Here is a 72089-nt window from a genome sequence, read left to right as displayed (position 1 = left end):
CACACACACCATGGCTGTAAATCCTGTTTTGCATTTTCGTGTGTCTGATAAGTTACCATATCATGTGAGAGACCAAAAGCCATAGTTTCATATATCAAAAGCTAGATTCTAAATCTGCGAAAAGTCAGAAGTGAGACTAAAAAGATCACACCAGGAGCAACATTTTGGGTGTCCTGTTTCCCTTTGCATCTTGTCTTCCTTCCTGGGCCAGTAACCCCCTGGAGCAATCATATTTGTCTGTTGGCTGGTTGACTCAAGTGATGTTTCTTTATATTTGACATCCTTTGGGCAACACGAGGGACAAAGATTCCAGGGCCTGAAGGAGCTTTGCCATGGTTTTTACCAAGAGGCTGTGCTGTTTCCCATAGGAGTGAATTTGGGAATGTGCAGATCTCTGCTTGAATTTTAAACGTGGGGCCAGGGGTGCTGGGGTGGCTCAGTTGGTTAAGCCTCTGCCCTGGGCTCAGGTCATGATCCTAGCAACCTGGACGGAGCCCCACATAGAGCTCCCAGCTCAGCAGGGAGTCTGCTTCTCTCCTTCCCTATGTCCCTCTCCCTGCTTGTGCTTTCTCTCTCTCTCTCTGTCTCAAATAAATGAATAAAAATCTTTAAGAGATAAATTTGGGGGCAAAGCTGTTAATGCTCTTGTCAAAACCAAGAATTGTCTCACTAAAGGCACTAGCAGGGAGAAACACTGAATTCTATTCTATGTTATACAGAAAAAAAAAAAAAGTGGGGGGGAGTCCAGGGATACTATACTAAATGATCCTCATGCTCTCTCAAGTGTATTTCTCTTATAAGTGGAAGTTTGGGCTCTTGTTTTATATTCTGTTATGATTGTCTTGCAGTGGGAATGGGAACATATTTATCTACATTAAAGATGATCTTACTATATGCCATTGATTTTAGTACAACACCAAATGGCTTCTATCCTCGGAACACTAGAAAAAGAGGAAAATCATTTCATTACAAAGTTACCAGAAATAGTCTAAGGTTAAAAGAGAAGTGAAGTCAGAGACAGTGAGAGCCTAGGACTTCTAATTGTTATTTCACTGCTTGTGTTACCGTTGAATTGGGATGTTAGCAATTTCTTAAAAATCACCAAATAAATAATATAAATTAGAAAAGGATACAGGCATATCCTTAAAACCATTGAGAAATGGGGATTTACTTTATATTTTACTCACTTTATTCTATTTTCATTGACAGCTTGGGAATGTGGCCTTGGAGTTTGACCTGCTAGCTCAAATTCCAGTTCTGCCATTTGATGCTGTTTATTCTGACATCCCAGTTTCTTCGTCTGTGTAAAGGGGGGAATTTATGATTGTTTGGAGAATTATATAAATAATTTATGTTAAGTCTCTACCGGTGCCTAGAACAGGGTGAAGCCTCAAAAATTAGTATAATTTTCATTTAATCTCTACACAGGTGCTGAGATTCTAATAAATACTTATATAGCAGAGTTAGAAACCTCAAATCTGCTCTTCTCTAGAATTTTAATACACTCATAATAAGAACCATATAATTTGGAAACTGTTGTATATGTTTATAAGAATCCTACAATTGTGGGGCGTCTGCGTGGGTCAGTCGGTTAGGCGTCTGCCTTTGGCTCATGTCATGATCCCAGGGTCGTGGGATCAAGCTCCATGTCAGGCTCTGCTCAGTGGGGAGCCTGCTTCTCCCTCTCACTTTGCATCTCCCCCTTCTTGTGCTCTCTCCCTCTCTGTGTCAAGTAAATAAATAAGATAAAAAAAAAAAAGAATCCTACAACTACCTTTGAAAATGACATAATTTAAAGGCACAGTCACTTTTTGTCTCCTGACCCCAGAAAATCTTGGCCCATCCACAAGTCTGACAAGGGAAATGATCCTGAGGCTGATGACATGGGCTCCATGGCAATTCGTGTGGGGTTGAGGATTTATGATACAAAGTCACTGTTTCTTTGAATTGTACACATTTTTAATCATCTAGCTAAGTGTTCTCCATACTTGTAAAACTTTGCTTTCTTTCACTACTTTCCATTACTTACATTTATTTTTAAACATGTTATTGGTGACTGTAAACTTCCCCTGTCTCCCTGAAAGTTTGGAAGATTCTTTTCAAGTTTTCCTAGGCTTCAAATGTAAACAAGAATGAATTATTGACATTTCTATTTTGTCTCTCTTTTTATAGATCTATTATGATATTTTACTGTGGAAACCACACGTTAAACTGTAAAAACCAAATCTTGAATTGTCCACTAGGTGGAAGCCTTGTTCTTCAATTAAATATAGATTTTCCTTTTTTTTTTTTAAGTGAAATTTATATTTTTTCCCCCCTTGTAAAAAGTTGAATGCATCAGTCGTGGTCCTAAGACCTCTTCTTAAAAAGTAGTAGTTGTATCTTGGCTCTTTTGAGGTTGACAGCGGAGGATTCACTTAGGTGGATGTGTTGATCTGTTACTCCAGTAACAATCTCACATGGAACATTGTTCTCCACAGACATGTCACACTCTTCTAAGGACTAAATCTGACGACTTCCTTTTGTCTCTTTACATGGCTGATTTACAGAAATCAGCCAAATTATATATGTATATTTTTTTACCAGTCTTCATCATTCCACCATTTTCATGGAACTCTTCACAGCAAATGTAACAGTAATATGTATGTTTCTGACACTATCCAAGCAGATTTATTAAACAAACAAACAAACAAAAAAGGGTAACTTTTAATGGTCTGTTTGTGTTTGAATTTTTTAATAATTCAAAGTAAGCAGGATTTAATTTTATCAAATCGTATCATTTGAGCAATGTATAGGATAGTAGAAAATGTTGGAATGATGAGAATGCATTAACAGGTAATCAAGGCGGCAGAAGTTTAGAATCCATCATGCTGGGACATCTAGGCTTGTTCAAAGCACAGTCGTATTTTTCTGGTGCTTAAGACATTTCGAGTTAGGAAGAAGGATGATGCAGCCACTTTGTAAAATAGTTTGGCAATTTCTTAAAACGTTAAACATAAATATATCACATATCATAAGGCTCAGCAACTTCCCTTCTCATTATGTAGCCAAGAGAAATGAAATTATGTATCTACACAAAGACTTAGACATCAGTGTTCATGAGTAGTGTTATTTATGTCAACCAGAAAAAGGAAAACAATCCAAATGTCCATCAATTAGTGAATAGACAAACAAAAAAATGGTGCATCCATACCGTGGTGTACTACTGAGCGATCAAAAGTCGTAGAGTCATGATGTGGACTCCAGCATGGATGAGCTCCAACAACATGTAAAGGAGAAGAAGCCAGACACAGAAGATGACATATTGTATAATTTTGTTTCAAGGAAAAGTACAGAAAAGGTAAATTTATGATGACGGAAGGTAAATTAGTGGTCACCTGGGAGTTGGAGTGGGAATAAGGAGTACCTTCAAACAGACTTGAAGTTTCCTTTTGTGGTGATGGAAATGTTTTACAATTGGGTGGTGGTGATGGGGGCACAACTCTGTACATTTTTTCAAAGTTATTGAAATTGTACCCTTAAGTTTTATTGTGGGTTTGTATCTGTTAAAAAGTGGTATAATAAATTGGAAAGTGAGAGGTTCTTATAAAATCCAGAGAGAGAAACTTGTTAGGTAGTCCAGCTTCCAGGTCATCCCAGCTTCTTGTCTTAAAGTTTCAGAAAAGAGTAAGAATACATGACTTTCATTTCTTGTACGCTGAAAAAAATAGCCAACTGCTCCTGAATCAAAACATCAGAATTCAAGCTGTGGGGCTTGTGTTTGCCAGCGACCTATGAGACTTTCCTGTAGCTCACACAACCCACCACTCACTGAATGCAACCAGACTCTATTAGGTCTGGTCCTTTTCTCTCAAGGAAGCTAGACACTATGTTGTTTCTGTATCTTGTGCAATTTAATGTTATTATTGGGAAGTGAGGTGATCCAAAGAAAATATATTTTTCCTGGGTAACTTTTGACAGACTGCAAACTTTGTCCACCTTCTCAACATACCTTTGAGATCTTCCTTTGCCATTGTCTGGCCAGAACATAGGGTTGTTTTCTCTGACATCAGTAATGGTGAATTTATGGCATGACATGGGTCTAAAAACTCCCTCACTTAAGACCTAAATCTGAAGAAAATGGATGAATATTCACAAATATATTGATAAATCTCACTTATAGAAATGAATTTTTTCTTACCTCCCCTCCAAATCCTACTGATAATTGTTATAATTTTGAGTCATTGAAAATGCTTAGAATTTGTTTTACAAAACCCATCCCAAACCTGCTCAGATATAAAAGGAAATGGTTATATGTTTGCCTTCATAATGCATCTGCATTTTCCATTTTGGAGGGCAAATACCGCTTCCTTTGTGCCTTTGGGGAATTTTCCTTGTTACCTTGTGAGTGTTCTTGGACTCACTTCTTTCCTTTCCTTCCCTGGGCCAGGCTTTCAGTGGTTTCAGGGTCTTCCTGAACCTCCTTGAAGAAAAAGTCAATGCTGTCAGTGATGGCCAGCAGATGAACTCTGCTTTTGTCTCTCATCAATTTCTCAAGATGTGAGGGTGATCAACGGCTAACTCTTCTGGTATCAAGCTTGGTTCTTCCCTCCACTGTGCAGGAAGGACCAAAGTTAGCCTTTCAATCAATTTAGACCAGAGAAGTTCTCTTTCCTTTCATGAACATACACCAACTTCAGTTGGAAGAAACTTTTCATTTGTTCCATTATAAGAAGCCTCTGGATGAGGATTATGGGTGAGTTTCAAGAAAACTATTATTTTCTAGGTTCTGCAAATTATTTTCATGGTTGGTTTGAGCATTTCAACTTTTTGTCAGTGAGCTCCTAACAGTCATATTTTTTTAAGCTGGCATAGCTGTGGACGTTCTCTTCCATGGCGAAGTTGTTACTATGGTGATTGTGACTAACTGTAGAGGCTAAATACCTTTTGTTTGTCTATTCTCTCTGCCTTCATTGCAGTTCTCAGTGTTGCTTGATGAAAAAATCCTTTCCACTTTTTTTTTTTTTTTTTTGGCTGGATACTTTCTTCACAAACTTGGTAAATGACTCCCTCTCTTCTCCAGACCCCTCCAGCATTTTATTACTCTCCAATAGATACAATCTTTAAATCTTTTTTCTAAACAACCAAAATTGGATAACATGGTTATATAAAGGAACAACTTTTTTCCTGAATTATTACTTTGAGAAGAAAATTTTTACAAAGATTTTTAATTTTTAAAGATCAAGTATATTTCTTTTTTTTTTTTTTTTTAAAGATTTACATATTTATTTGAGAGAGAGAAAGAGAGAGTGAAAGGGGAGGGAGAGCGGTAGAGGGAGGGATTCCTGAAGCACACTCTCAGCTGAATGTGGAGCCAGACATGAAGCTTGATCCCAGGACCCTGAGATCATTACCTGAGCCCAACAAAGATCCAGCTGTTTTATCTGACTGAACCACCCAGGTGTCCCTCAGGAAGATTTTTAAATGAAGTAGCTTTTAGATGTATGTTATGTCCATTGTCATTGAAAATAATAAAATCACATAACATCTGAACTATTGTGAAAAATCCAAAATTTATATGTATAATAATTTATATGTATAATAATAGAAGATATTTCATTCTATTTGGCTTCTGTTGATTTGCAGACTTACCTTACTGTCTCTCTGGAGCTGGGCAGTGTAGTCCCTGACAGAAGAAAGCCATGCTCCCCCAAATCTGTAACTTCCACAGTGTTTTGCACATTAGAAGTCTTCAGTGATACAAAGCCCATGAAACTCCCCAGAAGAGTGACTGACACAGAGTGAGAGGTCCCAAAAGATGTGTCCTTCCTCCTTCTGTTTTCTCAACTTAATGGGGCGGGATTTAGTTTTAACCAGAGACACAGTGATGGTGAATGCCACGTAGTCACTAGGGATTCTACCCTTTTTCTTGTTTGTTTTTGCATGCCAGTTTTACAATGCTTTTGGTTTCAAATGGAATAATAGTATATTACTTTTGTTGGTATAATTGGTAATTATATATTATATGGAGCCAAGAAGCAGATTATTTTTCTCTTCAAGACTTTTCACTTCCCCATTTGGTTATTTTCTTCCTAACATTTTCCCAATTAAACATTCCTTCTTCTCACCATAGCACCCAATTGGCGATTAGACCTCACCTGGTAAATTCCACTCCCTAGTCCAAACTGTCTATCTTTCTTTTACTCAATAACTGAGTGCTTACGGGGTGCCAGGCTCTGTACTAGGCCTGGCTCTGGTATTAAAACAGCCAACTCATTACCGTTTCTGTCTTTCAAAACCATTTTTAAAAGTGATCTTCAAAATGGAATCAACAGATAATGATCAACTGAGGTAAGGAAATATTTAGAACGTCTATTTACCTTTCCAAAAAAAAAAAAAATCTTTATTTCTATTTCTTAGAAGGTACATTATACATTAGCATAATAGAACATGTGTATTGTTTATAAAGTGTAAAATCCATAAATACTAGAAGTGCATACTCGTACTAGTTGCTGATAGAGGTTTCAAGCAAAAATGTTTTCAGGCCACTGGTTTAGCACATTAGTGGTATTAACCTGTGGCTTATGAGAAGTCTTAGACCCTTTACCTATCCAGAGTATTTATGAAACCTCTCACATCAGTAAACAGTAAATGTAAATGTAGGTAAATATAGTGTACTTACTGTTTAAATTCAGTATCAAGAGAAGTCCCCTAACACCTTATCCCCCAATCTGTTTTCTGTTCTTAAGTGCCTTATATAGAGGAAACTTATGGCACTAGCATGACCTCGTGTCAGTAAAATAAGAAAATAAACAATCAGAGCACCCCATGGTTAGGGAGAAGTATTAGGTATGTTGGCAACACTCTGAGGGGCAGCCTGGCCGGTTCTTAGGGTTAAGAGGAACTTTTCTCAGTAGCATCTAATCTGAAACTTAAAGTTTACATAGAAATGTGTTAGCAAAGAAGTAGGAAAAGCCTCTGCAAAGACTTAAGAACATGCAAGCATTCCAGCATTGAGAGAGTATGTGAATTAAACCCATGGTGGAAGTTTGGTGTGTAAAAGTAAGGAGGTGAGAGATGAAGAATGAGAGCCAAGCAGGACCAGACCACGGAGAACCTTGTTAAGAAGTTCAGCTTACTTCCCGAAGTCAATGGGGAGCCATGGATACCTTTTAAGCAGAGACATGACATGGTGAGATATGTGTTTTAATTAATTAATTAATTTATTTATTTTTTAAGATTGTATTTATTTGTCAGAGAGAGAGCTCTCGAGCAGGGGGAGCAGCAGGAAGAGGGAGAAGCAGGCTCTGAGCTGAAGACAGATGCTTAACTGACCGAGTCACCAAGACATCACAGTTTGATTTGATTTGATTTACTTTAAAATGAGAGAGAGTGAGAGCAGGGAGAAGGGTCAGAGAGAAGGACAGAGAGAATCTCAAGCAAACTCCCTGCTGAGAGCAAAACCCTGTGTGGGGCTCGATCCCAGCACCCTGAGATCATGGCTTGAGCCTATATCAAGAGTCAGACACTTCACTGACTGAGCCACCCAGGAGCCCCAGGATGTATTTTAGAAAGACATTTTCCTAACTGCAGTCTGATTGTATGACCATAGTTGCTAGTTTTCCAGGATAGGTCCGATTTCTTTTTATGGTCCTGCTATAAATGTCAAGACTGCCCGCTTTCAATAATAAACTTTCATTTTGATGATATATAGTTTTCCAGAGTAGACTGAAGGAAACAAAGTAGCATGAGGATCTTGGTTGCACTTCGTTGCAGTCTTCTGGAGGAAAGATGACATCTTGCATTAAGTTAGTGATAGTAAGGGTGGACAGAGTAGAGGGTAGGTATTGGTAGTAGTGATATGTAACAGGTATATATGGAACAGGGCATGGTTGATTTGATATGAAGAATGAGAGAGAACAACAAAGACTAGGATACGCAGGTTTCTTCTCTGGCAGCTGGGTAGGTAGAAGACTGCTTACCGAGATATGGAATACCAGAGGATGGATAGTTTGGGGGATGGAGAATAATAGCTGAATTTTGGGAACCGTGGAACAAGATGTCTGATGATGATGTCTGAGAGATCTGGTAGACATTTTACTATACCGATCTGAACTTCTGAATAGAATTCTGAACTTCAACTAGAGATTTCAGGGTTGTCTATATATATGGCAACTGAAACAACTTGAGTGGACGAGATGGTCCAGATTGAAGATACAGGGAAGAGGAGAGACCTGGGGCAGAGTCCTGGGGAACTCCGGCACCTGATGTGACTGTGAAAGAGGAGTAGCTTATGGGAGAAATGGTGCAAACAGGGCTGAGAAATAGGAAACAAGGAGATGTGATGTCTTGGTACCAAAGAAAGGGGATATTTCAAATGAAGGAAGATGTCAACAACTTTGAAGGCTTTACAGAATGAGAACTGAAAATAACCGGTGGGTCTGTTGATAAGATGACCTTGCAAGGGAGGTTTAGCGAAACGGCTATGTAGCACTTGCCAAAGTCAAGTGGGAAAATACCTCTTTTCAGAAATCTTAATACTTCAATGTGTGTCTCTGTTAATTGAAAAGAGATAGTAGTGCACGAATTAAATCCTTTATTTTATGAACTAATGTTTTCAATTTCCAGGAAAACAGAACAATTGACCTGGGTAAGATACTTGTGTCCTTTTAAAAAAAAAGCCCACAGGGAGGTTAAGAGTAAGAATGTCTCGCTCTAAAGAAGACCGGTGAGAAAGATCTTTACTACCTGTGTGAGGGAAGTTTTAAGGTCTCCTTAAATGTCATTACATAGTCAATGGCCTGCTTTTCCTATAGAGAAGGCAAGAACCTGCTGTAATTTTCCCTTTCCTTGGTTCTTATAGCCTAAATGCAATCAATTACCTGCTGTCATTCGCCGTGCACTATTTTTAGTACCTGCTTTTTATAATTATCAGTACGTGTCAAATGCTCTGACCATTAACTGGTGGGAAGCCAGATGGAAGAAACACAAACTGTGTGGGGTGTGGCTTCAGACAGTCATAAGAGTTCAGGCCCTGATATCAGACAGACCTGATTCTGCACCAAACCTCAGTTTCCCCATCTGTAAAATGTGGATGTTAATAGTTGTCCTCATCAAGTTGTTCTAAGGCTTATGTGACATAAGATGTAGATAAAGCATTTAGTTTCCTGGTCCATAGTAAACCCCCATATAAAAGTTCATCACCGGATAGATAAATTATTGTTTCTTTTTTTCTTTCTTTTTTTTTTTTTTTTTTTTTTTGTAAAATGTCATTTGAAAAAGGCTTTGTGTATGAGGAGAAGCCATTTCAAGGTCAGGATTAAAGTCACTATCAGAGCTGTAAGAATAGAGTTGATAGTGCGTTTATCAGCAATATTCATTTGCCTGCTGTATTGGATAATCTTCTTAGTGTCAGTCAACCCTCTTCTGCTTCTGCCTTGCATTAGCAAAAACTCAACTGTCCTTTCCTGCTTTATGCTGCTAATTGATGATTGTTGGCATCCCCATTTCCTGCAGAAGAATTTTGGTTCTTTGGGGTATCATTTAAATGTTACAGGGTTTAGCTGAATCTGCAAATAAATAAATAAATAAACCCAAGTCACTGGGCACAGGGGTTCTTAATTGTGTGATGATGTTTGTAGCATATTTAGCCAAAGCTGTTGGAGGCTGGGGGTATATCTACCATACTTAACAATGTTGGAAGGTCAGCTCACAGTGTTTTGAGGAGTCTTAGATGTATTTGTTTTAAGATTATTAGCATTATGAATTTATTAACTACCAATATCAAATGAACAAGGTCATCAGGGCTCAAAAAGAGAAGGAAATATACTTTTCTGAGCAGTCAAACAAAGATGGCAGTGATAAAGGGTAAAAATGCATATAGTATACTTTCAGTGTCCAGAAAAATTACAAATTACTGGTTTGGCCAAAATGTACTCTACATAGGAACTGCGGAAGGTTTGACAAAAATGAAATTTTTTGTGTTAAGCAGCTACTAGCCTGAATTTATTTTTAAAAGTTATTAGTTTTAAAGATGTTATTTAGGGGCTCCTGGGTGGCTCAGCGGGATAAAGCCTCTGCCTTCAGGTCAGGTCATGATCTCAGGGTCCTGGGATAGAGCCCCACATCAGGCTCTCTGCTCAGCGTGGAGCCTGCTTCCTTCTCTCTCTCTCTGCCTGCTTCTCTGCCTACTTGTGATCTCTGTCTGTCAAATAAATAAATAAATAAATAACATCTTTAAAGATCTTTAAACATCTTTAAAGATGTTATTTATTTATTGAGAGAGACAGTGTGTGAGCAAGAGGTAGGGAAAGAAGGAGACAGAGAGAGAGAGAATCTAACGCAGATGCCCCACTGAGCGTGGAGCCCGATCCGGCCTCACTCTCATCACCCTGAGATCATGACCTGAGCCAAAATCAAGATTTGGACTCTTAACCGACTGAGCCACCCAGGCATCCCTACTAGCTTGATTTTTAAATTTTTTTTTAAAGATTTTATTTATTTATTTGACAGAGATCACAAGTAGGCAGAGAGGCAGGCAGAGAGGGAGGAGGAAGCAGTCTCCCTGCGAAGCATAGAGCCCGATGCGGGGCTCGATCCCAGGACCCCGGGACCACAACCTGAGCCAAAGGCAGAGGCTTTAACCCACTGAGCCACCTAGGTGCCCCCTCACTAGCTTGATTTTAACATCTCATTAATTTATTAATGACTACAGCTTAGGTAAGGAAGAACAATGAATGACACAAGGGATTTAGGGCTATTGGTAAAAGTTTGGACAAAGTGACAGATGACAGAATCTAGATAATCAGTACAGAAAAGGAAGGCAGGCTGGGTTTGAAAGTTTCCAAGAAAGGACAGGGAACAGTGGACCTCAGAAGTAAAAAATGTGGTAGAGTGGGAATTTAATGCATCGAAGTCAGACCAGTTCTAGCTAATACCTGACAAGATATGAGCCCCTCGTCTTGTCCAACTAGTCCGTTCTTGATCATCTGCAGTATTGCTACCATAACTATAGCTTTTGGAGACACTTGGGACTGGCAGTAAGTTAACTTTATAGTATTTGAAAAATGTAGCGGGATGCTAGCTTACCCTTGGGGGAATGAGTCATTTTCCCTTTTATAGTGAGGAGATACCAATCTGTCTTCCAACATAAATTTTCACACTCATTTAACTGTTTTATGATGTGCTTTGGGATCATTTGGATTCAGAGGATACTGTACAGGAGTCAGTATTTTGTGATAGTATTTCCTCGCTTAGGTTTTTTTTACCTTTTTAAAAATGTGGCTTCCAGAATTACCTTAAGAAAAGTGGCTCAGGACCATGTTCTACAAAACCATGTGTTAAAGAAATTCATTGCAACACTCAATTGCATAGTAATTCTTAGAATTTTTAATGGTGGGAATTTGTGAGCTGCAGACCGAAAATGATCAAAGGGCTATTAGAGCTGAGGTTACTTCTGTTAACAGTCATCGTAATGGCCCCCAGCCCCAACAGCTTCTCGTGTTCACCTCAGCTTCCGTCACCCCAAACCCATCACCGAGTTTTCAAGGGATTGGCTTATTCTCTTCCTTAAAGTTTCACTGATGAATGTTTTTCCCTCTTTGGTACCTGCCTTTGGAAAGATAGCTGCAAGCAAAAAACACTCATTAACTCAGTTATCTTGGTGGTGGGGGGTGAGGGCTGAAGAAACGCAAACTTTTCTTACTGTTGTAAAGTTATTTTTGGAACTATTAAACCTCTAGAGGAGAAAATGATGTTTCAGTGCATAGTCCACGCCTTGTGGAGTCTGCCACAGACACAGCAGCTGACTTAAAGATACTATTTAAAAAAAACACAGCTGGTAGGCATAATATTTAAATATTTCCAACAAGATGCCCGACAGCTGTTGATGAGGAGAATGCCAAGCACATAATAGTCAAGGCGAGAGCAGTCTCAGGGGAGGCTTTCAGAGAGCGTGAACTGAAGCTGGTTCCTCTTCTTTCTCTCCCTGAAGTAAGGCAGGAGGGAGAGGGCAGGACCTGAGAGACAGGAGAAGGTGGCTTCTTCTGTGCAGGTGAGTGGGTGAGATAATGAAGTTAAGTTAATTTGGACTCCACTGACTTCTCTCTCTGTTCCTGGCACTTATGTCTGTACAAACGCGGGAAGCCGCTTCCTTCCTGAGGTTTGTAATGAAACAATTTACTTGAAATTACAAAAAAAAAAAAAAAAACAAAACAACAACAACAAAAAAACCTTCAAATGCGATTCGCATTTAAATGAGAGTCCTTCCTCTGCAGCAGTTTGGGTCTCTGTCATTGACTGGTAACAATGGGATGAAAATACCCCGTCTCTGGGAAAGCTGCATTAATTCACTTTCGGTCCACCAAGTGATTTGGATTGTTTTACTCCACTTCATATGTGATCAGGACAGGCTTTGAGGAGGTTGTTATATGTATTGTACTTACAAAAGAGAAAAGCAATTTAAAAAACAAAAATACTATTACTTATAAAACTGTGACCAGTGTTCTCCCCAAAGTTTAAGGTCCTAACTTTATTGATTGATTGATTTTTTTGGTTTCAAGTTTTATTTAAATTCTAGTGAGCTAGCATAGCATATAGGATAGTACTAGTTTCAGGAGTAGAATTTGGTATTTCATCACATAAACACCCAGTGCTCATCACAGGTGCCCTCCTGCCCTCCTTAATCCCCATCACCCATCTAGCCCATCCCCCACCCACCTCCCTCCAGCAACCCTCAGTCTGTTCTCTACAGTTAAGAGTCTCTTATGGTTTGCCTTTTTTTTTTTTAAATGCTTCTCTTCTTTTTTTATCCCCCTTCCTCAATTCCAACTTTAAAAGTGATTAATAACTCAAACTTCAAAATGGATGTAGATCAAGATTTTGAAATATTTGGACTATACTATTCTGTACTGAACGTGGATCCAGAAAGGGCAAGCACTTTATTTTAGGAAGGTTTGCCCAGTGTCAGGTGTTCTGTGAGTACACAGTGTTAATTGGTGGTGGTGACTCCAGAGGGACTCAGGCATGATTGTATTTTTGAACACTGAGTTTGCTTTAAAAACCATTTTGGATCGAAGCAGACATCTTTTTGTGTTTAAACCTCCAGAAGGATTTTCACTTTACCACCCTCCGAAAATCCCCGGTGCTACTATTAGATTTAAGTATGATTAGAGAATCATAGAACTCTGTGAGAGGTTATTTCTTTGTGTCCAGGTTGCCCTAAGAGAGCTCACTTCAACATTTAAACACCTAAATTCCTGTGGCTGCAACATTGCCATTTTCCTTCAGACCGTATTCCAATGTCAAATAACTTTTACAGTGGAGAACTTTTTTCTGCCCAAACTAAATTCCTCCCCTTAAATTTTAAGCCTATATATCAGAAGCCTGAATCAGGCTCTGTCTACCTACCCTGTACAAAGCTATCATTCTCTTTTTCTCCTGGAATGGTGGGATTAAAGAAAAAGCTGTTAGATTTTGTGTAAGGTGCCAATTTTTCACCTTGACAAACTCAGAAGATTACTGTATTTACTGACATCGTTCCATGACCAATCTTTGACTCATCTGTTGGAGATTTTACCACTTTTGACTGCAAGGGGAAGAGAAAGTTATGTGGATCTGTTGCTCCAAGAGCATTGAGTACTTGGAGAATAAAAACTGTGGGATAATAATTTCACCCAGCAGGCTCTAGGGTACTAGCAGCTGATTTCTAGGGGATTAAAATTTCAAAGAACACAGATGGCCATTTAAGTGTAGTGGGATTGAAGAGGAAAGTGCTCAGGCTATTTGGTTATTTCCTTAGGATCTAGCCTAGACTTGTTATAGCTAATGTCCAAAAATGGGACAATGTCCATTATTAGTCTAAAGCTTTTTCTCAATTTCCATTTTCAGTGAAAATCTAATTATCATGTACATGAACATATTAAACTATTGAGGATGAATAGAACAAACAGGATGGTGTAATTGTAGCCTATTAACCCTTGCTTTCATTTATATAGTCAGTGCCCTGTTGGAGATAAAAAGATATGTAATATAGTGTTCTTGCTCTTAAAGAACAAACGCTCTAGAAGGGCTAAGTCTGTACAAAAGCATGTTTTTCATAATGTGAGAAGAAAAGAAACATAGAGATGAAAGAAAATTAGTAATTGTTGGGGGAAGACTAGTAAATCCAATCATGAGTATTGGTCACAGTGCTGAGTCACTGGGATGGAGAAGGAGCATATGGAATTAAAGAAGGAAAGATATTATCTGTATTTGATTGAGATATAACCATTTCAAAAAGCAGCAGGAACTGCACATATAACTCAAAGTGACATGAATGTGAAGACATAGTCAGATTTTTATAAAAAATATTCCAAATCTTTCCTTGAATTTATAATGACTATTTAATTGCTTCAAGATTTAGGACTACTGCCATATTGAAAAAAAAAATTAGAACAAAAACTTTTCAGTATTTCCAGAAAATTGCCTGGAAGGAGAAAAAGAAGCTATAAGTGATGATGGCAAAAAATGAGTCAAACTGATAATAGGATTTTCCCATTATTTTAAAGCTAAAGTTGGTTTTAACATCTTTTGTATTTGCCTGGTTGTCTTTTTTAAGATTTTATTTATTTATTTGACAGGCAGAGATCACAAGTAGGCTGAGAGGCAGGCAGAGAGGGTGGGGGGGTTGGGAAGCAGGTTCCCTGCTGGGCAGAGAGCCTGATGTGGGGCTGGATCCCAGGACCCTGGGATCATGACCTGAGCTGAAGGCAGAGGCTTTAACCCATTGAGCCACCCGGGGCCCCTGCCTGATTGTCTTAAGAACAGATTTAATTTACCTCTCAACTATAGAAGAGATGATTAAAGAACTATGTATTTTCATGGTATGCTTCTTAAAATTTTTATGTAAATTTTCATATCCTCAGGGAGACGAAATGACTAAAGCATGGCATAGGAGGGAAGACCATTCCTTCTAGTTGGGGGACATGTTTGAAGTCCTGTCTCATTACCACTCTGAGCTTCAGTGTCGCATCCTTCGCATTTCAAACTATTAGAGAAAGAGCTGGCTGAAGCTATCCAAATCATGGTTCTCTTTCTTGGATTCTACCATCATCTTGGTAGGTCACATAAGGGCTTCTCCCCTCCTCATGAAGAGTTGATTCACCTTACAAGGGAAGAAAGAGAAGGAAGGCAAGCACCACACATACAGCACATACAAACTAAAACAGATAAGGACCGCACTACCCAAGTAATGTATGCTAAAGAGAGAATAATTGAAAAAACATAAGGCAGGCAGTCATTTCGGGTAGATAGTTGACTGGTTGCTTCATTTATTCATCCCAGTCTTATAAAGTACCTACCATGGATCAGACACTTCTTTAGGGACTAAGACAGACAAGGACTCTTCATTCATGGAGCCTACATTTTAGAGGGGTGAGAGAAACAATAAACCAGTAAATGCAGAGCTGAATAATCTAATTTCTTATTATGCTAAGAATGAGGAAGGAACTGAAATATGGCATTGTGATAGTAAAGGGAGAGGGTAATTTAAGTCAGCCTGCATCTTTAGGGAAAGCTTCACCATTCAATGAATATTGATTTGGTATCTATGAGGTACTGGCATCAGCACCCAATGACCATTGTGTCTTTTACCGAAAGCTCTTTACCTGGTTTCCCTGCCAATTTCCACTTGTATGACATCACCTGAGGTGCTGTCCTTTATTAGGCTAAAGCATGTGACTGGGATCTAATCCTCAAGACAGCAGAGTCTGGTGAGATCACATGAGATCATATACAGGAAATGGTTTTATGAACTCTATTCAGTAATATTTATTATATACTTTTTATTTCAGCCATGCATCAGTGAATAACACACACACACACACCCCTCTTAGGGAATTTACATTCTCTTCAAAGATATATTAGATTCTTTTTCTTTTTTTAACAAAAAGCCAAACTTTCTTTAATGAAACCATTTTTTTTGGTGTTCTATCAATTTGAGATTTCAAAAATTTGCAAAGCAAATTGTTTTTGTTCAAGAGGCATTTCTCCCAACATTGTGATGTCTTTCATATTGGCTTTACTTTTATTTTTAAAGGTTTTTTAGTGTTTATTTGAGAGGGAGTATTTATTTGAGAGAGAGAGAGAGCATGAGAGGAGAGAGGTCTGCAGGAGAAGCAGACTCCCTGCCGAACAGGGAGCCCAGTCTGGGAATCCATTCTAGGACTCCAGGATCATGACCTGAGATGAAGGCAGTCTCTTAACCAACTGAGCCACCCAGTCACCCTCATATTTGCTTTACTCCTAATCAGGTTTGGTCACTAAGGGAAGTGAGGTGTCTCTATTTCAACGTGATCAGTTAGTGTTTTATATTCCTTGTCTTCTGGCTTATTTCAAGATTTTATTTACCAAGAATCTATTTTTGAAGTTATTTATTAGACTAGAAGCGAGCATGAAGCTATCTCTTCCACATGCCTTATAGTTCAATCCACTACCTCAAAACAGCTAGGTGGGTCTATTTATCTTTCCTACTTTTTAATGCATTTCAGCAGACTAAGGAATATTGGTTGAAGATGCAGAAACATACATCTTATGAGAAAATGGGTCGGCTTAACATCTTCCACTTTGAGATGGGCATTCTGCCCAAAACATTCACAGCAATAAAATTATTCCTTAGCTTACAATGTTGAATGAGAAAAAAGTACCTCTTTACCTCAGCTAAATTCAACAGATGACAGAGCAAATAGGAGAGAAGAAATAAAAGTTGTTCATGTTTTTTTTTCATTATTCAATCGAGGTTAGAATAACCAGAAACTGATGGGTCATAGAATTCCCTCTTTCCAGTAGGTGAAAGAACTTCATGTTACTACTGACTTAAACTGCTCACAGGCAAATGAACAGCTCTCAAGTTTTCCTAGGTAAATGATGTTCAGGGAGGATGTGGAATCCATTTTTTGAAAACACTAACCCGACGATCTGGGCTCATGATTGTCTGCAGTGGAAATGACTTAAGGGATATAAAATTAACAGTGCACTTTGAGGATTCCCTCAAAAAGTGTTTTGGTCACGTAGTCATAAGAGAACACAGAGTTTCAAATTAGAAAAGAGAAGCAGATAAGAACTACAAAATGTCAGGTACAGTAGTCAAACACATTTTTTTATTGAGAAGACAATAAGTTTATCTTGCATTGCTTCAAATCCTCTATATTTTTTCCCAATTAGAATGAAGTAAGCTATGAAATACAGTGAAATTCACTCTGACTCGTACATTTTATGAATGGACAATACATTCGTGGTAATTTATAATGTAAAGGAGGTCCCTTTTGGAGATTACAGTGGACCGGGCACTTTCAGATTCTGGTTGTGAGGCGGCACAGCCTCTAGGGAGGGACAGCTAGGTGCCTGACAGAAAGCATCAGGGGTCAGGACTGGGATGGTAGTGACACAGGGAAGGGATGAAATGAAGAAAAGAATTCAGACCAGAATCTTTTATTTCAGACAATGGAGCCATTTTTGTAGTGTATTTTTTTTTCCTTCAAAATGTCACTTTCTAATTTTATGTGGCAAACTAGGCTGCTCTGTGTTTTCTGTTTCCTGAGCTTATCGAGAGCAATCAGAGAGGTGCACACAAGAATTTTTTTCCCTTTTTTTGCCCTTCTTCTTCTTTTTTTTTAAACAGTAGATGTTTAAGTGAAAATACAGAAAAAACTCTCAAGAATGAAAGGGGTCCCAACAGGGTTGCTTCCCGCCCTCCCCGCCCCCCGACCAGTCAAATCTGTTTTCTACCCAAAGATTTTTTGACTAGACAATGAACCTGTGATAAGGAGATGCATGATGGCAAAACATTATGTTGTAAATATCATTACATTGGTTTCGTTGGTATTTCTACTGCTGTGATAACCACTGTATTGAAAGGATCCAGATTATGCCCAAGGACAGAGTTGTTGCTGAATGGGTTAGAAATTAATCGATCTGAGGTTCTGCAAAAGTTACTTCAGAAACTGCTAGCTAGAAGTTAGAATTTTGATTTTTTTTTTCCCCTTTCAGGGACCTTTGAGCAAATTTTTCATACTCAAGAACGATAATTAGCCCTTGCCTGTCAGAGACAGAAAATTCTGCTACGTTTAGTGGGCCGAAGAGAAGAGGCTCTCTGAACTTACTTCAGCATCCAGCTGGAGGAAGTCAAGATTTGGTAGAGAACATCTGGTCTGCTAAGGGATTGGAGAACACTTGGGGGGTTTCCTCCTAAGGACTAAAATACTGCTTGCTATAAAGATTTCTATGATACCGGAGTCAGAAGGAAAGCAAAATAAGGGTAAGTAATCAATTCTGTGCAGCCAGAATCTTATTTCTCCTGCTGACAAATGCGGTGCTTGGGAATTACTGTTGAGCATGGCTTGCTAAATGTTTTCTCCACTTCCCCTCATTATAATTAAAAATGAAAGAAGGAGTTGCATATTTGCTCAAGGATATCCGGTTCCAGATTAAGATGCTCCTAATACCTGACAATTCAGAAGATGCTCCTGGGCCAAAATAATTTCTAAGAGAATGTAGTAACAGGTTAAAGCAAAGGGCAATTTCCAATTTTTTCTCTTCCCTTCATTTTCTGGTGTGCCAGCGTAATGAGGCTAGTGTCTCTCAGTCACTGCTATCCAATAGCACTTTCAGCGGTAACGGAAATATTCTGTATCAGCACTGTGCACAATGGTAGCCACTAACTGTATGTGCCCATTAAGCCCTGGAAATGTGGCTAATGTGACTGGGAAATAAATTTTACATTTTATTTAATTTAGCTAATTTAAGTTTAAATAGCTACCTGTTATGAGTGGCTACCACATTGACAGGGAAATCTGAGAGATGGAATAAAGCCAGAGTTGTTGTATTTATCTTCATTGACCAGAGTTCTCAAATGCTAGCATTAGAATTACAATGTCACATGGTGTTGTTACTCCACAAAAATGAATTTACTTTGCCTTTCACTTTTTTTAGAAGATTTTATTCATTTTTGAGAGAGAGGGAGAGAGAAAGAGAAAGCACACAAGCTGGGGGAGAGGCAGAGGGAGAGGGAGAAGGAGACTCCCTGCTGAGCTGAGGGCCTGACATGGGGCTCCATCCCAGGACCCTGGGATCATGACCCAAGCTAAACGCAGACGTTTAATCGATTGAGCCGCCTAGGCACCCCTGTATTTTAGTTTTTAAACCAAGGGAGGACTGTACATTTTCAGGCAGGGTAAGCAATTCAGTGAATATGCCTTTGCAACTACTTTAGCTTCTCCTATACTGTGTTGTCTGTCGATCTCTGAATCATGTGAAGGAAGGTATCTGCTCTTGCAGAAGACATATCATGACATTCAATAGTAATTGAACATGAATTGTCTGAAAGTTGCAATATCTCAGCTTTGTTCAGGATCCAACTTGCATTCTTCAACAGGCCAGGAGAACTGTCAAGGTGTTAGGTGAGAAGTATTAGGCGAAGTTTTCTGGTGTGGTCAGTTTTTTTTGCATGACAGTTATATTTGTAATCAAGCATCAAATAACAGCCCTTTAATGTTTTTTCCCTGATTATTTATTATTCCTGATTATTATATATTCCAGGATCCTGCTGCATGACTTTTTGAGTTCATGTTTTAACTATATCATGGCAAACCAAAATGTCGCTTCAGACCAAGATCCAGAAATATCACTCAGGATGAAAGGGAGAACAAAGCCTCTCTTAATCTCATAAAGATACCAACATCTTTTCATAGTAGATCATTTATACTATGGTGAGGAAAAATGCAAAAACAGGCAAATATAAATATAAGCTATTGAAATGAGCTTCTATGCCTAGGAACATTTTTAGTTACATACTTTTGTAGTTATTCACAGCATTCTGGCATTATCCAGTGGCTGAAGCATGCTTTCCTAAGACCTAAATGTGGCTTTTATGTAAGAATTCTGGCAATTTAGAATAGCAAGCTTCATGGTAGCTAACGACTTGGCCATCCTTGTCTTGTCATCCTCATTCTCCCTGTTGCCATGTTGAGAAGATCCTGTTGAAGGTACGTTTGAATGCTGGCAGTAGTTAAACAGAGTTGATCTGGCATCATTTCCCAGCTCTGTGTTTGGTGCCGTAATGTTGGGAGCTTGAAATTGGCCACATCGGGGGTATTTATACCAAATGATTGTCAGGCCTTACAAATCAAGGTTGTTTTATTTTGAGAGAGCTGGTTGTTAAACCTTTAGCAGTATACGACTAGACATAGAGGTGACCAGCTTGCTGCTAAGTATAATGGTGGGAAGAGAAGTAGTGGGGACAGGAGATCAGGGGAATCTGTCTCCTCTCTAATCCTGTCTCCTCATTTCCACTCACAATTTTCTATATGCCATTGAGGGGGAGATAATGTGTAAGTCTAAATGTGCCACACTCTATAGTCGAAATGGCAAGGATTGGATAATTATTCAAGAGGCTCTTCTAGAAGTTGAGCCCCCAGTGTGAAGCGTTGAAAGAAATTCATAACCAAAATGAAAGCATTACAAAGCTGCAGATAAGCTTTGTTACTGACCCATCTCATTTGGGATCCTCCAGTAAATACACCAGATGCCAGTCCTACCACATTCACGAAGAACATTGAAAGAACTTAAATTTGGCTTTGTACTAGAGCCATCCAAATTAAGCCCTTTAGGCATTTACAATGGAGTTCAACAACACCTAAGAGCAAATATGCCCCCTTTCCAATAATAAAGTTAGGTGAAATTCATTGTATCCTATGCAGGGCTTGGTGTTCTTTCTTGAAGTGTAGGTATGGCTGACGATTGCCTATAATTTTAGTCTCAGATCCAGTTGCATGTTCTTCTACAGGTTGTACCCTGCCCCATTTATACCAATCTCCTCTTGACTCAGGAAATAATGAGAAGATGAAACCGGGATAGATTCCTAGGTAACAAATATTAAGTGTTCACACCCTCTGGTTACCTTCCTTCCACAAATGTTTTACCAAGGTAGAAAGGCCAGTCAGTTTAGATACGCAAAATATGTAAAATATTGTGAGCCTTAAAAAATGCCCTCTGGGGGTGCCTGGGTGGCTCAGTGGGTTAAAGCCTCTGCCTTCAGCTCAGGTCGTGATCCCAGTGTCCTGGGATCAAGCCCAGCGCTGGGCTCTCTGCTTGGTGGGGAGCCTGTTTCCTCCTCTCTCCCTTTGCCTGCCTCTCTGCCTACTTGTGATCTCTAGACTGTCAAATAAATAAATAAATAAAAATCTTTAAATTAAAAAAAAAATTGCCCATGATACCATTGATTTCTGGATTGATGGCAGCTACACTTGTGGTGAGCATAGCATATAGAGATATGAAATCACTGTGCCTAAACCTGTAACTAATGTGACATCATGTGTCAATTATATTTCAATAAAAACAACAACCTTATTTTGGAGATGTTTTTATAAAAAGGAGATGAAATTGCACTCAAGATGTCTGAGTGAGTTGTTGCAACATTTTTTACTGGAGAGAATTTGTTCATTTTCCTCCTCTCCTTTCTTCATTTTGAACTTTACATAATTCAGTAAACTCTCCCATTTTGTTGTACCATAGTTCTCTTTTCATTTAAAAAAATCTTAAAACTCACGTTTTCCAGAATATTTGGAGCAAAAGTATCCAGTGAAATTACCTACCTTAACTAAATATATTTTAGAAAAATCTGTCTCCGGTTGCTGCCCATAGAGAATCTCCCTAATGTACTTCAGTACGTGTCTTTACCAACCTCTACAACACAGTGGACAATCCTAGAAGTCAAACGGCTTTTGGGGTGAGGGTGTGTTCTGGAAGGTGCAGTGTCAAATTCTGAAAGCTGGTTGTGTGCATAGACTAGGAGTGCAGACAGCACGGAAATAAATTCTCTTTGGAAGGTTTTTTCTTTGCAACAAAAAGTCTCTTGCAGGTGAAGATCAGCACATGGCAAAATAATAATCCAGTAATTCTGATTCTCTCATGTGGGCAAGGAGGGTTAGAGCTAAACAAGGGTTCCACTTCCCTTTCTTCAGTGGAAGTTTACACGTTTCAGAAAGCAGTCTACTTTTTGGAGAACATGGCAACAAAAACAAACAGTCTTACTTCAAGTAAAATCCAAATGGTAACAAGTTACCCTGTAGTGCTTTGTTTCAGGGCACATTTTAAGAGACTAAAGGAAAAGCAGAAAGAAAGAAAGAAGAAAAAAAAAAACAAAAACCCTCACAAAATCTCCCCCCAACTCTGACAATTTACAAGACTTAAATAAAACAAAACTGGAGCAGCTCCCTATAGCAAATACACAACAGATGCAGCCTTATGCAGTATTTCATAGTGCTCTGTACGATTCTAAACAGGCAGGCTTCGGAACTGTTAAAGTAAATGCTATTATTTTTTTCCCCACAAACCACACATCTTAATGTAACCTGATTGCCTACGCTCTCTAGCTTGGACACTGCTTTAATTCCCTATTGGTCTTCCCTTTTTTTGTGTTGATTTTCTCTATTTCTCATCCTGTCACGCAGAAATCAAAGTGATCGAAAAAACCTAAAAACAACTGGATCAGATTTTATTACCTTCTCACCTAAAATCATTCAACATATTCCTTTTGCTCTTAGAATAAAAACTAAACTCCTTTCCAGGACCAGCAAGGACTTCAGAAATCTGCTTCCTTGTCTGCTTCATCTCCTTTGGAATGTTGCCCTCATTCTCTTCTGCCTGGAATGTTCTTTCCCCCCACCCCAGTTCTGGGTACAGGAGGCTCACTGTCATTCCTTAGGTCCATTTAAATGATCCCTCTACTTATAGGGTTTCCTCACTCCTTCATCTCAATTGTTCCCGCCCTTCCCATGGTAAATCTAATCCCCATGCTTGTTTTCTTTCTCACAGTATAAAGTTATCATTTGCAAATATATTGTTTTCTTGTATTTTTCCCCCATAGGCATGTAAGCTTCGCTGAGGTAAAAAGCCTTTGCTATCTTGCTCACCCATATACAGGGCCAGTAATCAGGTGGAATATGGTGGTCACGCACCATCACGGTTACATTTATTGAGAGCTGTGGAAGGCACCCTGTCAAGTGCTTTACGTGCACTTGGTCTTTGTCTGTGTCTGTGTTCTTTAAATTGAAATATAATGGGTGTACAGTCTCTTATTTTAGGTGCACCTCATAGTCGTTCATATTTGCATACATTATGAAATGATCTGCACAAAGTCTAACTATCTGTCAGCATACGAAGTCATTACATTGTTACTGACCATATTCCCTATGCTGTCCACTACATCCCCATGATTGATTTATTTTATGACTGGAAGTTTATACCTCTTCATTCCCTTCACTGTTTCACCCATCCCCACCAATCCTTTCCCCCCTCTGGTAACCTACAATTTGCTTCCTGTATCTAGGAGTATGTTTCTTTATTGTTTTATATTTTAGATTCCACATATAAGTGAAGCCATACAGCATTTATCTTTCTCTGTCTTATTTCACTTAATGGAACACCCTCTATCCATGTCCTCACAAATGGCAAGATTTTATTTTTTATGACTGAATAATATTCTATAATATGTAGAAGATGTGGGATGTGTGTATGTATACATATAATGTGTATATATAATATATATATAAGATTTCTCTTTCTAACATCTCATTATTAGTATATAGAAATGCCACAGATTACTGTATGTTAATTTTGTATCCTCTAACTTTACTAAGTACATTTATTAGTTCTAATGGTTTTTGGTGGCATCTTTAGTGTTTTCTATGTATAATATCATGCCATCTGCAAATAGCACTAGTCTTACTTCTTCCTTTCCAATCTGTGTGCTTTCATTTTTTTCCCCTTGTCTAATTGCTGTAGCTCAGACTTCCAAAACTATGTTGAATAAAAGTGGTGAGACTGTGCATCCCTTTTTCCTGATCTTAGAAGAAAAGCTCTTAGTTTTTCACCATTGAGTTTGATATTGGCTGTGGATTTGTCATATTAGCAGCCTTTATAACCTTGAGGGATATTCCCTCTATACTGATTTTACTGTATTCTTATCGTAAATGGGTATTAAATTTTGTCAATGCTCTTTCTGCATCTACTGAAATGATATGATTTTTATCCTTCATTTTGTTAGTGTATCACATTGATTAGTGAATATTGAACCATCTTTGCATCCCTGAAATAAATCCCACTTGATGGTTGGCAATCATCATTTCAGTGCATTTTTGGATTTGGTTTGGTAATATTTTATTGAAGATTTTTGCATTTATGTTCATTAGGGATATTGGCCTATAATTTTCTTGTTTTGATAGTATCTTTTGTGGTTTTGGTGTAAGGATAATCCTGGCTTTGTAAAATGAGTTTGGAAACATTTCTTCCTATTTAATTTCTTGAAATAATTTGAGAAAGATACATATGAACTCTTCTTTAAATGTTTTGTAGAATTCATCTATGAAGACATCTTGTCCTGGACTCTGTTTTTTGGGAGTTTTAAAATCATAAATTTAATTTCATCATTTTAATCAGTTTATTCAGATTTTCTATTTTTTTAAATATTTTATTTATTTATTTGACAGACAGAGATCACAAGTAGGCAGAGATGCAGGCAGAGAGAGTGGAGGAAGCAGGCTCCCTGCTTAGCAGAGAGCCTGATGCGATGCGAGGCTGGATCCTAGGACCCTGAGATCATGACCTGAGCCGAAGGCAGAGGCTTTAACCCACTGAGACACCCAGGCACCCCTCAGCCATTATTTCTTTAAATTTGTTTTCTGTCCTTCTCTCTCTTTCTTCTCCTTCTGGGACCCCTATAATGTGAATGTTAGTGCCCTTGATCTCGCAGCGTCCCTTAAACTATCGTCTTTTTAATTTTTATTTTACTATTATTTTTAAATTTTATTTTTCTTAAGTAATCTCTGTTCAACGTGAGGCTCAAACTCATGACCCTAAGATCAGGAGTTGCCTGTTCTACCAATTAAGCTGGGCAGGCACCCCAACTATTCTCATTTTTAAAAATTCATTTTTCTTTTTACTGTTGTGATTGGGTGACTTCCAGTACTCCGTTTTCCAGATTGCTCATCCATTCTTCTGTATCATATAATCTGCTGTTGATTCCCTCTAATGTATTTTTTTCATTTCTATTATTGTGTTATTTAGATAGATCCATTCTTTCTTATATTTTGTAATCCTTTCCTGAAGTTTTCACTGTGTTCTTCCATTCTTCTTCCGAGTTTGGTGCATCTTTAGGACTATTACTTTGAAATCTTTATCAGGTAGATTACTTAGTCCTTGTTTTTTAAATTTTTTTTTCCTGGAGTTTTATCTTGTTCTTTTGTTTATAACATATTCCTGTCTCCTCATTTTGTTTGACATTCTGTGTTTCTTCCTATGAATTAGCTGGAACAGCTTCTTCTGGTGTGGAAAGGCTGGCCTTATACAGAGCATCCCCTGCATAGATTTCATGTACCTGGGAGTTTGGTGGGTTGGGGCAGGGGTCTCAGGGTGTGTCCTAACCAGGGCATTTTGGTTGGATGGCTAGAGCTGGAGGAAGTACGTGTGTGGGATCCTGAGCATATCCACTGTAGCTGCCTTGGTGGGATGGGTAAGACTGGAGCAGATGTGGGCTGGAGCTGTCCTGGGGTGTGCAGTGTGAGAGCTACCCAGGTGGGAAGCTGGAGTAGGCATGGGTGGGGGACAGTCCTAGGATGTGCTGCGCCAAGGCAGCCACAGGGGTGGGACAGCTTCACTGCGTGCAGACAAGTTGGTCTCAGAATGTGCCATGCTGGGGCTGCCTTGGCAGGATGGGTCCAGGTGGGGAGACTTGGGACACCTTGTGGGGATGGCTGGAGTTGTTTTTCGCAGCTCTAGGGTGCACCTGGGCAGCCCTAGCAGACTGGATAAGGCACCTGGACCCTGCTCCCACTTTCCCTATCAAGGTGGATCAAGGTGGAGGGGATGTAAAAAATTGCACTCGCCAGAGCCTTAGATTCTCAAAAGAGTTCCAGCGGTTTTCTCTCAATTTGGCAGGGGCCCTACTTAGTAAATGGATTTACTTAAAAGTCTAGTTTCCCTTTAAACAGCTGTTTTTCTCCTCTGTGCCGTGTGCCCAGTGTGGGTGAGTCTGCCCATGGGCCCCTCCGTGATAGTCCTTCTTACTGCATCCTCCATTGGGGGTGGGGTTGCCATCATTTCTTGTCTCCATCTCTTCCTGTCTGTGTGGTCCCTCTATCATTTGTCATGCAAACCTGCTCCATCAGCCCTAGTTCTTCTTCAGGAGCAATTGCTCTATGTGTAGGTACAGATACAGTGTATCTGTGGGAAGAGAAGTGTTCAGGGTCTTCCTGAACGTTGCCACCTGGGACCTCCCTCTTGCACACACTCTTCTATTTCTTATAATTTGCAAGGTAGCCATTATTTTTTTATTCCATTTTATACATGAGAATTAAAATATTGTGGCCAAGATTACTTAGGTTAAAAGTGGTAGACCTCAGATCACAACCAAGGGAGACTAACTGCAGAATCTAACTATAATCATTTTTCGTTTTCCTGGTTAATATTTGTTGAATGTTTAGCACATAGTATGTGCCTAGAATCTAACAAGTGCTAAAAATAAAGCAGTAATAAATAAAGCAGTAATTAATAGTATAAATAAATAATAGTATAAATAAATACATATATTTAATATTATATAATATATATTTTATATTTAATATTATATAAATAATAGTACAAATAAATAAAGCAGTAATTAATACTGTTATTATTTATATTGAAACAGTTTTATTCTCCTATTAGCCTGCTTCCTCGGTATTGTAGTGGCCAGGGTCTGAGGTACAGCTGACAGAAAAGTTGAATGGGTGGCCAACTAGTCTGTGAAACTTCTCCGGCATTAGCTGTCTGTCTGTAATAATTCTGTGGCAGACATGCCTTGAGTCAAATCAGCTGATTTGGCTTAAGGCTATCTCAAACAGCCTTGTAGAATACGAATCCTCATTTTAAATTTGAGGATCTAATGCTACTCGATGTTTCACAAATCTTACTTACAATCAATGTTACACTTCTGTGGAAGCTATAAAATATATTTCAGTGACTGGAAGCCATTCAAAAGATTATCTAGAGATTTACTACTTTTAAATTGGAAGCAGAATGAGTGCAGTGGCTGAGCAATGGAGGAGAAACTTCAGGGCTGAATCTTCCTCCGATCCTTAACCACCATTTTCTGCGGATCTTTCCTCACTTCAGTCAAATTGGACCTTTCATAAAAGATTTACAGTAACAAAAGGAGGTGGATACTCATTTAAATTTAAAATGGTTGTACTGATTTAGAGTAGTGGTGCGTCCAAAAAGATAACGTGATATCCCGGGAAATACAAAGCATGTTGGGCAGAATTCTGTTCACAGAGAAGTGGGTCCACCACCTTCCCTCCAATGGTGAGTGAGGGGTTCTCATGATCTTATCTCATGGGTTATGCAGATTTGAGAATAATGATACATGTAAGACACTTGTGCAAGGCCAAACACATAGTAAATAGTATTTTTCCTAATCCAATTATCAATATAAAAATAGCTTGAGTGCTTTTCTTTCCCTTGTTGGAGACTTCTAAATACCCAAAGGGATGTGTTGAGGATGAATGACTGAACCTCTTTTTTAAAAAGGGAACAGTATGCAAATGACTAAATTTTATGTGTTTATAATAATATATGAGGCTATGGGTAGAGAGGAGGCATCATTTTCTTGTTACAAATCTCAGACTGGTAATGTCCACATCTTTGTGTCTAAGGTAAGAACCTAAAAACAAAAGAAAACAGAGTGGTCTGGATTCTCCTTTGCTACCATGTAGTCTGGCCTTGGCTGAACTGTTTATTACATTCTAATTCTTAGTTTTTAATCTGTCAGTGATGTCTGGCTAACTTGATACCTGCAAATGTGCTTGTTTGTATTGTTTTTCATGTTACGGAAATTATAAGGTTCTTTTGAGATAAAGCTTTCATCTCTTTTCTTAGAGTTTATGCCCTGCTTTTCTCAGTACTGTGACGCTTCCTTTTCAAGAATATTAAATACAATATTGGCACTGGCAATAAATAGTGGAAGTTTCAGAATATCCAGTGGGAAGTATTTTAAAAATTTCTTTTCCCTCTGTACCTGCCTCCCCCCGCTTTCTGCATCGTGAAGTAATTCTACTCATTATTCATTGACTCACAGTAGAGATGCAGTAGGGAGGAAAACCAGGTAAAAAGGGTCTTTCTGGAATTGGTTTCTGAAGACTGAATCCATTAAGGAGTTTAGACTGGGTCAATCTGCAGGAAACATCAAAATTAAGGATAAATAAATTCCGAAGAGCTAATGTACAGCATGCTGACTATAATTAATATATTGTAGATTTGCAATTGGTTTCAAGGGCTTTTCTCAGCTTCTAGAAGTCACCTACATTCCTTGGTTTATGGATCCCTGTGTCTTCAAAGCTGGCAACAGCAGGCTGGGTTCTTTGCATGCCTCACCACTCCTGTCTTCCCTTTTGTACTCTCTCTCTGTAGACTGCCAAACTCCTCATCCTTTAAGAGGCCATGTAATTAGATTGAGTTCACCTGGATAATCCAGGATAATCTATTTCATCTTAATCACAGCTTCAAAATCCTTTTTATCATGTAGGTAACATATATACAGGTTCTTATGATAAGGATGTAATCACTACTCCTGTGGTGATTTGGGGAAATCACTCTGCCCACTACAGAGCTTTATTTTCACACTTGTTAGTCATGTGGGATTAAAGAGAACAGGGCTTACTTCCATTCTCTATTCAACTGCAATGCACCAATTCTTAAATTCTACCTTTATTTACAGTAATCTATATAGACAGGGCTTCTGAATCTCAGCATTATTGACATTATGGACTGGATAGTCTTTGCTGCGTGGATCTGACCTGTGTGTGGGAAGATGGTGAGCAGCATTCTTGGCTTTTACCACTAGATGTCAGTAGTTCCTCTTCCAGTGTGACAACCAAAAAAAAAAAAAAAAAAAAAAGGCAAACAAAACAAAGACACAAAATAAAAAAAACACCCCAACAACAACAACAACAACAACAAACAGGCTCCAGATACTGCCTGCCAAAAGTGCTTCGTGGGCCCAAATCATTCCTCACTGGGAAATACTCATCTAGACTGACCAGGTATACTTCACTAAAAAGAGGATTTTTGTTTTTGTTTTAATAAGGACTCTCCATTTTTCTTCATGTCAGTAAAATTCCATTGGCACTTGTACAACTCCTTGTATAAGTTCTTCCTATTCTTATATTATCTTATTCTAATCTTATTCTTATGAAAATCAACTTTTCCTCTTGTGGGACTCCCCTCCCAGGAGGAGCACACTCACTTTCTATTAAGCTATTAACTTCTTCTTTCCTAGTTTTATAGATAAGAATTATACACTATTTCTTTTAAAATTTCTTTGTTAGTAACTTAACTAGTATTTTTGCAAAGCAACCATAATTCTTTCATGCATTACTTATTCATATCTTTTGCACGTTTTTCTGTTCCAATGTTTGGGTTTTTTTTGCGTGTTTAATAGTTTTTATATTTAATATAGTAATTTATTCTGTAATATATGCTGTGAATATTTTTTCCAGATTTTTGGGGTATTATTAATGTATTATGATGACCAATCTATGAACAGAAAATTAAGATCCTAACTATAATGATATTCTGAAAGAAGATAACAAAATAAAAGAATACAAGCAACAATAGGAGATAAAAGGAAAAAAATTCTAAGTTAAGTTAAACTGCATTAAAGTATTGGGAATTCATTAATTTGGCAATTAGTAAGTCCAGAATGCTTTTTTTTTTTTCCCCGTTTCAGGCACTGTTCTAGGCACTTTGGATACAATAGTGAACATACTAGAAAACATTTTCTGCTTTTTTGGAGTTTACATACTAGTGGGTGTGGATATAATAATAAAAATACTAAGTAAACTATATTGCATGGCAGAAGGTGAAAAGTACTATGGAAAAATAGGCAAAATAGAACAAGGTAGCCAGCCAGAAATTCTGGGAGCAGAGAGGGGCTTCAGTTTGCAATATCAAATAGCATTTGTCAGGTATCCCTGTGAAGGTAAGATGAGAAACAGGACTGAAAGGGTGAAGGAGTTAGCCATGTAGGTGTCTTGGGCAAATACTTTCCAGGCAGAGGAAAGGGCCATGAAAGCCTCTAAGGTGGGAGCATGCCTGGCTTGTTTAAAGAGCAGCAGAGGAAACAATGTGGCTGGAGCAGAGAGAATAATGAGCGATGAGCCCAGTTATTTCGTCAGAGGGAACCTGGAAACCATTGCAGGGTGTGGGGCAGAGAAGCGGCACAATGTGGTTTACGTTTTTGTCTAATGACTTATTTTGAGTGAATGTCAGTCTCTTATAAACGTTACAAAAAAGAGTACAGAGAGTCCCTGTATACCTGTTACCCCCCTTCCCTCCATGTTAATAAATTCTATAGCCACATTGTAATTGTTGAAACCAGGAAATTGATATTGATACGATAGTGAATCTATAGACATTATTTAAATTTTCTCAATATTAGAATTAATGTCCTTTTCCTAGATTCTTTTCTACACTCTGACACTGCATTTATTGTTCATTGGTTTTGAAGAGTACTAGCCATTTATTTTGTAGGGTGGGTCTCAAATTTTGTTTGATATTTTGCCATGATCTGATTGATGTTGTGCAATTTTTGGCAAGTCTCCCACAGAAGTGATGTGCTCTTCTGGGTGTATCATGCCCAGGAGTACATGACATTGATATGCCTCATTTTTGGTGATGGTTTGATGACTTGATTAAGTCGGTATCTGCCAGATCTCTGTGCTGTGGAGTTAAACTGTCAATTTTAAAGTAATGAGTATAGTGTGCGAAGATCCTTTGAGACTATGCAAATACCTGTTTCTTATAATACTTTCACCAACTAGATTTGGTATTTATTGATGATTCTTGCCTGCAGCAAATATGATGTAGTGTTTACAAATGATGTTTCTAGTTCCATCATTATTTTTACATTTATTGACTAGAATTCTGTGGTGAGGAAGGGCTGTCCCATCTCTCCCATTTATTTAGGTATTCGATTATTTATTTATGTGAGTATGGACTCATGGATTATTATCATATTAATTTTCGTTTGTCCCAGATTTGGCCAATGAGAGCTACTTCAAATTAGTTTCTATGTGCTTTGGCATACCCCATTATTTTGTAAGAATTTCCTTAACTTACTGACACTGTAAGATAAAATATAAAGATAGATAAGGGAGATCAGGTGTGAGGATATTACAGTAATTTAGGTGAGATGAGGTAGCTTGATCTGTGGAACTAGCAATATAAGTCAAGATAAATGGTTACATTCTAGATACGTTTTGATGATATAACGGAAAGATTTCCTGGTGGAAATGGTATGGGATATGATGAAAAGAGAGGGATTGAAGGTTGTTATAATTTGGCCATGACACAGGAAGGTGGTAGAGCAGGTTTTGGGGAAAAGGTTGGGAGTTTAGTTCTGAGTATGCTCAGCTTGAGATGTTCTTTAAACATACAAATGGAGACTGTATTGGTCTGTTGAGGCTGATAGGACAAAGTGCCACAGAACTGGCTGGCTTAAACAATAGAAATTTATTTCTTATCGTTCTAGAGGCTAAAAGTCCACAATCAAGATGCTGGCAAGTATGGTTTCTGGTGAGGAAAATGGTCTGCAGATGCTGTCTTCTAGCTACATCTGATTGGTCTTTCTTTATGTGCTTTTGGAGAAAGAGAGAGCAAGTTCTCTTGTTTGTCTTCTTATAAGGGCACTAATCTTGTTGGATCAAGACCTCACTCTTATGATTTCGTTTAACCTTAATTACTTCCTTAGAAGCTTTATCTCCAAAAGAACCAAGTTGGGAGTTAGAGCTTCAAAATATTGATTCTAGGGGGACACAGACATTTAGGCCATTACAGACATTTTGAGTAGACAGTGGAAAAGTAACTCTTATATTTGGGAGAGATGCTTGAACTGAATATATAAATGATACATATGGGAGTTATATACATGTAGATGAGATTTATAACTGTGAGATTGACAAGACCATCAAAGCAGGGAATGCAAATAGAAAAAACAGGAGACTGAAGACTTAATCTTGAGTTTTTAGAGTGAGTTTAAGAGAGAAATTGGAGACCAAGTAAAGAGGCATTTCTTTTGAAGAACTTTGGTGTGAAGGAAAACAAATGTGGTGCTATCTAGAAGAAACAATGGCAGTTTTTTTTTTTTTTTTAAGATAGAGCATCAGTAGAGTAAAAGGTGATAGAAATAATCCAGGAATTTGAAGAAATAAGAGGAAATAAGAGGAATTTGATTATATAGTAAAGAGAGGAAAGAATCATCTGAATGATAGCCTTGGATAGGTTAAAGGGAATGGGTTATAGTCTACAAGTCAGATAAGTACCTTTAGAAAAGAGAAGGAATAGTTTATCTCAGGGAAAATTTGGGACAGAAGAGTAAGGGCAGATGCCAATTGCAGGGTCAATATGATTGCAGGAGTCTGTGAGAGTTCTTTTCAGATTGTTTGAATAAATTAGGAAGCCAGATCATTATCTGAAGATAAAGAAGGGGAGGAAGGATTTGAGGTTTGAGGGTGGAGTGGAGAAGGTGGGAAATAGTCTTCTAAGTAAGTGGGGTATAAATGGACTGGAGAAAGTATGACACGATTTCTAGAAAGCATTAGAGAATTTGTTCATGAATATAAACCAAGGAAGACCAGCCTACCTGATTGTGGGTTTTCTTTGTCTAAGGTCACTCACTCAAGTTCAGGTGGGAGAGTAGGCAAAGAGTGGGATTTAACCCGTATGTAGTTTTGTCAGAGAAAGATAAGGAGGAAGAGCTCACTGAAGTCATATGCAGCAATGTGATTATAATAATCAATCATGGAGTACAGTGGGGTAAAGAGAGAAGTAGGATGCAGGGGTATTCAAAAATAAAAGGTGGAGCTGATAATGGATTGGCAGTTCTGTGAGGGCTAAAGATTGTTTGAAATGGGGTCCTACAGGAAGTGGATGAAAAAGGTCAAAGGTGATAGTCAAAGAATGGGAATCTTGAAATTGTGATTAGAAGAAAGTGTTATTGCTAGGGTTAAAGTCTAGTTATGGCCATAGGAATGAGTGACAGCTCACAAGTTCTGTGTGTGTGTGTGTTTTAATATACTCTGTGTAAAGAAAGAATAGTATGGTATCACCATATGAGGGAATATTTGAACTACATACAACTTCTAGAATTTTTAGAAGGTAAGTAGCAAAAAAAAATGTACATGATAGTGCATGATTTTATCTCATCTCTATTAAAGCATGGTTTTGATGACTAGTGATGATTTTTTAAGAGTTTAATGTCATAAATAGATATATGGCTAATGATAGCAGTTCTGAATCTATAAAAAGGTAGAACTTTGAAGAGTAACTTAATCTCAACAAACTTACACACACACACACACTTTTTTTCCCTAAGCTCTGAAATGTGTGGTCACTCTGCAGATCACTGACCATCTGGAACCTACTCGATTCATAGACATTTTCAATCTGGTTTCTAGGCAGTTCTCCTAGCAATGGAGCAGTTCTCCCATGAATACAAAATGATTTATGGATAAACTGGAACCATAGCTTTCCTGCTATTCTTCTGACCTTTGAGAATCAAATGCAAAATCCAATATCACAGACGACAGATTTTTATTGGATCAAGACATGACCTGGAATTATTTTCATTGCACTTAAGTAGTTGCACTCTGATCTAGAAAATCATAGTTTGTTCAGATCAATGGGTTTCCATTATTTCTTGCTTGATTTAACTGGTTTAAGTTCACCTTTAACTACAACTCATTTGTTAGAAATATATTGATTTTTAATGTGTATTTCAATAATCTTTTGATATCACAGAAATATGTTTATAGTAATGTTCAGACCAGAGAACTAAGTCAAAGATAAAACTTGATTGAATTACCTCTTATCCCTTGTTCATGGCATTTCACTTTTTTAAAAAAAGATTACTTACCTACCAATCTACCTATTTATTTATATTTCTCTGAATCTATAACAATGCAGAACTTGGAAAACTGTCTCATTTCAACTGATCATATTACAGAAAAGAATTAAGGCAGACTATGGCAGTCTGTCATTGTTATACAAACTTACTTGCCTTTTTTTTAAAACATGAAATTCTCTAACTGTGCTTACTTTCCACTGAGTTTCAGGTGACCTTCTCTAATTACACTTCCAGATGTAACACCTTGCTTTCTGAGGCTTTCACAGAAGTGCTGGGTCCGGGACTTTAACTCTCTTTCCAGTCCCACATCCAGTACCAGGCAAGTTAAGCTTGGCAACAATGCTCCTTGGGTAAAAGTTGGCATGGCATTTATATCTAGGTACACCGTCATGTGATCTGTAAGGCTGAATATAAGTCTGCACTTGAATGAGAAACCTAAGTAAGTCAAGTGATGCAGGAACTTAGCAGAAAGTTAAAATCTGGCTGAGAAGTTTCTTTGCTTTTATTGACTTTGAGTGGATATTTAAATTTTAATGTCTTCTCCAATCCATAGTCCCGGAGGATAGAAAGTCTTCTGTAACACTTGGAGACTTTGAACACTCTTCCTTGATCGTAGTTGTAATGCCTTTGCTACTTTTTGACCAAATTTCTGGTTCTGGTCTCAAAAAGTAAATGGATATGAAAGAGCAGAATGTATTTAAAATTTCCTTTTGTATTTTTTTTCCTTTTGAGAAGGGTTAGTGTCCACTGTCTACATGGTGGGATTTCAGAATTCTTGGATCTTAGAAGTACTTTCTCCACTAACTACTTGTTGTTTGCTATTTTCCCATTAACTTTCTTCTTCACTGATTTAAAGTTTTATTCATAGTTAAAATACAAATGCCTGTATCTCACCAGAGTAATTATTTTGAGCAGGTGTGACAAGCTTTGCTGCTCCCTGCTCTCTGCACAGGTCTTAAAGGAGAGCTAACAGAAAAGGTGGGAACCACTGGCCCTGATGTTCTTATAATCAAACTTTCTCCTCAACTTGCTGGCATATTCAAGCTTGGTTTTCTCCCTGCCTACTTTTTTCCCCTTTCTTCCTTGTTTCCTTCCATCTACCCTCTCTCCTTCTCCATCATTATTTTTGCTTTTCCTGTTGATTTTTTTTCCACTTGTAAATTTCAGAAAATTTTCCATTATATAGCTCGATTTTGCTGATGCTGTTGAATATTTATTTTTATTTTTAAACATGATAGTCTCCTTTAATTAGCAGATACTATTTCCCCCTTGCATCTCATGAAAATTGTCTTTAATATATAAATGTACTATGGTTAAGCATCTGACTTTGGCACGGGTGGTGATCTCAGCGTCCTGGGATTCAGCCTCAAATTGGGCTCCGCGCTCAGAAGGCAGTCTATTTCTCCCTCTCCCTCTATCCCTCCTCACTGCTTATGCTTGTGCTCTCTCTCTTAAATAAATAAATAAAATCTTTAAATATACATATACATACATATACATTATATATACATACAGCATATATGTATATATGGATAAAAGGAGATATATATCTATATCTATATCTATATCTATATCTATCTATCTATCTCTCTATCTCTCTATCTATCTATCTATCTCCTTTTTCCCTTCTTCCATTTATGGGATGAGATACAAGTTTTCCCCAGAATGAAGAACCATCGATTTTCTCTTGCTGGAGTATCATTATCTGTCTGAGGTGTCCATTAACTCTCTCCTCAGAGATTCACAATCTCTGTCCTTATTCTCTGTGTTTGGCCTCTAATTCAACATTTGGCTCCATATATTGTTTTTGTGCTATTTCAAATGTATTTATTATTTCTGTAATAGTGTTGCTTTGATCCCAAGTTTGTCTTTTTAGCTTTGCAGTCTCGTTTTTCACTGTATTTTGTTGTCTTATCCTTTCATCTTGGGTGTCTTGTTTTATTGATTTCGTGTTGTTCGTGAGTTCTTCTAAAGTACAAATGACTCATTGTGGAGAGTTTTTTTTTTTTTTTTTCTTGTTCTTTGGGCAGTATTTAATTCGGTAATTGTGTCTTTTGGTTGCTCTGTCTCTGTCTCTGTCTCTCCTCTTTCCATTTCACTGAACTTTTCCTCCTTATTTTGTTTAGAATTTAAAAGAAGAATGACATGTTTCTCGTAATTAGAAAACACTCAGGAGGTGTATAAAGAAGCATTTTTTTTTTTTTTTTTTTTTTTGCTGTGCCTCACCTCCCATCCCCTGAGGTGGTCACTATTGCTAATACTCATCTGTATTTGTCCATATTTTTCTTTCTGCTACTAATATATATGTGCACCCACATGTACATGTATGAATAGACTTTTTTATTTGTTTCAAAAATAGCATCTTACTCCATATACTTCTTTAAAATTTGCTTTTCCAAAATTTGCTTTTTTTAAGATTTTGTTTTTAAATAATCTCTACACCTGATGTGGGGCTTGAACTCACAGCCCAGAGAACAAGAGTCTCATGTTCCACCAACTGAGCCAGCCTGGCACCCCCAAAATCTGCTCTTTTTAAAAATTTAATAATTTACACTAAATCTCTTTCCAAAGAATTTATCTAACTCATTTTCATCTTTTATTTCTAAAATTTTATTTATTTTTTAAAGTAGGCTCCACACCTAGAATGGAGCCTAACAAAGGGGCTTGAACTCATGACCCAGAGATTAAGACCCTGAGCTGAAATCAAGGGTCATATGCTTAATGGACTGAGTCACGCAGACACCTGTAACTCATTTTCAAACCTAGGTGCCTGATACTCTATTTTATGGATGTACTAAATTTTATTCAATTATACCACTATCAGGAACATTTTCTTTTTTGTTATTATAAACAATAGTTCAGGAAATGATGCTATATTCAAGTACTAATGCTTTTACACCTGTTGAATTGATTCCAAAAGGGAAATTACTGGGGTGAAGGGTATGTGCATTTAGTTGTTGACAGACACTATTGGATTACTTTCCAGAATGCTTCTAAAAGTTCATACTTGCTTTAGCATTGCATGTGAGTAGCTATTTTAGATATTTTAAAAATAATCTTTCTCATGTTTATGAACTCTGATTTTCAAATTCTTATATTTTATTCTCAAATTACCCTGAAAAATAATTAAAGTACTTTAAAAGTTACTATTTTTCACATAAGTTTTTTTTTTTTTTCCCCTGGAGTTGATTTTATTTTGGTTGGTATTGGGTTTTTTTTTCTCCCCCTTTCAGGCATTTTTGAACAATTAGTCAACAAAGACTTTTGAGCACTTATTGTGCCCCAGGCCCTGTTCTAGGCACTGTGGATACCACCAGAAACAAAATTGACAACCGTGCCCCATGGAAATTTCATCCTGGAATGCAAAAAATATGTAAGTAGACAAAAAATAAATATAAGAACTTGATGTACGAGGAACATGAGGAAAACTGTGGGAACTTATTCATATGATAGAGAGTGACCGGGTTGTCAGGGAAAACCTATCTAAGGAACATGAGACTTTAAAGAAAAAAAAAAGGCAACTCTCCATATGAAGATCTGGGGGAAGAGTATTTTAGGCAGTGGGAAAGCAATTATAAATGTCCTGAGGTTGAGATAGTTTTCAGAAATCTCCAAACAGCCCTAAACCAGAGTGTTTACAGCAGAGTGAGAAAAAAAGAAGCATACCTGAGATGAAATAAGGAAAACTGGTAGGGGCAATATTACCTGAGGTCCTCCAGCCTTGGTAAAGAGTTTGGTTTTCATTGTGAGTGAGAAAAGGGTCCTTTGGGTGAATTCTAGGAGGGATATGATTTTTGGTTTATATTCTAAAAAGATGATTCTGACTTTTCAATGGAGAATGCATTGTAGGAAATCAGAATAAATCAAAATGCTTTGTAGGAAATCCAGGACAGAGGTGAAGGTAGGGTAGTTAAGAAGTAGTTAAGGTAGTTAAGAGAGTAGTTAAGAGCCCAATGAAAAGTTGACTAGTTTGGGGTAGCTTTTGGAGTCAAACTTGACAGAACTTGCTTAGGGTCGGAGGAAAAAAGAAGTATCCAAAATGACTGCTGGGTTTTGGCTTGAGAAATTTAGTGGCTGGGTGTGCCATCTACCAAGATAAGAAAAGAACAGTGAAGAGATTTGAGGGATGGTAGATTAAGAGTTCTTTGATTTTTGAGATTTAAAATTAGTAAAAAACTGGTATTGTGGTATACCACAATACCAATTTGAGAGGTGCCAGCATATCAATGGTACTTGAAATGATGGAATTAATTTTTGTCCACATCAAAGGATAACTTAATAGAAAATTTGACAAGAGAGTTCTGAGTGTGCGAAGTGGGGCTGGTGGGATGTAAGGCTCTTTTCTAAGGGCAGCAGAATGAGAGCTTGTTTTAATTCTGTTGCACAAAAGCATGAATGCTGAGGACCTCACTCTAGAGTATCAGCATTTACATTAGCTGCCCTAGTTCTCTGCAGGTAATTTATTCTACTCTTGTATTATTCCTAGCAAAGACCTTTTATTTTTTCCTAGAGTCTACACGTTTGCTTTTACCACTCTGTGTATAACAGATCTAAGTCCATATGGGTTCAAAATCCCATATGGAGGGGAACCTGGGTAGCTCAGACAGTAAAGGATCTGCCTTTAGTTCAGGTCATGATCCCAGGGTCCTGGGATGGACCCCAGGGCTGGGCTCCCTGTGCAGCAAGGAGTCTGCTGCTTCTTCTCCCTCTGACCTTCCTCTCTGTTGTGTTCTCTCTCAAATAAATCAATAAAATCTTTTTTTTTTTAAATCCCATGTATATAGAGACTTTTAACCCATTTTCTTGTGCTCAGTTTCATACTTTCATGCTCTGTCAGACTGTGCAGACATCCAAATCGTTCTGAGATTCCAGATGAGCAGGCTGATACTCTCCCCTGCTTTAGGACCCTTTGCTTCCTTTTCTCTCACACTGTATGCTTTCATTCTTGTAGAAGGTTTTAGGAACATCCCATTCATGACTGGCTCCCATCTTTCTCTTTATTATTGATGGATTATAGTATTGTGATGCTCTTATCGTTATTTTCAAGATCTCAAAAGAAACACACGTAGGTAGTTGATCATCTTGAAATGGAAAACTTTAATTTTTGTGTGGACAAAAATGTTTGCCCTTTACAGTTGATTCTTCATCTTTCTATAACATTTTATATTTATCTTTATTTTTTGTAGTGTTTTTGCATAGTTCTCATCCCATTTAATTTAATTGTATTGGCATTTATTATGGGGAGTACTCTAGAACTTCCATATAATATTTTTCAATTCTGTTAAACTCTTCCCCCATTTACTTGAGACATGTCTGTCTTACTCTCTTGAATGATGTGCTTGGTTTTTGTTCTTCTTTCTGTGTAAAATAAATATTCTTTGGTCCTGCAAATTTTTACTTCATTTAGAGATTATGATCAGATATGAATTTCTGAAGGTAGTATTCATTTTTTAAATCCATCTCTGCCTCCCCAAAGGATCTGCCTCCAAGCTCTGAGCACAGGGATTCAAGAAAGGCTTAATGAAACATCTAGCTGGACAATGATATTTCTCTCTTACTTCTATTAACTATACTTGTTTATCCATTCAACCAACATGTGTGGAAGATCCCCTGTGTTTCAGGCTTTGTGCACTGCTACACACTGGGGATACAGAGCTGAATAAGACTGAGATGACTTTTAGACATTCAAGAATGCTAACATTCAACATCCATCTTGTTTTGTGATCTGTTAAATTGTGAATGTTTTTTCTTCCCAGTAAGAAAGGTGGTTAAGGGTGAAATCTGTTTTATGTATTTCTTTGGAACTCATTCTCTTCCCTTAACAAAAAAAATACATCGGTACTACATTAAATGTCTATGGTTCCTCTTGGTCCATGTTCTCCTGCCATCACGGACCTTAACCTACTTACCCTGAAACAGAATGTACTTTCCATGACCCTTTCTTAAAACCACATCTATGGCTCTCTTATTCATAGGCTTCCTCAACACTTTTTAAATAGTAAGTTTCAAATATATTATCCAGTTAAATATCATGGTAGGGATGGTGCAAGCTCTATCAGTAGTGTCTGGAAAGGACTGTTCACTTGGGCAGAGTTGAGGAGGAACAAGACAAGTTCAGGATTTAAGGCACTGAAATTCAGGGGTGGCAGAAATGAAGGTTTGGGTTTGGGAGTGATCTTTCTGGATTTTTGAGTAGCTCTTTCCTTTTTCTTAAGCACAGAAGACCAACACAAGGAAACAGAGGGGGAGTGACGGAAAGTAGCGAGGTTCATTTGCCAGTTTTGTTGTCTTCTCTTTGTTGACATTTTGCTATGCCCTAGATTTTTGTCCTTTTTCTCTAGTGAGGTGCATAGAAGATCTATGTGTTATCTCATTGTTTTTGGTCTTTCTCTCCCTGCTGAGAATCTGGGTGTGTCATCATGTCTTAAGATTTTATGTGTGTATTTTTAGTTTTAAAAATAGAGAATGGTAAGGGTGGGAGCAGATTATTTTACGATGTATATGTCATCTATCTATCATCTATCTACATACACACACATACATATATACAATGTGATACACCATAGTGTAATATAGCCCACAACAATGTACAGAACCCTTCCTACCCATTAATTTCTTTGATTAATTATCTAGAATTCATCTCACTTATCTATAATATGTAGGAGCACTTAGCTGACAATACAAACCAATTTATGTTATAATCTCTTTAAATAATAGGAGTGATACAAGTAATAATAGGTCTCATGTGTTGGGTATTCATTGTATGTCAGGCACAATGGCAGGCAATTCCAGATATAAAATCCCAGTAGATAAGAACAGTGTGTTTGAGGTCACCATATCCCCATTATATCATTGTGTCTACATAAAAAGAACATGGGAATGATCAGATTGTTGGTTGAATTTGTAGATGATTTCAAGTTTCCCACCTATACCTTAAATCAATAATTTTAGAAATATTATTATATCATTAACTCTCTACAGTGTTTAGTTACTTTAGTATGTGTTTAGTGTTTAGTATGATTAGGATGAAGTGTATTCTTGTCATAGAATATTATTAAGTATTAATAACATTTATTATTAAATATTGATGACATTTATCATTAAATACTGATAACATTTATTGATTACTTATTATGTGCCAGTGTTATAGTAATTGTGAAGGAATAGATTTTTTAATCTTCAAGTTAAGTATGCTTATTACTCCAATTTCAAAAGAAAATCCCCTCAGGCCTATGTGGCCTGTCAATAAAAGTAACATTTTGATATTGTGCTTATATAATTTATTTTTTTTAATGCCTAGCATTTTCTGTTTTATTTTGATAATGTATGTTAGACTATATTCTTATAAGAAAGTAAAGGAAAATATGTGGGAGAAAATATATTCTCAATAGTATATGACCTCTTTTTAAGGATGGTCATTGACTGAAAAGCTGCATCAGTGTAACCACCGTTGGGGCAGTTACTCTCGAATAGCTGGATATTCAAGTTCTAGAGATACCTGAAATCGGTTGGATGGCTCATTCAAGTTCAGGCAACTAGAGCAAAAGAGTTGATTCCAAAAAATCACAAAATAACCCAAATGTTAGTGTGATCAGTTTTATAAAAATAAAATAATTACTATACCTGATCAAAGAATGAAAGAGAGCTTAGTCATGCATGAGATGAAATTTTTTTATGTGAAGTTCCAGTAGAAATTTGTTGATCCAGGATATTAACACATTGTTCAGCTTATTGAAAACCCTCTTCTTCTTCAAATCATTTCCTCATCTGTAAGAGGTTAGTCAGGTATGAGAATGTTGAGATACCTAGGATTTGGGAGTTTATTTGAATATGCTGATAATGTCAAGCATATCTATGTCTTTTCTTATCTTCAACATAAATTATTAGTTAATGATCACAGCATCCTAGAAAGTTGGGATCAAAATATTATTCCCCCTTTGTAGATTGCTGTGGGTTCAGACCAGATAAGTAGTGCCTTATTGGAGATGGCTGGCAAGCCAGGGGCAGAGAGGAATTAGAACGTCAAACTCTGGATGCTTCATCTCAGTTTAGTTGAGGGATTCTCAGCAACTTCTCTGCAGACCCCGTGGCAACTGAGGAAGCAGAAGTGAAGCCGAGAATCAGTGCTACCTGGGTCTGCTTGCGGCTCTCACTGTGAATTTTGGTGTGTTTGGGGAGGAGTTAATAATCCAGGATCCCATAAACTAACCTCCAGGTAATAATATAAACAATCCATTTTTTTTTTCAAGTTCCTATATTTCTTTGAGTTGGCAGCCTCAACTCCCTAGTTCAATGCCAAGGGCCAGTACTGTGCTGAGCTTTACCAGGAAAATCTTCATCATTCTAGAAAACAGCTAAAGAAAATAAAATGATTTTTTTTTTCAGTTAAAACTGTAACAAAAAATTCTATGATTTTGCTCTATATTCTTATAAAACTCAACTATATTAGGTATATAAGAGGTATTAACCAGCTAAATGAAATTCTACAAAAGTGGAAAGACAGAATACTATGATAAGAGGAAAGGCTGGAGGCTAACTTATAGTTCAAAATATTTATGGCTTTATACTCAAAACAAAAATCATGACTGAATAGTTCTACATATTGAAAACTTAGCTTCCAGAGTTTCACAGTTTTGAAAGAAAGTTATTAAAACATAAATTGCCTGGTATTTTCTTGACATAGGCAAAATAACAAATTTGATTTATGAAGATTGTCAGTTATAATAAAGCAGAACAAAGCATAGTCATTTTACCTAATAAGTGGTATGTTGTTATAAATTCTCATCACAACTCCAAATGTTACCCAAAGATATAGAAAGAAGCTTTCACAATCACAAAGATGACACCTAGAGCTGACCTAAGGGTCAGAGCTGACCCAAAAGGAAGAAAGTGAGAGGTGATTAAATATGTGGAGCGTAACAAATAGCATGGAGGACATGGGGAGTTAGGAGAAGGCAGTTGGGGGAAATTGGAAGGGGAGGTGAACAATGAGAGACTATGGACTCTGAAAAACAATCTGAAGGGTTTGAAGAGGTGGGGGGGGTGGAAAGTTGGGGGAACCAGGTGGTGGGTATTGGGGAGGGCACGGACTGCATGGAGCACTGGGTGTGGTACAAAAACAATGAATACTGTTATGCTGGAAATAAAAAAAAAATACAATTTGTTTTCATTTTTTACAGAAAATACAGAAAATTTTGAGGAAAAGAAAAACTTATATCTTTTAAACCAGAGTAAGAATTTTGTTGTATTTTGCTCAGTATTTTTCTATCCATTTGCATACATTATTAAAACAAAATCAGCACATCCATTTTGTAATTGTTACTTCATTTATTAATCTATGGCAATGATATCCTACATTTTTCACTATTTTTCTAATGTATGGTTTAAAAAATCTATATCTTGGTCCATTACTCCTGGTACTACAATTCTTCTAACTTTTGAGTAATCCTTTAGTCTTTTGATTAACCTTTGAGAATTTGATGTTTAACTTTTTCATATTCAAAAGTGAAATTTACAAAAATTTCAATTACATACCTGATAATATATTTATTTGATCTTCAGATATAAAAATATTTTATGTATCAATATATTAGTTTATAAGCTTTACCACCTAAAACTCTTAAGATATTGGCCCATTACTTCCTGGTATTTGATATAGAGAATTCTGAGTTCAGTCTAATTTTTTTTTTTCCTTTAGAGGCAGACCTTTCTGTCTAGTCAAGAACTACATTTATGTTATTTTCTTCACCTTTGAAATTATGAATTTCAAAAGAATCACTTGAGGTTTTTGTTCTTATTAATGTTGCCTGTTAATCACTGAGACGTTTTCATCTATAGACGCAAGGCTTTCTTTTGTTTAGGAATATGTAATTCTATTGTAACTCAGATTTATTATTTAGTTAAAATGGTTCACTTTTCAAGAACACAAATTATGTTGCACATCATTTTTCCATCAATTGCATCTACTTTTTCTTTCCTCATGATTTTAATCTCTGTTCATTTCTCATAACTTGGAGGCAGCTGTTCAAATTTGTTCTACACATTACTATTCAATTTTCAGCAGGGTTGGCTTTGTTCTTTAGTGAATCTAACATTGAGTGATTCTAATCTCATGAAGATATTAATTTTGCCATCTTGCTTTTAATTTATTTCCTTTTCAACTTACCTCCTAGAGAAATTCCTTTTCATGCCAGTATGTTCTCTTATCGTCTCATCTCCATTCTTATTTCAAAGATTTATCCTTTGAATTTCATTGTGAATAGGTGACAGTGTTTCTAAAATTTTATATCCTGTAGTATCCTTTAAAGGAATCCATTCAAGAAACTATGTACTTTTGTGATACAGAAAAATTTTCTAATCTCCATACTGTCTTGGCATTTTTTTTAAAGATTTTATTTATTTATTTGACAGACAGAGATCACAAGTAGGCAGAGAGGCAGGCAGAGAGAGAGGGGGAAGCAGGCTCCCTGCTGAGCAGAGAGCCCGATGCGGGGCTCGATCCCAGGACCCTGGGATCATGACTTGAGCTGAAGGCAGAGGCTTAACCCACTGAGCCACCCAGGCACCCCTGTCTTGGCATTTTTAAATTCATTCCTTGAATTGGAAATGAATTCAGCCTAATTTTGCCTAGAAAGCAGGGATGCTATGTCTGAAATAAGGGAAAGAATCACAGTGGCTTCATGTGATGGAGTCTTGTATTCTCACATGACCAGGCACTAGAGCTAAGAAGTTCAGAATCAACACAGTGGGTTAAGGAAGCGGCTGAGAGCCAGGGCTTTTCTAGCTGCCGAACCTCCAAACCAATGTGATTTATTCTTATGATTGCGAAGTGGCTGGACCAAATCTAGGCATGATTATATACATATATATATAACATATATAATATATAATTGTATGTATGATATACCCATATATACCCATGTATATAGACACACATATAGATCATATATACCTATTATATATTGTATATTAAATATATAACAATTTAAAAACATGTGACGGGTATATAATATATGTTATATTTAATAGGTGTATATACATATATACACACATGTGCATATGTATTTATAATAGGTAACTTGAAGAGGAAAATGTGGATGTCCAATTTTTTTTTTTTTAACTTGAAAATTGTATTTGTGAAAGCTCCACTCAGGACATTTCTGTTTCTGTTTCATTGCTTAGAATTCTGTCACTGTGTCACACGGTCAACAATGGTTGCTGTGGAGTTGGAGGACAGAAGTATTTTTACCTGCTGCAAACCATCATTTTTTAAAAACAAAGGATAAAGACCAATATTCACAGGTGCAAAGACCTTTACTGTTTTGAATTACTGGTCAGTGCAGGACTGTCTTGGGCTCCATGAGAAAACAGGTCTCAGGGAAGATAGGCAATCTCAGGGCATCTTTAAAATAGAGGGCATTACCTAGGATGGTCATTTTTTTTTTCTCCTGTTATCTTTTATTGCCAAATTATCTTTCTATAACTTTTTTTTATTAGTTTCACCCTAGTGATTCTTACTGCAACATCTTAAGTCTTATTACTTGGAGAAATTATTTCCAGATTTCATAAGCAGGATGTTAGTTTTTGGTTGGTGTGAGTTTTTTCTTCATAGATGTTTTAGTGAGAAAATAGAAGTGACTCAGGAGTTTCAGTGTTTATTCAGACATGATCATAGAAAAGACACAAAATGTAGTATGACACGGCAGCCCTTGATTACATTGGTGGTCTCTGAAGTGAAAAAAAATCCATGGATAGATTGGAAAGTAGTATTAGTTAATGACCTTCTGTGTGGTAAGTACTACGATATATGTAAAGGTGAAATCTGTTGATACTGCCTTTTTTTAAATTATCAAGTAGAACAAGTGATATAGGAATATAAATAATTCTAGACTAAAACCTCTTTGAGGGCATTGCATATGGTTTGGTCAATTTTTTTCTTCTAAATGTGTTTATTGCCTCATTGGTAGAAGTAAATAGTCACTAAAAGCTTTCTAAATTAGCAATATAAAATCAAATGCTATAGATAAATTCAATCATAAAGATACATATGCTGTGCTCTGGGGCACAGAGTGGAAACAGATCTCAGACCAGGTAATTTATGGATGTGGTAACCTTTACCTAGGCCCTATGGGGTATGTAGCACTTGGTTAGAGACAGGAAGACACTGAATGAGAGGGAAACAAAGGAGGGAGGACTAGCATGAACAGGTATGGTGTTCAGTGAAGGAAGCATTGACAGGAGAAAGGAGGAAGATCTCATCTGCATCACGGCTGTTCTTGACCTGGCCTTCAATATTTGGACAGTATGACGCCTTCGAAGTCCTGAGAGAAGGTATCAGGGATATGTGGGTTGAAATGGAGAAGGAGACACTGGAGACAGGAACACTGATCTGGATCTTCTACCTGGTCTCCCTGACTCCCAATAGTGAGGATTTAAATAGTATGGTGAGATTATATATTAAGAAACTTTAAGTGGTCAGAATTGGGAAAATTGTAATCCTCATTACGAAACATTCTCTTCATATTTTTAGGCATCGCTTGCTTTCGTTCATTCATGTATTTATTTATCTTTCTGTAATAAGCATTATGAACAGCAAACCTAAACAAAACAGGTGGTCTTCCCCACCCACCTAGTACCCCTACTTCTTCCCAATTGATTTCTCTGTTAAGCATTTCTTTATTTCCTTTTTTATATGGTTTTATTGCACTTATACATATCTCTTAAAAAGCATTTTTTAAATTAACATATATTGTATTACTAGTCTCTGAGGTAGAGGTCAGTGATTCATCAGTGTTATATAATACCCAGTGCTCATTACATAACAAGCCCTCCTTAATGTCCAATACCGTTACCCTATTCCTCCAACCCCCTCCCCTCCAGCAATGCCCAGCTTATTCACTATGATTAAGAGGCTCTTATGGTTTGTCTCCCTTTCTGATTTCATCTTGTTTTATTTTTTCCTCTCTTCTCCTATGATCCTCTGCCTTGTTTCTTAAATTTCATATATCAGTGAGATCATATGATAATTGTCTTTCTCTGACTTATTTCACTGAGCCTCTAGTTCCATCCATATCCTTGCAAATGGCAAGATTTCATTGCCTTTGATGGCTGAGTAGTATTCTATTATAAATACATATCACATCTTTATCCATTTATCTGTCAATGGACATCTGAACTCTTTCCAAAATTCAGCTATTCTGAATATTGCTGCTATAAACACTGGGGTGCAGGTGCACCTTCATATCACTACATTTGTATCTTTAGGGTAAATACGCAGTAGTGCAATTGCTGGGTCATAGGATAGCTCTGTTTTCAACTTTTAAAGGAACCTCCATACTCTTTTCCAGAGTGGCTGCACCAGCTTGCATTCCCACCAACAGTGTAGGAGCGTTCCCCTTTCTCTGCATCCTAGCCAAAATCTGTTGTTTCCTGGCTGGTTAATTTCAGTCATTCTGACTGGTGTGAGGTGGTATGTCACTGTGGTTTTGATTTGTATTTCCCTGATGCTGAGCGATGTGGAACACTTTTTCATGTGTCTATTCACCATCTGGATGTCTTCTTTGGAGAAATGTCTGTTCATCTCCTCTGCCCATTTCTCGACTGGATTATTTGTTCTTTGGGTATTGAGTTTGTTAAGTTCTTTATAGATTTTTGGATACTAGCCTTTTATCTGCTATGTCATTTGCAAATATCATCTCCCATTCTGTTGATTGTCCTTTGGTTTTGTTGACTGTTTCCTTTGCTATGCAAAAGCTTTTTATCTTGATGAAGTCCCAATAGCTCATTTTTGCCCTTGCTTCTCTTGCCTTTGGTGAAGTTTCTAGGAAGAAGTTGTTGTGGCTGAGGTTTAAGAGATTGCTGCCTGTGTTCTCCTCAAGGATTTTGATGGATTCCTTCCTCACATTGAGTTCTTTCACCTATTTGGAGTCTATTTTTGTGTGTAAGGAAATGATCCAATTTCATTTTTTTTTGCATGTGGCTGTCCAATTTTCCAAACACTATTTTTTGAAGAGATTTATTTCCAATTGGACATTCTTTCCTGCTTTGTCGAAGATTACTTGACCATAGAATTGAGGGTCTATTTCTGGGTTCTCTATTCTGTTCCATTGATCTCTGTGTCTATTTTTGTGTGAGTACTATACTGTCTTGATGATTGCAGCTTTGTAATAAGAGCTTGAAGTGTGGAATAGTAATGCCACCAGCTTTGGTTTTCTTTTTCAGCATTCCTCTGGCTTTTTGGGGTCTTTTTTATTTCCATACAAGTTTTAGGATTATTTGTTCTAGTTCTGTGAAAAAAAAGTTGATGGTATTTTGAAGGGATTGCGTTAAATGTGTAGATTGCTTCAGGTAGCATAGACATTTTCACAATATATGTTCTTCCAATCCATGAGCATGGAACGTTTTTCCATTTCTTTGTGCCTTCCTCAATTTCTTTCATAAGTATTCTATAGTTTTCTGAGTAGAGATTCTTCATCTCTTTGGTTAGATTTATTCCCATGTATCTCATAATTTTGGGTGAAATTGTAAATGGGATCGACTCCTTAATTTTTCTTTCTTCTGTCTTGTTGTTGGTGTATAGAAATGCAACTGACTTCTGTGCATTGATTTTATATCCTGACACTTTACTGAATTCCTGTATGTGTTTGCAGTTTTGGAGTGGAGTATTTTGGGTTTTCCACATAAAGTATCATATCATCTATAAATAGTGAGAGTTTGACTTCCTTGCTTACTCAGGTGCCTTTTATTTCTTTTTGTTGTCTGATTGCTGAGGCTAGGACTTCTAGGACTATATTGAATAGCAGTGGTGATAGTGGATAGCCCTACTGTGTTCCTGAACTTTGGGGAGAATCTCTCAGTTTTTCCCCATTGAGAATGATATTCAGTGGGTTTTTCATAGATGGCTTTGATGATATTCAGGTATGTACCCTCTATCACTACACTTTGAAGGGTTTTGATCAAAAAAGGGATACTGTACTTTGTCAAATGCTTTTTCTGCATCTATTGAGTGTGTCATATAGTTCTTCTTTCTTTTATTAATGTATGGTATTACATTGATTGATTTGCAGATGTTAAACCAAACTTGCAGCTCAGTAATAAATTCCATTTGGTCATGGTGAATAATCCTTTTAATGTACTGTTAGATCCTATTGGCTAGTATTTTGGTGAGAATTTTTGCATCCATGTTCAGTGGGGATATTGGTCTGTAATTTTCCTTTTGATGGGCTCTTTGTCTGGTTTTGGGATCAAGGTAATGCTGGCCTTGGAAAATGAGCTTGGAAGTTTTCTGTCCATTTATATTTTTTGGAACAGTTTCAGGAAAACAAGTAATAATTATTCTTTAAATGTTTGGTAAAATTTCCCTAGGAAACCATCTGGCCCTGGGCTCTTGTTTGTTGGGAGATTTTTGATGACTGCTTCAATTTTCTTACTGGTTATGGGTCTGTTCAGGTTTTCTATTTCTTCCTTGTTCAGTTTTGGTAGTTTATATGTCTCTAGGAATGTATCCATTTCTTCCACATTTGTTTGCATATAGTTGCCATAATATGATCTTATAATTGTTTGTATTTCTTTTGTGTTGGTTATGATCTCTCCTCTTTCATTCATGATTTTACTAATTTGGCTCCTTTCTCTTTTCTTTTTGATAAGTCTGGCCAAAGGTTTATCAATCTTATTAATTCTTTCAAAGAACCAGCTCCTAGTTCCGTTGAATCTGTTCTACTTTTCTTATGGTTTCTATTTTATTGATTTCTTCTCTGATCTTTATTATTTCTCTTCTCCTGCTGGGTTTAGGCTTTCTTTGCTGTTCTTTCTTCAGCTCCCTTAGGTGTAGAGTTTGCTCTATCCCAAAGATGTTGAACAGTTGTGTTTTCATTTTAATTTGTTTCCATGAATTTTTAAAAATTCTCCCTTAATTTCCTGGTGGATTTATTCATTCTTTAGTAGGATGCTCTGTAGCCTCCATGTATTTAAGTTCTTTCCAACTTTCCTCTTGTGGTTGAGTTCTAGTTTCAAAGCATTGTGGTCTGAAATTATGCAGGGAATGATCTCAGTCTTTTGGTACTGGTTCAGACCTGATTTGTGACTCAGGATGTGATCTAATTCTGGAGAACTTTCCATGTGCACTAGAGAAGAGTGTGTACTCTGTTGCTTTGGGATGGAGTGTTCTGAATATATCTTTGATGTCCATCTGGTCCAGTGTGTCATTCAAAGCCTTTATTTCCTTGTTGAACTTTTGCTTATATGATCTGTCCATTGTACTGAAGGCAAGTTAACGTCCCCTACTATTATTGTATTATTGTCATTATGTTTCTTTGATTTTGTTATTAATTGGTTTATATAATTGGCTGCTACCATGTTAGGGGCATAAATATTTAAATTTGTTAGATCTTCTTGTTGGACAGACCCTTTAAGTATGATACAGGTCCTTCCTCATCTCTTTTTATAGTCTTTGGTTTAATATCTAATTTATCTAATATAAGGATTGCCAGTCCAGCTTTCTTTTGACGTCCATTAGTATGGTAATTGGTTTTCCACACCGTCACTTTAAATCTGGAGGAGTCTTTGAGTCCAAAATGAGTCTCTTGCAGATAGCACATCAATGGGTCTTGTTTATTTATTTATTTATTTATTTTTAATTAACATATAATGTATTATTAGCTTTAGGAGTACAGGTCTGTGAATGCCTGGTTTACACACTTCACAGCACTCACTATAGCACATACCTTCCTCAATGTTCATAAGCCCCCCACCCTCTCCCGGGTTTTATTTATTTATTTTTTTAACCCATTCTGATACCCTGTGTCTTTTGTTTGGGTCATTTAGCCCATTTGTTTTCAGAGTAGCTATTGAAAGGTATGAATTTAGTGCCTTTGTATTGCCTGTAAAGTGACTGTTACTGTATATTGTCTCTGTTCCTTTCTGGTCTGGTCCAGTAGTTGTTTATCTCTCTTTTTCTCAACTTCTTTATTTTTCATTATTTGGTCTTCTATATCACTAATTCTCTCTTCTGCCTCATTTACCCTGGCAGTTAGAGCCTTTATTTTTGATTGTGCCTCATTAATAGACTTTTTGATTTTGACTTAGATTTTAATTCTTTTATTTCTCCAGAAAGGGATTCTTGAGTATCTTCTATGCTTTTTTCAAGCCCAGCTAGTATCTTTATAATTGTTATTCTGAACTCTAGCTCCCACAACCTACTAATGTCTGTATTGATTAGGTCCCTGGCTGTTGGTACTGCCTCTTGTTTTTGTTTTTGTTTTGTTTTGTTTTGTTTTTGAGGTGAGTTTTTCCTTTTGTCATTTTTGTCCAGAGAAGCATAGATGAATGAGGGGATAAAATGCTTAAAGGGTAACAATGACCCTAGAAAAATATGCACTAAATAAATCAGAAGAGACCCAAAATGGAGGAGAAGAAAGGGGCGGGGGAGAAAAAGAGCAAAAGAAAAAAAAAAAATATAATCAGGCTGGTGAATAGAACAGAGCCACACAAAGTTTTGGGTGTATTTTGGTCTGTTAGCGGAAACTGCCTCCCAAAATTTTAAAGAAAGAAAAACCTATATATACACACAAAAATAAGGGTAAATACATGGAAGGGATGGAAGATGACTGTAAAGATATAAATTTAAAAAGATTTTAAAAAAGGAATTGGTAAAATGAGAAATTGGTTGAAAGAAAGGAAAAAAAAAAAAGGAGAAAATGTGATCAGGTAGAAGACTTGAACAAAGCCATACAATAGATTTAGGATATATTTTTGTCAGTTAGATGAAACTGTATCCCAAAATTTTAAAGTAAGAAACACTTATATGAATACAAAAAATAAGGTTAAATGCAATGGAGGGATAGAATATAACTGTAAAAATGAAAATTAGAAAAGATTTTTAAAAATAAATTGATAAGATTTTGGATAAAATAGGAAAGAAAAAAAATTTAAAAATGGAAAAAGAAAAAAATAAAGAAAATTTAAAAAGTAAACTTTGAACTACTGAAGAATCATGGGGAAAAAGCTGTAAATTCTATGTTCTGTATTCCCCTATCACTGGAGTTCAGTTCTCATTGATGAGTAAACTCAGTCTTTGGGGATATTCTTGCTGTTCTTCTTGGGGAGGGGCCTGTTGCAGTGATTCTCAAATGTCTTTGCCTGAAGCGGAATTCCACCGCCCTTGCCAGAGGCCAGGCTAAGCAATCTGTTAAGTAATCCGCTCCGGTTTGCTCTCAGGACCTTTTGTTCCCTGAACGCTTTCCGTAGAGTTCTGGAGGACGGGAATGAAAATGGCGGCCTCCCAGTGTCCAGCCTGGGGGCACCCAGAGCGCAGGGCTCCACTCAGTGCACTCTCGGAGAAAAGCGGTCAATCACTCCCGTCTCCCTGGTCTCCGACTGTGCTCTGAGCTCACCAGGCCTGTGATGGAGTGTTTCTATCTCTGGTGCTCGGCCCTGTTTGGAGTCTCCAAACCCAGCAGATTCCTGCTGCTTGATCCTGCACTGTTTCTTCCAGGGGAGGAAGGTGAGTCTCCTGGATTTGCTGTGCGCAAATCCTGGATGGTCTGTGCGCAAGATGTAGTGGCCCAACTGTGCCTCAGATCATGGCTTATGGTAACCCCGAGCTGAGAGCTCACCACCCGGCTCTGTATTTGCAGCTGGTTTCCCCACTCTGATAGTTGGGAGCTCTGCCGCACTCAGCTCCCCCAGGTCTTCCTGTTACCCCAAGGGTCTTGAGACCACACAGTCCCTACAAGTGTTCAACTTTTTCCCCCCCCACCGCTTAGCCATGGAGTGATGCCTCTCAGTGTAGCAGACTTCTGAAAATTCTGATTTTGTGTTTCCCTACTCTATCACTTGCCGGGAGCTGGCTGATGGAGGCTCCCTCCCCCTACCATCTATCTTCCCATATATTGCCTCAGATTCACTTCTCCGCATGTCCTACCTTCCAGAAGGTGGTCACTTTTCTGTTCATAGAATTGTTGCTATTCTTTTCTTTGATCTCCTGTTGAGTTTGTAAGTGCTCAGAATGATTTGATAACTATGTAGCTGAATTCCTGGGACAGATGAAATTTTGATCTCTTATTTCTCCACCATCTTGGTCCTCCCCCCAAGCATGTTTTTTTTTAATCCTGTTTTTAACTTTCTAGAAAGGTATTATGTATGTATTATTTGGGGCCTGATGTCTCTGATTTAATATTATTTTGCTAAGACCCTTGACATACTGTAAAATGCAACTTCCTTTTACATTTTTAATGATTTTTCTTTTAGTTGTGATCAACTTGATAATGACTCAATAGTATTTAAATTAAATGAATTAATTTGCCCAGTTTACTTATATTTTATTTTTTACTGTCCATTTATTTATTTATTTATTTGAATTTTTAGAATTTAAATTCAATTAATATATAATGTATAATTAGTTTCAGAGGTAAAGGTCTGTGATTCATTAGTCTTATATAATACCCAATACTAATTACATCATATGCCCTCCTTAATGTCCATCACTCAGTTACCCCATCTCTGACCCCTTCCCCCCACAACCCTCAGTTTTTTTCCTAGGATTAAGAGGCTTTTATGGTTTGCCTCCCACTCTTATTTCATCTTGTTTTATTGTTTTCTCTCTTCCTCTATGATCTTCTGTTTTGTTTCTTGAATTCCACATGTGAGATCATATGATAATTGTCTTTCTCTGATTAACTTATTCCGCTTAGCATAATACTCTCTAGTTCTATCCACGTCATTGCAAATGGCTAGATTTCATTGTTTTTGATGGCTGATGAGTATTCCTTTGTACATATATACCATATCTTCTTTATGAACCTAAGCGCTACCTACTGCACTAACGAAGCACCTTCACATCTTCTTTATCCATTTATCTGTCAAAGTTTGGCTATTGTGGACATTGCTACTATAAACATTGGGGTGCATGTGCCCCTTCAGATCACTACATCTGTATCTTTAGGGTAAATACCCAGTAGTGCGATTGCTGGGTCATAGGGTAGCTCTATTTTCAACTTTTTGAGGAACCTCCATACTGTTTTCCAGAGTGGCTGCACCAGGTTGCATTCCCACCAACAGTGTGGGAGGGTTCCCCTTTTTCCACATTCTCTCCAGCATCTGTCATTTCCTTACTTGTTAATTTTAGTCATTCTGACTGGCGTGAGGTGGTATCTCATTGTAGCTTTGATTTGTATTTCCCTGATGCTGAGTGATGTTGAGCTTTTTTCATATGTCTCTTGGCTGTTTGTATGTCTTCTTTGGAGAAATGTGTGTTCATGTCTAATGCCCATTTCTTGATTGGATTATTTATACTTTGAGTATTGAGTGTGATAAGTTCTTTTTTTTTTTTTTAATAGATTTTGGATACTAGCCCTTTATCTGATAAGACATTTTAATTTGCCCAGTTTAGCTTTGTGTCACTGGAACAAATTCATGAGAAACCTGGGCCCAAACTTAGTTTCACTTGCCATAGCCATGAAATAGTTAAATCTGTTAAATTCAACCTTAAGTTAATTGAAATGTCTTTGTGACCATTCAGTATATATCAGTTATAAAATATGAACATAGCTTTTTTGGCTATGCGTGGTAGGACATTTCCTCAGATGCACCGTAGTGAGACAATTTCAGCAAAATATCATAAATTTCATGAATTTGTAGTTATCAACCCCCAATCAGAATATTCATTAAATATGTGCTAAAGTAGTAAATATTGGGTGTGCCAGTTACAGATGCATATAATGATGATAACTCTGGGTGATGCTTAATCTCTCAGATCAAGCAAAGCTGAGTACAGGAATTTTGTCATATTTGATTATTTGGACTTTTTTTTTTTTAATACCGCTCTAAGAGAAGGGTCTTGAACTAGATAGATGTTTTTTAGTTCTTCTCCATCTCTAGGAAAAATATGGGACCTGATGAAGCAGAAAAAAATGCAGTTGCCTCAGTTCACAAGAAAATATACAATTTGACATGCATTTTTCCAACATTAAATCACATTATGAGGATATTGTTCCAGACATTTGTATCTTTCTTGGACCATGGCTTTCCTTGCTACCTCACAATTTTCCAGATTTAGGGGGACTATCTTATGCCAGTTTGTATGGGCTTTCCAGTTTTAATAATGAAAGTCCTACATCCCAGTAGTGGCCATGCCTGCAAATGCTTTGTCAGGCACCTAGAATCATGTATAGTTAGGTCGTGTCATGTATCAGTAATACACTCTCTTCTAGTTATGAATTTCAGATAATCTGGATTCTCATTTACATTTTAATATAACATTTGTACTATTTCAAATTTATATTTTGTAGTTTTGTACAAAACCCCTATAATATCAATATTTAAAACCCATCCTTTTTAACTAATTTGAATTATAGAATATTTATAAAGTCATTTTATTTCTTTTAAGTGTATATAGTAATTTGAATTAGAAAGACTTTCTCATTATGCTTTAATGAAGAAATGAGAATGATTTGTGGCTAGGATTTCAGTTGTTTGTATGCATTGCGTGAAAATAACTTTTTTAGTAATACTGAGATTGAAAGAGCTTCCTGTTTTAATTTTCTTTTTCTAAAGGGGCTTAGAAAAACTTACTCTCTTTGAGAGGAAATAGAGGGTCATCCTTTCAAGCATGTCTTCTGAAATCAAAAATTGTGAGTACAAAGCCTGGCTCTTCCACATACTGACGATGTGATCTTGGGCAAGTTGCTTAAGCTCATGAAAACATAGTTTCTTGATCTTAGCTTGATATGATAATTAGTACCATTTAGGCTGCCTCCCCTCTACTCTCTGGCAATGGCTCTTTCTCCTCCCCCCTGGGGCTGCACCAGTGTCCTGCCCTGGGGCTGCTCACTGCCTTCCTGCTGCTCCTGTCCTTTGTTGGCACCACACGCTGCCACACCTGCCAAATGCACCTTCTCTGAGCTGCTGGGTCCCTGGGTCTTCCAGGCGGGCCACCTTGTTTCCCAACATGGCGTCAACTGCTCAGTTATGGGACCACCAGAAAAAAATATAGTTGTGCACCTTGAGAAGCTGGATATAGCATATGATGATTTTGGCAATACTGACCATTTCAACATCATTTACAGTCAAGGCTTTGAGATTGTGCTGAATGACTATAAGTCATTTGCCTTTTCTAAGTGTAAAGAAGAGGTCAGATGGCAAGGTAGCCAGTTACTGCCACACAACCATGGCTGGATGGGTGCATGATGTGCTGGGCAGGAACTGGACTCGTTTCCCTGAAATTGAGGTGGGAATGACCTCTCAGAATGTGAACGTGAGCCCTGCACACTTGGAGAGTCTCCAGGAAAACTATTTTAATATGCTCTACAAATACAGCCGTGACTTTGTGAAAGTGATCAGTGCCATTCAGAAGTTTTGGACTACAACCACATATGTGGATTATGAGACTCTTAACCTGACAGAGATGATTAGGAAGGTGGCGGCCATAGCCAGAGAATCCTAAGGCCCAGACCTGCACCACTGACTGCTGACATACATGAAATGATTTTACATTTGCCGGCATCTAGGGACTGGAGAAATGTTCATGGTCCCAATTTCGTTACTTCTGTTCAAAACCAACCATTTTGTGGAAGTTGCTATGTATTTGCTTCTAGGGATATGCTGGAAGCGAGAAACCGTATATTAACCAACAATACTCAGACCCCACTCTTGAGTCTTCAGGAGGTTGTCTCTTAGAGTCAGTACGCTCAAGGCTGTGAAAGTGACTTCCCACACTTCATTTGCAGGAAAATAACAAGATTTTGGGCAGGTGGAAGAGGTGTGCTTTCCCTACATAGGCACCGATTCTCCATGCAAACTGAAGGAAGACTGCTTCTGTTACTACTCCTCTGGGTACCACTATGTGGGAGTCTTCTCTGGGGGTGTAATGAAGCCATGAGGAAGCTTGAGCTTGTCCCTCATGGGCCTGTGGCAGTTGCTTTTGAAGTCTACAATGACTTCTTCCACTACCACAAGGGGATCTACTACCACACTGGTTTGAAAGACTCCTTCAATGCCTTTAAGCTGATTAATCACGCAGTTTGGCTGGTGGGCTCTGGCACCGTCTCAGCCTTTGGGATGGATTACTGGATTATTAGAATCAGCTGAGGTACTAGCTGGGGTAAAGATAGTTACTTCTGGATCCACAGAGGAACCAATGAGTGTACAATTGAAAGTAATGGTGGCCACACCAATTCCTAAATTATAGGGTATAATATATGTCCCAGCCTTTCATACTTCCCACTATCAGTCATGAACGGGGGATTGATTTATTCACAGACTGAATACTTTTATAGCAGCAATTTAAAAATATTGCACACAGATTCCAATGAAAATATTTGCCTTTATTAAAATGAAAACCACCTTTGATTTGAATATACCTTTTTACTGACTGCTGGCCTACTTTATAGCTATGCAGTAACAAAATGCAGGATCTTGTTAGTCATTTGTAACCCAAACATGCTGTATTTTTAAAAGGTCTGTGTGAGAACACAGAGTTTTTAAATCATAAAAATCACAAAAATGTCAATGATTATTAAATTTTTAAAAAGTTTTTAAGGAAAAATAATGAGTACCATTTAAATTGTTATAAAGACTAAATGAAATAATGTAAGGTGGTCATGATAGTGCCTGATAATTTGAAGTTTTCAAGATTTTGGCTGTGAGTAGCTACAGGGTAAGTCGAGCCCAGATTTGTGCTACAGTAAGATCTGCTCAATTTATTTATTTATTTTTTTCTGTGATGGGAAACAGGATTTTAAAAAAGATTTCAAAATTAAAGATTTTAATTTTTGGTGTGTGTGTGTGTGTGTGTGTGAGTTTATCTGATGGCCACATCAATGGGGGACTCCAAAACATATTTGATAAAGGAATTCTAGTATCTCTGGCCAAGTTCCCTTAAAAAAATTGTGTGTATATATATATATATATATTTATATTTGAGAGAGAGAAGCAGACTCCCTGCTGAGCATGAGCCTCACCTGGGGCTTGAACTCAGGACCCTGAGATCAATGACCTGAGCCAAAACCAAGAGCAGGAGACTTAACAGACTGAGACGCCCAGGTGCGCCCAAGTGCCCTTTTAACTGAAAGCTCTGGAAGAAATGGGACATGTCACCTGAGGGTAGATTATTTCTTCTATAACCCATTGTCTTCAGTCAAATTTTTCTCAGGAGATGGGGCCGGAGGCAGTACATTGACTATATTTCCTCATGTTCACTCTTATTGTGGATATGTTTTACTAAAATAAATGTTGGGTTTTTAATTGGTTTCAGAATGATTTAATCAGTGTTTATGCTCTGGTCATAAAGAACACTCTGTGATAGGCTTGCCATCTGTTCAAGATAAAAATGAAATCCCCTTTGAAGAAGTGGGCAGTTGATAGAAAGATTTTAATGAATGTTTAATGCTATTGTATCTATGTGAGGGGCTTATCGTGACAGTAACATAAATGTATAAGCCTAAGGGCTCAATCTTAGTGTTTCAGCACCTATTAAGTCTCTGTTGGAGAATTGTTATTTTGAATCTTTAAAGTTGTATACTGAAGTGATATAGGGTAGATTTAATGCAGTAAAACGTTTGCTCTAGTCAAGTTCTGTTTAGAATCTCTGCTCATTCCTGCCTGGTCACTGCCTTATAATAGAATGAATCTGTTCATTCCAGTGTGGTTTTCTCCTTCAAGAACCAATCTTTCTTTACACTTTATGGATTTTAGGAAATACTTTAATCTTCTTGGAATCTAAATATGTTTGGATCTTACTATTCTAATACACAGTAGGTTCTTTTTAAAATCTTTTTTGCTGATATATATTCTAACCATATTCTTTCATGTTTGAATGACCTTGCTTCTCCTTCTCCTTCTTCTTTCTAAAACATGGACCCATTTCAGTATCCTGCACGTCTTCTCTGATCATTGGTGTCTCTTCAAATTGAAGTACAGTGTCCTAGCAAACTCAGTAAGGGGTCCGGCCAAGGAACAATTTTCTAATTTAAGACTGTCACTGCATATCGTTTGGTTTCCCCTTGGATTTGTGATTGAAGTTGTTACAGGAGTTTTATAAGAGAAAAAGGAAGAGGAAAGCTTTTCCCCAAATGTGATATCATGAAGTATATAAACTTGACCTGCAATGTGAAAATTTAGTATATTTTCTCCCATATAAAATGCCATTGGCACAGTATATGTTTCCCAGTGTCATGTTGCTATAGAATATAGTTGCCTATTTGTCAGAAGCTATTTGTCAGTTTCCTCAGTATCTGCAGGAGGTAAGTATGCTCTAGAATTCAGAGAAGGAAAACTATGGACTCAGAGGGATTTGTGGAGGTGCTTGACAAAAAATATAACCTTATTTCTGAATACTTGTGCAACCCAAATGTGCAGAATCAGGACGTTGGCTAGATATCTTGCTATCAGGAACAATGTAATCCATTCTAATTACCGATGGTGGTTATCACTACAATTTAGATATCAAAAATTTTCTGACATATCTTTTATGTCATAAGTGTTATATTTTCATTTAAATCAATGTAATCTACATATAAAAAAAGAAAAGAAAAGAGAAATTGTGCTAATGTAAATGTTAGGATACTTTTGCAAGTGCATACTTATGATAATGGCCTTGAGAATTGGAGGCCAGTCAACTAAGGTACACAAATTAGGGTATTTTCAGCTGTGAGTGCTAACATCTCATACTAAATACAGCGTTGGTAACAGAGACTTAGAATTTCACATGAAAAGAAGAGCAGAGATCGACAGTTCCAGGGTTGATGTAATGCTCAGTGGTATGGGGGCTCTGTATATTTTTCTTTCTTTCTTTCTTTCTTTTTTTTTTTTTTTTAAAGATTTTTATTTATTTATTTGACAGAGATCACAAGTAGGCAGAGAGGCAGGCGGGGTGGGGGGAAGGATGCTCTTTGCTGATCAGAGAGCCCGATGCGGGGCTCGATCCCAGAACCCTGGGATCACAACCTGAGCCACCCAGGTGCTCGGGCATCTTTCTTTCTACGCAGGGAAGAAATTCTGTCCCAGATGGGACTGGCAGACTTCCCTTTATACCTCACTGCTGAAAGTTGGATACAGCCAAACCCTTCTCTGACAGGGATCTGGGGAGGGGTGGAAAGAACTGTGGGATAAGCCTGGATAAGCCTCTCTGGAGCTGTGCGCATTTCCTGAGTGTGTTGCCACCTCCGCGAAACTGGAGTTCTGTTAACTGGAAGATTCGGATTCGGTGGAGCCGGTGTGCTAGGCAAACCAGTCAAGAGCATGGAAAGAAACCGCAAATGGCCATCTCTGACTGTTTTACATATTCTGTTCAGATCCAAAGACAGGTTTAGTTAAACATTGTGTTTGTAGTTGGATGGAAGTGGCTTTAAATAATTATTTTTTGCTATATTTGTGATAAAAGTATTGAGCTTCCCCTGGTTTTAATGCTAATTTCTCTTAGGATATCTGTAGTTGGGACCGTCAGGTAAAATCTGTCCTCTTGAGTAAAATTATGTCACAGATGCTCAATAAATATGCCATGTATGATACGAATGCAAACAAGGCTCAGGAATTTTTGATCGAGTTTATTTAATCATGCAACCTGAAATTGGTTTATCTTTGATGCATTAATTATCTCATGTTGAGGGAAATTAAGAGAATTCTTCAACTCTTTGAAGAGGGCCATGTTCCCAAATGAGCCCTCAAAACAATTTTCATTCGTGGAAAACCCAGGAAAATTTCCTGAGTCCTAAAACTTTTAAAAACCCGTGGCATGGATAGTCAGAAACATGCATTTCTTAGATTTTTTGAGGGTTTGAAGCCATACAGGCTTTGAAGCCAGACTCTTTGGCTTTGAATTCTAACTCAGTTGTGAGATTTTGAGGAGGTTGCGCCTCAGCTTTGTTATCCATAAAATGGGGACATTACCTACCTCCAGCTTTATTATGAGGATTGTTATTATTTTGGTGTTCTTCAAATAGCCTTTGGGATACAGTACATAGCATTTTAAGTGTCAAAAAGTACACATATGCCTTGTATTGTAGGTGAATGCTTTCTTTAATAAATGTGTTGGAAGGGGGGCACCTGGGTGGCTCAGTCAGATTTCAGCTCAGGTCATAATCTCAGGGTCATAAGATCAAGCCTTGCTTTGGGCTCTGCACTGGGTGTAGAGCCTCTTTAAAATTTTTTCTCTCTCCTCTTCCTCGGCCCCTCCCTGTATACTGTCTCTCTCTGAAAAAAAATACATTGGAAAAATAAAAAATATTAGGAAAATGTCATTCTCTAAATATAGCATTCTTGTGGCATGCAACATTTTTTTCACTCACATGCATATATGGAAGCAATTATCTAATACAATTTTAATGAGTATATTATTTTTTTCTAGAAGCAACTTTATTGAGAGTAACATTAACTTCTTAACAGTTAAGCATATGGGGCACCTGGGTGGCTCAGTTGGTTAGGCGACTGCCTTCAACTCAGGTCATGATCCCAGGGTCGTGTGATCGAGCCCTGCATTGGGCCCTTAGCTCAGCAGAGAGCCTGCTTCTCTCTCTCTCTCTGCCTGCTGGTCTGCCTACTTGTGCTCTCTATCTCTCTGTCAAATAAATAAATAAAAATCTTAAAAAAAAACAGTTAAGCATATAACCCATTATATGCTACACAATGATGCTGATGAGAGGAGGATTGTATTCTATAATGTACATATAGATGTCCAAATTGGCAAGTACATTGTCAATATCAACATGTGTAGACAAACGAAATGTATAATATACTTTACCCTGTGTTGTGAGGAATAATTATGTTACTTAAAAATGAAGTGTTTTAATGATCAGTTAAGTGTGGACATGGAATAACCATGGAGAGGCAGACAGGTGTATGAAAGCAAAAGAGATTTATTGTACTCACCTGTCTTAGAAGAGAGAGGCACCCGCACACCACCCAAAGGGCCATTTGGGTGGAGCACAATGAAAGCGTGCTCACCTGAATAGGTGGAAAGCTGAAGGCCAGTGAGGACCTGTGAGAGGTTGTAGCGTGGAATGTTATTGGTATGCTTGAATGCACTAGGTTATACTCAGGGAAGGAAGGAGTGGGGCTTGTGGCAGAGGCCAGCCTTATCACACTGGGACCCCTTGTGCCTGGGAGTGAGGGATGCTGAGGCATCAGGAAATGAGAAAGTTTTAAAAGTTTGCAATACATACCCCAAGACTTTCACTAACTATCCATTGACACGTTACTTAACAGACAAACTTTTAAGGATCAAAGATGGTAGGCTTTGGATTTCAGGGCCGTGTGTCTTATAGCAAAACTAAACAATGAAAACTGTCATGAACTAAAGGAAATAAACTAAAGGAAATAAAACTGCAAACCACTAGGAGGTCAATGTGAAAGAGTGAAGGATTGTGTTTTGGAGAGTGGGTGAGTTTTCCATGGAGATGAGCTGATCCCAAGGGTCAGATTTAAATATCTTATTTATTTATTTATTTGACACCGAGAGAGAAAGAGAGAGATCATAAGTAGGCAGAGAGGCAGGGAGAGAGAGAGGGGAAAGCAGGCTCCCAGCTGAGCAGAGAGCCCGACTCGACTCGGGGCTCGATCTCAGGATCCTGAGACCATGACTTGAGCAGAAGGCAGAGCCTTAACCCATTGAGCCAACCAGGCACCCCCCAAGGGTCAGATTTAAATAAGGGGAATGCAGTGGGGGTAGGGTGAGGGAGGAAAAGGGAGGAAAATGGGAGGAAAAGGACTCTAGCCAAGGGACTATATGGGGCTTTTCACCTTCCTTGTGTTTACTGGCATGGACTTTGTTATTAAAAGAACTGTCATTATTGAAGCTGAACTGTAGTGAAATTGAATTTTCATGTTGATGCTGATGGGCTAACGGGAAGAAAGTTTGAATATGTGTGTTGGGGACAGATCCTAGTGGGCTTGGAAAGCCTGGAGGAAAGTTGTTAAGCACAGGTATTGACAGGCAAAAATGATGCTCAAGGAGATGGTCTGAAAAATGAATGAAAGGGGAGGAAACCCTGAAGTCTGCAATGAGAGAAAGCTAAAGGCAAGGCTGGGATAAAGTGACGGGAACCTGAATGGCAGGGAGTAGTGGTGGTAAAATAGGAAGAGATAGATGTGAAGATACTGAAAAGAATGTGTTAATACTGATCAGTATGCATCGGAATGGATTTATGTGCATGTATTATTCACTGTTTTACATGCGACTGCTCCCCTTGATTAACACAGAAAATGAAAGCCTCTTCATTTGGGTCCACGGTTCATATTTCAATCTGGGGATGTCTGACTCCTTTAATCATATTTATTCATGGGTTTAAAACAGGTAGCAACTCAAAAATAAAATTATGGCTTTTATTTCATGCAGAAAGTGAACTACCTGTGGATTCAAGTGAGAACATAAGACATTGTCCCCCCTCTGATTTTAGAGACTGAGCATATATTTCCGTGTTTTTTTTTTTTCCCTTTCATTATACATGATCACATTCTAATATGAGAGGAGTATTCAGAAAGTCCCATAAACTGACCTATGTGATTTTTATTCCTGTTTCTTAGAGGAGTAAATTGGGAAAAAAAAAAAAAAAAAGAAATCTGCTTGGATTTGGGTGGCGACAAAGTTCTCCTCAAAGTTGTGGATTACAGTTTGGCCTAAAGCATTAAATAAAGTCTGTTTGAGGCCATTCCCAGTGAGCTTTAGTAGGTGGTTTAGGTATTATGCTGTGATAAGTTGTAATGTTAAAAACTTTGGTCTAGGGATGCCTAGGCGACTCAGTCAGTGGGGCATCTGCCTTCAGCTAAGGTCATGATCTCCAGGTTCTGGAATCAACCCCCGCATCAAGCTCCTTGTTCAGCAGGAAGTCCACCTCTCCCTCAGTCTGCTGTTCCCCCTACTTGTGTGTGTTCTCCCTCTCTCTGACAAATTAAATAAAATCTTTAAAAATAAAAATGAAAACAAACTTGGGTCTTAAAGGTACATAGTAAGCATCCTCAGGAAAATGCTGTAACATTTTTATTCCTATCAAGGAAAGGGAAATAATCCTAATAAAAGTGGAAGCAGATAAATCCAATTTATAAATAATAAACATTTTAAACCAGATATATATGCCCAAGAAATGCTCATGTCATCCCACAAGGGATAGTAAGGATGTGCATGGCCATGTTGTTTGGCCCCAGAGTGTTGGAGGCACACTGGGTGTCCATTACAGGAGGAATGGATAAGAAAATGTGTGCCTGGCTTGGAATTTTATGCAGCAGTTAGCAAGCAGGAGTGGACCAGCAACACACATGGAAATATGGGTGAATATTTGATGCTAAAATGCTAAGTGAAAAAGGAATTAGCTTGAAGTATATAACACAACACTATTTATGAAAAACGAAACACGCAAACCAGCCAAGGACATCCATTTTATAAGAGCACAACAACAACAAATTAAAATATTAGAAAATGGTTGCCTGTTGGGATGGGGTGAAAGTAGGAATGGAGGAAAGGGTAAATCAAGCAAGACATGGGACCAAAGGTGGTGGTATTTTGTGTAAACTGAAGAGTCTGCTTTCCTGAACTCCCTATTCCCTCCCCACCTTTCCCCCAACCTCTGCCAAATGCACAGAAATAGATAAAATACACCAAAAAGCCAAGTTTTGCTTCTGCACTGATTTTGGTCTATTCGTATCTGGTTTGAGCATGCTTATTTTTATGTAAACCTCTGTGTTAATATTTCTTCAGTAACAGAGTTTACCTCTTCCTAAACTTTAAACATTCTTAAAAATACTGCTCTGAAGCATCCATTATCCAGAAGCCAAAAGTCTTGAGACAAGAAACACCTTCTCTGTTTTCTTTGGCTGAGGCTATTTTCCTCCCTCGGAAACTTGCTCAGGGCTGTCAGCAGAATATTCCCTCAGAGCAAGACGCTCACTGGATGTTCTCCATCTCTGGGGCACTCTGTGTCTCAGGACACTGTTTGCTTTAGTGATTCCAGTCACTTCAAACTGAAAAAGGCAAAGGTCAGTGCCAGTCAGAAACTTAAGTGTTCATACTTCCTTTTTAGAATTAACCGATGTTTATCACTAAGTTAACAGATGTCTTCAAAATTATTTTATTATTAAACTTCTGATTTATTCATACTTTTGGAAATTTCTACTATCCATTTTAGTACAGCTATCTCATGCTCTCTCCAGCTCTGCTCCTAGTTAAAATACCGCTTACTGCCCTTGCGTAATAAGAAAAGCTTTCACTTTTGATATTTACTAGCCTCATGTGTAACATTTACTTGACTTTCATGGAGCAAAAAATAGATTCCTTTTATTAGTCCTTGAATAGAAAATAGTGCAGCTTTAAACAACTGAAATAAAAATGATTGTTTAAACTGCTTGATGTTCTCTTTTGATTGTCTTGGAATTCAATAACAGATCCCATTTAGGTAAAATCTGGTTCATTATGTACTTCTCCAGAGCATCTCTGGCAATAGAAGGTTCTTTGTTTAACTTATGGGTTGCAATTTTCATATCAGTTTTTAAGCCATCAATAATGTAATTTTGAACAACACATTAGCTATTTTGTATAGCACACATACCTATATTCAGTTGTAAAGACTCAGAACTGACTTGGAGAGTATGTAGTGTGAGATAAGACACTTTTAATACTCAGCTGTAGATTTATGTTGACAGGTAAAGAGAAGATGTATTGAGATATTGAATTTATCACATAGTTTTTGTCAGTTTTAAAATGTAGTGATCAATAGCAATTAGGTTATTCTGGTCAAAACTGTACTATTAAACTACCAAACAAGGGAGGTATATATCAAAACATTAGAAGATAATAGAATAAATTGGGAATTATACTTAAATGTCAGGTAGATCATCGAAAAACAGCCAGTGTTTCTATTTTGAATTGTGTGGCCTCAGAGATTTAGAAGTAAATTCAGAAAAATTTGCTTAATGTATTTTTATGAAATAGTTCTATAGAACTAAGGTTTTTCATTTATGTTAGTGATATAAAGGTGACAGACTTGATAAACAACAAGAAGCAGGATTTTCCAGTATTACAAGTATGTTTTTGTTAAATTCCACAGGAATATATTCTCTTTTTTTTTAACATATTTTTTTAAATTTTATTTTTTATAAACATATATTTTTATCCCCAGGGGTACAGGTCTGTGAATCGCCAGGTTTACACACTTCACAGCACTCACCATAGCACATACCCTCCCCAATGTCCATAACCCCACCCCCCCAACCCTCCTCCCCCCATCAACCCTCAGTTTGTTTTGTGAGATTAAGAGTCACTTATGGTTTGTCTCCCTTTCAATCCCATCTTGTTTCATTTATTCTTCTCCTACCCCCTTAACCCCGCATGTTGCATCTCCACTTCCTCATATCAGGGAGATCATATGATAGTTGTCTTTCTCCGATTGACTTATTTCGCTAAGCATGATACCCTCTAGTTCCATCCACATCATCGCAAATGGCAAGATTTCATTTCTTGTGATGGCTGCATAGTATTCCATTGTGTATATATACCACATCTTCTTTATCCATTCATCTGTTGATAGACATCTAGGTTCTTTCCATAGTTTGGCTATTGTAGACATTGCTGCTATAAACATTGGGGTGCACATGCCCCTTTGGATCACTACGTTTGTATCTTTAGGGTAAATACCCAGTAGTGCAATTGCTGGGTCATAGGGTAGTTCTATTTTCAACATTTTGAGGAACCTCCATGCTGTTTTCCAGAGTGGTTGCACCAGCTTGCATTCCCACCAATAGTGTAGGAGGGTTCCCCTTTCTCCGCATCCTCGCCAGCATCTGTCATTTCCTGACTTGTTAATTTTAGCCATTCTGACTGGTGTGAGGTGATATCTCATTGTGGTTTTGATTTGTATTTCCCTGATGCCGAGTGATATGGAGCACTTTTTCATGTGTCTGTTGGCCATCTGGATGTCTTCTTTGCAGAAATGTCTGTTCATGTCTTCTGCCCATTTCTTGATTGGATTATTTGTTCTTTGGGTGTTGAGTTTGCTAAGTTCTTTATAGATTTTGGACACTAGCCCTTTATCTGATATGTCGTTTGCAAATATCTTCTCCCATTCTGTCAGTTGTCTTTTGGTTTTGTTAACTGTTTCCTTTGCTGTGCAAAAGCTTTTGATCTTGATAAAATCCCAATAGTTCATTTTTGCCCTTGCTTCCCTTGCCTTTGGCGATGTTCCTAGGAAGATGTTGCTGCGGCTGAGGTCAAAGAGGGTGCTGCCTGTGTTCTCCTCAAGGATTTTGATGGATTCCTTTCTCACATTGAGGTCCTTCATCCATTTTGAGTCTATTTTCATGTGTGGTGTAAGGAAATGATCCAATTTCATTTTTCTGCATGTGGCTGTCCAATTTTCCCAACACCATTTATTGAAGAGTCTGTCTTTTTTCCATTGGACATTCTTTCCTGCTTTGTCGAAGATTAGTTGACCATAGAGTTGAGGGTCTATTTCTGGGCTCTCTATTCTGTTCCATTGATCTATGTGTCTGTTTTTGTGCCAGTACCATGCTGTCTTGATGATGACAGCTTTGTAATAGAGCTTGAAATCCAGGATTCTGATGCCACCAACTTAGGCTTTCTTTTTCAGTATTCCTTTGGCTATTCAAGGTCTTTTCTGGTTCCATATAAATTTTAGGATTATTTGTTCCATTTCTTTGAAAAAAAAAAAAAAAGGATGGTACTTTGATAGGAATTGCATTAAATGTGTAGATTGCTTTAGGGGCATAGACATTTTCACAATATTTATTCTTCCAATCCAGGAGCATGGAACATTTTTCCACTTCTTTGTGTCTTCCTCAATTTCTTTCATGAGTACTTTATAGTTTTCTGTGTATAGATTCTTAGCCTCTTTGGTTAGGTTTATTGCTAGGTATCTTATAGTTTTGGGTGCAATTGTAAATGGGATTGACTCCTTAATTTCTCTTTCTTCTGTCTTGCTGTTAGTGTAGAGAAATGCAACTGATTTCTGTGCATTGATTTTATATCCTGACACTTTACTGAATTCCTGTACCAGTACTAGCAGTTTTGGAGTGGAGTCTTTTGGGTTTTCCACATATAGTATCATATCATCTGCGAAGAGTGATAGTTTGACTTCTTCTTTGCCGATTTGGATGCCTTTAATTTCCTTTTGTTGTCTGATTGCTGAAGCTAGGACTTCTAGTACTATGTTGAATAGCAGTGGTGATAAGGGACATCCCTGCCATGTTCCTGACCTTAGCGGAAAAGCTTTCAGTTTCTCTCCATTGAGAATGATATTTGCAGTGGGTTTTTCATAGATGGCTTTGATAATATTGAGGTATGTGCCCTCTATCCCTACACTTTGAAGAGTTTTGATCAGGAATGTACTTTGTCAAATGCTTTTTCAGCATCTATTGAGAGTATCATATGGTTCTTGTTCTTTCTTTTATTAATGTGTTGTATCACATTGATTGATTTGTGGATGTTGAACCAACCTTGCAGCCCTGGAATAAATCCCACTTGGTCGTGGTGAATAATCCTTTTAATGTACTGTTGAATCCTATTGGCTAGTATTTTGGTGAGAATTTTTGCATCTGTGTTCATCAAGGATATTGGTCTGTAGTTCTCTTTTTTTGATGGGATCCTTGTCTGGTTTTGGGATCAAGGTGATGCTGGCCTCATAAAATGAGTTTGGAAGTTTTCCTTCCATGTCTATTTTTTGGAACAGTTTCAGGAGAATAGGAATTAGTTCTTCTTTAAATGTTTGGTAGAATTCCCCCAGGAAGCCGACTGGCCCTGGGCTTTTGTTTGTTTGGAGATTTTTGATGACTGTTTCAATCTCCTTACTGGTTATGGGTCTGTTCAGGCTTTCTATTTCTTCCTGGTTCAGTTGTGATAGTTTATATGTCTCTAGGAAGGCAACCATTTCTTCCAGATTGTCAAATTTGTTGGCGTAGAGTTGCTCATAGTATGTTCTTATAATTGTCTGTATTTCTTTGGTGTTAGTTATGATCTCTCCTCTTTCATTCATGATTTTATTTATTTGGGTCCTTTCCCTTTTCTTTTTGATAAGTCTGGCCAGGGGTTTATCAATCTTATTAATTCTTTCAAAGAACCAGCTCCTAGTTTCGTTGATTTGTTCTATTGTATTTTTTTTTGGTTTCTATTTCATTGATTTCTGCTCTGATCTTTATGATTTCTCTTCTCCTGCTGGGTTTAGGTTTCTTTCTTGTTCTTTCTCCAGCTCCTTTAAGTGTAGGGTTAGGTTGTGTACCTGAGACCTTTCTTGTTTCTTGAGAAAGGCTTGTACCGCTATATATTTTCTTCTCAGGACTGCCTTTGTTGTGTCCCACAGATTTTGAACCGTTGTGTTTTCATTATCATTTGTTTCCATGAATTTTTTCATTCTTCTTTAATTTCCTGGATGACCCATTCATTCTTTAGAAGGATGCTGTTTAGTCTCCATGTATTTGGGTTCTTTCCAAATTTCCTCTTGTGATTGAGTTCTAGCTTTAGAGCATTGTGGTCTGAAAATATGCAGGGAATGATCCCAATCTTTTGATACCGGTTGAGACCTGATTTAGGACCGAGGATGTGATCTCTTCTGGAGAATGTTCCATGTGCCCTAGAGAAGAATGTGTATTCTGTTGCTTTGGGATGAAATGTTCTGAATATATCTGTGATGTCCATCCGGTCCAGTGTGTCATTTAAGGCCTTTATTTCCTTGTTGATCTTTTGTTTGGATGATCTGTCCATTTCGGTGAGGGGAGTGTTAAAGTCCCCTACTATTATTGTGTTATTGTTGATGTGTTTCTTTGATTTTGTTATTAATTGGTTTATATAGTTGGCTGCTCCCACGTTAGGGGCATAGATATTTACAATTGTTAGATCTTCTTGTTGGACAGATCCTTTGAGTATGATATAGTGTCCTTCCTCATCTCTTATTATAGTCTTTGGCTTAAAATCTAATTGATCTGATATAAGGATTGGCACTCCTGCTTTCTTCTGATGTCCATTAGCATCGTAAATTGTTTTCCACCCCCTCACTTTAAATCTGGAGGTGTCTTCGGGTTTAAAAGGAGTTTCTTGTGGGCAACATATAGATGGGTTTTGTTTTTTTATCTTTGATACCCTGTGTCTTTTGATCGGGGCATTTAGCCCATTAACATTCAGGGTAACTATTGAGAGATATGAATTTAGTGCCATTGTATTGCCTTTAAGGTGACTGTTACTGTATATTGTGTCTGTTCCTTTCTGATCTACTACTTTTAGGGTCTCTCTTTGCTTAGAGGACCCCTTTCAATATTTCCTGTACAGCTGGTTTGGTGTTTGCAAATTCTTTCAGTTTGTCCTGGAAGCTTTTAATCTCTCCTTCTATTTTCAATGATAGCCTAGCTGGATATAGTATCCTTGGCTGCATGTTTTTTTCTCGTTTAGTGCTGTGAATATATGAATGCCAGCTCTTTCTGGCCTGCCAGGTCTCTGTGGATAAGTCTGCTGCCAAACTAATATTTTTACCATTGTATGTTACAGACTTCTTTTCCCGGGCTGCTTTTAGGATTTTCTCTTTGTCACTAAGACTTGTAAATTTTACTATTAGGTGATGGGGTGTGGACCTATTCTTATTGATTTTGAGGGGGGTTCTCTAACCTCCTGGATTTTTATGCTTGTTCCCTTTGCCATTGGGGAATGGGGAAATTCTCTCCAATAATTCTCTCCAATATACCTTCTGCTCCCCTCTCTCTTTCTTCTTCTTCTGGAATCCCAATTATTTTAATGTTGTTTCATCTTATGGTGTCACTTATCTCTCGAATTCTCCCCTCATGCTCCAGTAGCTGTTTGTCCCTCTTTTGCTCAGCTTCTTTATTCTCTGTCATTTGGTCTTCTATATTGCTGATTCTTTCTTGTGCCTCATTTATCCTAGCAGTGAGAGCCTCCATTTTTTATTGCACCTCATTAATAGCTTTTTTGATTTCAACTTGGTTAGATTTTAGTTCTTTTATTTCTCCAGAAAGGGCTTTTATATCTCCCGAGAGGGTTTCTTTAATATCTTCCATGCATTTTTCGAGCCCGGCTAGAACCTTGAGAATCGTCATTCTGAACTCTAGATCTGACATATTACCAATGTCTGTATTGATTAGGTCCCTAGCCTTTGGTACTGCCTCTTGTTCTTTTTTTTGTGGTGAATTTTTCCGCCTTGTCATTTTGTCCAGATAAGAGTATATGAAGGAGTAAGTAAAATACTAAAAGGGTGGCAACAACCCCAGGAAAATATGCTTTAACCAAATCAGAAGAGATCCCAAATCGTGAGGTGGGGAGAAAGGAGATAAAAAGAGGTTCAGAAAGGGGAAAAAAAAAGAAAGAAACAATTAAAGGAAGAAAATGAATAAAGAAAATATATAAAAAGAAAAAAAATATATATATTAGATAAACTAGTTAAAAAACGTTAAAAAAGAAAAGGGTAAAAGTTAAAAAAAAATTAGCAGAAGAAGAGAAAAAAAATTGAAAAAAAAATAAATTAACTGCAAGGCTAAAGAATCATGGGGAGAAAGCCATGAGTTCCTTGCTTTGCTTTCTCCTCCTCTGGAATTCCACTGCTCTCCTTGGTATTGAAACTGCACTCCTTGGTAGGTGAACTTGGTCCTGGCTGGGTTTCTTGTTGATCTTCTGGGGGAGGGGCCTGTTGTAGTGATTCTCAAGTGTCTTTGCCCCAGGCGGAGTTGCACCGCCCTTACCAGGGGCCGGGCTGAGTAATCCGCTCGGGTTTGCTTTCGGGAGCTTTTGTTCCCTGAGCGCTTTCCGTAGAGTCCGGAGGACGGGAATGAAGATGGCGGCCTCCCAGTCTCCAGCCCGGAGGAGCCGAGAGCCCGGGGCCCCACTCCTCAGCGTGCCCTCAGAGAACAGCGCCCAATTACTCCCGTCACCCTGGCCTCTGGCTGCGCTCCGAGCTCACCGAGCCTGCGACCGGTTCAAGGTAACCCCAAGCTGAGAGCTCACTCCTGAGCTCTGTCTCTGTAGCCGGCTTCCCCGTTCTAATACCTGTAAGCTCTGTGACACTCAGATACGCCAGATCCTTCTGTGACCCTGCGGGACCCGAGGCCACACTGACCCCGCGTGGGCTTCACCCCAGTTAAGCCTCTGGAGCGATGTCCCTCAGCGGAACAGACTTTTAAAAGTCCTGATTTTGTGCTCCGTTGCTCCGCCGCT

The 72089-nt window shown here is 37.8% G+C and overlaps 1 pseudogene; it reads left to right on the top strand.

Moving 5' to 3' along the window:
- Nucleotides 1-46157: 46157 nt before the first annotated feature.
- On the top strand, nucleotides 46158-57131 carry LOC116859557 (annotated as a pseudogene).
- Nucleotides 57132-72089: the final 14958 nt, after the last annotated feature.

Source organism: Lontra canadensis, unplaced genomic scaffold (assembly GCF_010015895.1).
Source record: "Lontra canadensis isolate GAN:19392208 unplaced genomic scaffold, GSC_riverotter_1.0 scaffold159, whole genome shotgun sequence".
NCBI classification, from domain to species: Eukaryota; Metazoa; Chordata; class Mammalia; order Carnivora; family Mustelidae; genus Lontra; species Lontra canadensis.
Note: the sequence above shows the minus strand (reverse complement) of the source record. Positions and strands in the feature narration are given on the sequence as shown.